This window comes from Mustelus asterias, chromosome 2 (assembly GCF_964213995.1).
Source record: "Mustelus asterias chromosome 2, sMusAst1.hap1.1, whole genome shotgun sequence".
Lineage (NCBI taxonomy): Eukaryota > Metazoa > Chordata > Chondrichthyes > Carcharhiniformes > Triakidae > Mustelus > Mustelus asterias.
The window spans coordinates 115528468-115600556 of record NC_135802.1 but is presented as its reverse complement, the minus strand read 5'-3'; positions in this window follow the sequence as shown (position 1 = coordinate 115600556).

Genomic DNA, 72089 nt, shown 5'->3' with positions numbered 1-72089 from the left:
GGAACACAAAGTGACGACAGATTAAACAGTGGGAACATCGAGCGACAACAGTTTAAAGAGTGCGAACACAGAGCGACGTCAGTTTAAAGAGAGGGAAAACAGAGCGAGGACAGTTTAAAGAGTGGCAACACAGAGCATTCACAGATTAAAGAGTGGGAACACAGAGTGACGACAGTTTAAAGAGTGGGAACACAGAGTGATGGCAGAGTAAAGAGTGGGAACAAACAGCGGAGACAGTTTAAACAGCATGAAACAGTGTGGCAACAGATTAAAGACTGGGAACACAGAACAACGACAGTTTAAAGAGAGGGAACACAAAGCGAGGAGAGTTTGAAGTGTGTGAACACAGAGCGACGACAGACTAAAGAGCGGGAACACAGAACGGCGACAGATTAAAGAGCGGAATCACAGAGGTACGACAGATTAAAGAGTGGGAACACAGAGCGGTGACAGTTTAAAGAGAGGGAACACAGAGCGGCGACAGTTTAAAGAGCGGGAACACAGAGCGAGAACAGTTTGAAGAGTGTAAACACAGAGTGACGACAGATTAAAGAGCGGGAACACAGAGCAAGGACAGTTTAAAGAGTGGGAACACAGAGTGGTGACAGATTAAGAGTGGGAACACACAGCGGTGACAGTTTAATGAGCATGACACAGAGTGACGACAGATTAAAGAACGGGAACACAAAGCGGCGGCAGTTTAAAGAGCAGGAACACAAAGCGGTGACAGATTAAAGAGCGGGAACGCAGAGCGGCGCCAGATTAAAGAAGAAGAACAGAGAGAAGCAACAGATTAAAGAGTGGGAATCAAAGAGCGGCGACGGTTTAAGAGAGGGAACACAGAGCGGCGACACCTTAAAGAGTGGGAACACAGAGCGAGGACAGTTCAAAGAGTGTGAACACGGAACGAGGAAAGTTTAAATTGTGGGAACACAGAGTGGCAACAGATTACACAGTGGGAACACAGAGCGACGACAGTTTAAAGAGTGGGAACACAGAGGGACACAGTTCAAAGAGTGTGAACACAGAGCAAGGACAGTTTAAAGAGCGGAAATACAGAGTGGCAACAGATTAAACTGTGGGAACACTGAGCGACGACAGTTTAAAGAGTGGGAACACAGAGTGAGGACAGTTCAAAGAGTGTGAACACAGAGCAAGGACAGTTTAAAGAGCGGAAATACAGAGTGGCAATTGATTAAACAGTGTGAACACAGAGCGACGACAGTTTAAAGAGTGGGAACACAGAGCGGCGACAGATTAAAGAGCGGGAACACAGAGCAGTGACAGATTAAAGAGTGGGAACACAGAGCAGGGACATGTTAAAGAACAGGAACATAGAGAAGCAACAGATTAAAGAGTGGGAACACAGAGTGACAACAGTTTAAAGAGTGGGAACACAGAGTGATGACAAATTAAAGACTGGGAACACAGAATGACGACAGTTTAAAGACAGGGAACACAAAGCGAGGACAGTTTGAAGAGTGTGAACACAGAGCGACGACAGATTAAAGGGCGGGAACACAGAACGTCGACAGATTAAAGAGCGGAATCACAGAGGTACGACAGATTAAAGAGTGGGAACACAGAGTGACAACAGTTTAAAGAGTGGGAACACAGAGTGCTGACAGATTAAAGAATGGGAACACAGAGTGACGACAGTTTAAAGAGTGGGAATACAGAGCGAGGACAGTTTAAAGAGCGGGAACACAGAGTGGCAACAGATTAAAGAGCGGGAAAACACAGCAGTGACAGATTAAAGAGCTGGAACACAGAGCGAGGGCAGTTTTAACAGTGGGAACACAGAGTGGCAACAGATAATAGAGTGGGAACACAGAGCAACGACCGATTAAAGAGTGGGAACACAGACTGGCAACAGATTAAAGAATGGGAACACAGATCTGCAACAGATTAAAGAGCAGGAACACAGAGCAGTGACAGTTTAAGGAGCGGGAACACAGTGTGGCCAAAGATTAAAGAGCGGGAAAACAGTGTGGCGACAGATTAAAGAGTGGGAACACAGAGCAGTGACAGTTTAAAGAGCGGCAACACAGACCGGCGACAGTTTAAAAAAGGTAACACAAAGTGACAACAGATTAAACAGTGGGAACATCTTGCGACAACAGTTTAAAGATTGCGAACACAGAGCGACGACATTTAAAGAGCGGGAACACAGAGCGAGGACAGTTTAAAGACTGTGAACACAGAGCGAGGACAGTTTAAAGTGCGGGAACACAGAGCGAGGACAGTTTAAAGAGCAGGAACACAGAGTGGCAACAGATTAAAGAGCAGGAAAACAGAGTGGTGACAGTTTAAAGAGAGGGAAAACAGAGCGAGGACAGTTTAAAGAGTGGCAACACAGAGCGTTGACAGAGTAAAGAGTGGGAACAAACAGAGGTGACAGTTTAAACAGCACGAAACAGTGTGGCAACAGATTAAAGGGCGGGAACACAGAGGGACGACAGATTAAAGAGTGGGAACACAGAGCGGCAACAGTTTAAAGAGAGGGAACACAGAGCGGCGACATCTTAAAGAGTGGGAACACAGAGTGATGACAAATTAAAGACTGGGAACACAGAACAACGACAGTTTAAAGAGCGGGAACACAAAGCGAGGACAGTTTGAAGAGTGTGAACACAGAGCGACGACAGATTAAAGAGCGGGAACACAGAACGGCGACAGATTAAAGAGCGGAATCACAGAGGTACGACAGATTAAAGAGTGGGAACACAGAGCGGTGACAGTTTAAAGAGAGGGAACACAGCGCGGCGACATCTTAAAGAGTGGGAACTCAGAGTGATGACAGATTAAAGAATGGGAACACAGAGCGACGACAGTTTAAAGAGCGGGAACACAGAGCGAGAACAGTTTGAAGAGTGGAAACACAGAGTGACGACAGATTAAAGAGCGGGAACACAAAGCAAGGACAGTTTAAAGAGTGGGAACACAGAGTGGTGACAGATTAAGAGTGGGAACACACAGCGGTGACAGTTTAAAGAGCATGACACAGAGTGACGACAGATTAAAGAACGGGAACACAGAGCGGCAACAGTTTAAAGAGAGGGAACACAGAGCGGCGACATCTTAAAGAGTGGGAACACAGAGTGATGACAAATTAAAGACTGGGAACACAGAACAACGACAGTTTAAAGAGCGGGAACACAAAGCGAGGACAGTTTGAAGAGTGTGAACACAGAGCGACGACAGATTAAAGAGCGGGAACACAGAACGGCGACAGATTAAAGAGCGGAATCACAGAGGTACGACAGATTAAAGAGTGGGAACACAGAGCGGTGACAGTTTAAAGAGAGGGAACACAGCGCGGCGACATCTTAAAGAGTGGGAACTCAGAGTGATGACAGATTAAAGAATGGGAACACAGAGCGACGACAGTTTAAAGAGCGGGAACACAGAGCGAGAACAGTTTGAAGAGTGTAAACACAGAGTGACGACAGATTAAAGAGCGGGAACACAAAGCAAGGACAGTTCAAAGAGTGGGAACACAGAGTGGTGACAGATTAAAGAGAGGGAACACAGCGCGGCGACATCTTAAAGAGCGGGAACACAGAGCGAGAACAGTTTGAAGAGTGGAAACACAGAGTGACGACAGATTAAAGAGTGGGAACACAGAGCGGTGACAGTTTAAAGAGAGGGAACACAGCGCGGCGACATCTTAAAGAGCGGGAACACAGAGCGAGAACAGTTTGAAGAGTGGAAACACAGAGTGACGACAGATTAAAGAGCGGGAACACAAAGCAAGGACAGTTTAAAGAGTGGGAACACAGAGTGGTGACAGATTAAGAGTGGGAACACACAGCGGTGACAGTTTAAAGAGCATGACACAGAGTGACGACAGATTAAAGAACGGGAACACAGAGCGGCAACAGTTTAAAGAGAGGGAACACAGAGCGGCGACATCTTAAAGAGTGGGAACACAGAGTGATGACAAATTAAAGACTGGGAACACAGAACAACGACAGTTTAAAGAGCGGGAACACAAAGCGAGGACAGTTTGAAGAGTGTGAACACAGAGCGACGACAGATTAAAGAGCGGGAACACAGAACGGCGACAGATTAAAGAGCGGAATCACAGAGGTACGACAGATTAAAGAGTGGGAACACAGAGCGGTGACAGTTTAAAGAGAGGGAACACAGCGCGGCGACATCTTAAAGAGTGGGAACTCAGAGTGATGACAGATTAAAGAATGGGAACACAGAGCGACGACAGTTTAAAGAGCGGGAACACAGAGCGAGAACAGTTTGAAGAGTGTAAACACAGAGTGACGACAGATTAAAGAGCGGGAACACAAAGCAAGGACAGTTCAAAGAGTGGGAACACAGAGTGGTGACAGATTAAGAGTGGGAACACACAGCGGTGACAGTTTAAAGAGCATGACACAGAGTGATGACAGATTAAAGAACGGGAACACAGAGCGGCGGCAGTTTAAAGAACAGGAACATCGAGAAGCAACAGATTAAAGAGCGGAATCACAGAGGTATGACAGATTAAAGAGTGGGAACACAGAGCGGCGACATGTTAAAGAGTGGGAAAACAGAGTGATGACAGATTAAAGAATGGGAACACAGAGCGATGACAGTTTAAAAACGGGAACACAGAGCTGGAACAGTTTGAAGAGTGTGAACACAGAGCGACGACAGTTTAACGAGAGGGAACACAGAGCGGCGACATCTTAAAGAGTGGGAACACAGTGTGATGACAAATTAAAGAGTGGGAACACAAAGTGACCACATCTTAAAGAGCGGGAACACAGAACGGCGACAGATTAAGGAGCGGAATCACAGAGGTGCGACAGATTAAAGAGCGGGAACACAGAGGGAGGACAGTTCAAAGAGTGTGAACACAGAGCAAGGACAGTTTAAAGAGCGGGAACACAGAGCGAGAACAGTTTGAAGAGTGTGAACACAGAGCGACGACAGATTAAACAATGGAAACACAGAGCGACCACAGTTTAAAGAGTGGGAACACAGAGTGACGACAGATTAAGAGTGGGAAGACACAGCGGTGACAGTTTAAACAGCATGAAACAGAGTGGCAACAGATTAAAGATAGGGAACTCAGAGTGACGACAGATTAAAGAGTGGGAACACAAAGTGACCACAGTTTAAAGAGCGAGAACACAGAACGGCGACAGATTAAAGAGCGGAATCACAGAGGTCTAACAGATTAAAGAGTGGGAACGCAGAGCGGCGACATTTTAAAGAGTGGTAACACAGAGTGATGACAGATTAAAGAATGGGAACACAGAGCGATTACAGTTTAAAGAGTGGGAAGACAGAGTGACGACCGATTAAGAGTGGGAACACACAGCGGTGACAGATTAAAGAGTGGGAACACAGAGTGAGGACAGTTCAAAGAGTGGGAACACAGAGTGACGACAGATTAAAGAGTGGGAACACACAGCGGTGACAGTTTAAAGAGCATGACACAGAGTGACCACAGATTAAAGAACGGGAACACAGAGCGGCGACAGTTTAAAGAATGGGAACACAAAGTGACGACAGATTAAACAGTGGGAACATCGAGCGACGACAGTTTAAAGATTGCGAACACAGAGCGACGACATTTAAAGAGCGGGAACACAGAGCGAGGACAGTTTAAAGACTGTGAACACAGAGCGAGGACAGTTTAAAGTGCGGGAACACAGAGCGAGGACAGTTTAAAGAGCAGGAACACAGAGTGGCAACAGATTAAAGAGCAGGAAAACAGAGTGGTGACAGTTTAAAGAGAGGGAAAACAGAGCGAGGACAGTTTAAAGAGTGGCAACACAGAGCGTTGACAGAGTAAAGAGTGGGAACAAACAGAGGTGACAGTTTAAACAGCATGAAACAGTGTGGTAACAGATTAAAGAGCGGGAACACAGAGGGACGACAGATTAAAGAGTGGGAACACAGAGCGGCAACAGTTTAAAGAGAGGGAAAACAGAGCGGCGACATCTTAAAGAGTGGGAACGCAGAGTGATGACAAATTAAAGACTGGGAACACAGAACAACGACAGTTTAAAGAGCGGGAACACAAAGCGAGGACAGTTTGAAGAGTGTGAACACAGAGCGACGACAGATTAAAGAGCGGGAACACAGAACGGCGACAGATTAAAGAGCGGAATCACAGAGGTACGACAGATTAAAGAGTGGGAACACAGAGCGGTGACAGTTTAAAGAGAGGGAACACAGCGCGGCGACATCTTAAAGAGTGGGAACTCAGAGTGATGACAGATTAAAGAATGGGAACACAGAGCGACGACAGTTTAAAGAGCGGGAACACAGAGCGAGAACAGTTTGAAGAGTGTAAACACAGAGTGACGACAGATTAAAGAGCGGGAACACAAAGCAAGGACAGTTTAAAGAGTGGGAACACAGAGTGGTGACAGATTAAGAGTGGGAACACACAGCGGTGACAGTTTAATGAGCATGACACAGAGTGACGACAGATTAAAGAACGGGAACACAAAGCGGCGGCAGTTTAAAGAGCAGGAACACAAAGCGGTGACAGATTAAAGAGCGGGAACGCAGAGCGGCGCCAGATTAAAGAAAAAGAACATAGAGAAGCAACAGATTAAAGAGTGGGAACCAAAGAGCGGCGACAGCTTAAAGAGTGGGAACACAGAGCGGCGACAGCTTAAAGAGTGGGAACAGAGAGCGAGGACAGTTCAAAGAGTGTGAACACGGAACGAGGACAGTTTAAATTGCGGGAAGACAGAGTGGCAACAGATTACACAGTGGGAACACAGAGTGGCAACAGATTACACAGTGGGAACACAGAGTGACGACAGTTTAAAGAGTGGGAACACAGAGTGAGGACAGTTCAAAGAGTGTGAACACAGAGCAAGGACAGTTTAAAGAGCGGGAACATAGAGTGGCAATTGATTAAACAGTGGGAACACAGAGCGACGACAGTTTAAAGAGTGGGAACACAGAGCGACGACAGATTAAAGAGCGGGAACACAGAGCGGTGACAGATTAAAGAGTGGGAACACAGAGCAGGGACATGTTAAAGAACAGGAACATAGAGAGGCAACAGTTTAAAGAGTGGAAACACAGAGCGGCGACAGATTAAAGAGCGGGAACACAGAGCGGTGACAGATTAAAGAGTGGGAACACAGAGCAGGGACATGTTAAAGAACAGGAACATAGAGAGGCAACAGATTAAAGAGTGGGAACACAGAGTGACGACAGTTTAAAGAGTGGGAACACAGAGTGATGACAAAATAAAGACTGGGAACACAGAACGACGACAGTTTAAAGACCGGGAACACAAAGCGAGGACAGTTTGAAGAGTGTGAACACAGAGCGACGACAGATTAAAGAGCGGGAACACAGAACGTCGACAGATTAAAGAGCAGAATCACAGAGGTACGACAGATTAAAGAGTGGGAACACAGAGCGGCGACAGTTTAAAGAGCGGGAACACAGAGCAAGGACAGTTTAAAGAGTGGGAACACAGAGTGGTGACAGATTAAGAGTGGGAACACACAGCGGTGACAGTTTAAAGAGCATGACACAGAGTGACGACAGATTAAAGAACGGGAACACAGAGCGGCGGCAGTTTAAAGAACAGGAACATAGAGAAGCAACAGATTAAAGAGCAGAATCACAGAGGTATGACAGATTAAAGAGTGGGAACGCAGAGCGGCGACATGTTAAAGAGTGGGAAAACAGAGTGATGACAGATTAAAGAATGGAAACACAGAGCGATGACAGTTTAAAAAGCGGGAACACAGAGCGAGAACAGTTTGAAGAGTGTGAACACAGAGCGACGCCAGATTAAAGAATGGAAACACAGAGCGACCACAGTTTAAAGAGTGGGAACACAGAGTGACGACAGATTAAGAGTGGGAAGACACAGCGGTGACAGTTTAAACAGCATGAAACAGAGTGGCAATAGAGTAAAGAGCGGGAACACAGAGTGACGACAGATTCAAGAGTGGGAACACAGAGGGAGGACAGTTCAAAGAGTGTGAACACAGAGCAAGGACAGTTTAAAGAGCGGGAACACAGAGTGGCAAAAGATTAAACAGTGGGAACATAGAGCGACGACAATTTAACGAGTGGGAACACACAGCAGCGAAACATTAAAGAGCGGGAACACAGAGCGGCGACAGATTAAAGAGTGGGAACACAAAGCGGTGACAGATTAAAGAGTGGGAACACAGAGCGATGACAGCTTAAAGAGTGGGAACAGAGAGCGAGGACAGTTCAAAGAGTGTGAACACGGAACGAGGACAGTTTAAATTGCGGGAACACAGAGTGGCAACAGATTACACAGTGGGAACACAGAGTGACGACAGTTTAAAGAGTGGGAACACAAAGTGGCAATTGATTAAACAGTGGGAACACAGAGCGATGACAGTTTAAAGAGTGGGAACACAGAGCTGGGACATGTCAAAGAACAGGAACATAGAGAGGCAACAGATTAAAGAGTGGGAACACAGAGCGGCGACAGTTTAAGCAAGGGAACACAGAGCGGCGACAGTTTAAGAGTGGGAACACAGAACGATGACAGATTAAAGAGTGGGAACACAGAGCGACGTCAGTTTAAAGAGCAGGAACACAGCGCGAAGATAGTTCAAAAACTGTGAGACAGAATGAGGACAGTTTAAAGTGCGGGAACACAGAGTGGCAACAGATTACACAGGGGGAACACAAAGGGATGACAGATGAAAGAGTGGGAACACAGAGCAAGGACAGTTCAAAGAGTGTGAACACAAAGCAAGGACAGTTTAAAGACCGGGGACACAGAGTGGCAACAGATTACACGGTGGGAACACAGAGCGACGACAGATAAAGAGTGGGAACACAGAGCAGTGAAACATTAAAGAGTGGGAACACAGAGCGGCGACAGATTAAAGAGTGGGAACACAAAGCGGTGACAGAGTAAAGAGTGGGGACACAAAGCAGGGACAGTTTTAACAGCATGAAACAGAGTGGCAAAATATTAAAGAGCGGGAACACAGAGTGACGAAAGATTAAAGAGTGGGAACACAGAGGGAGGACAGTTCAAAGAGTGTGAACACAGAGCAAGGACAGTTTAAAGAGCGAGAACACAGAGTGGCAACAGATTAAACAGTGGGAACACAGAGTGACGACAGTTTAATGAGTGGGAACACAGAGCAGCGAAAGATTAAAGAGTGGGAACACAAAGCGGGGACATGTTAAAGAACAGGAACACAGAGACGCGACAGATTAAAGAATGGGAACACAGAGTGGCGACAGTTCAAAGAGAGGAAAACAGAGCGGTGACATCTTAAAGAGTGGGAACACAGTGTGATGACAAATTAAATAGTGGGAACAAAGAGTGACCACAGTTTAAAGAGCGGGAACACAGAGCAAGGACAGTTTGAAGAGTGTGAACACAGAGCGACGACAGATTAAAGAGCGGAATCTCAGAGGTATGACATTAAAGAGTGGGAACGCAGAGCGGTGACATCTTAAAGAGTGGGAACACAGAGTGATGACAGATTAAAGAATGGGAACACAGAGCGATGACTGTTTAAAGAGCGGGAACACAGAGCGAGAACAGTTTGAAGAGTGTGAACACAGAGCGACGACAGATTAAAGAATAGAAACACAGAGCGACCACAGTTTAAAGAGTGGAAGACAGAGTGACGACAGATTAAGAGTGGGAACACACAGCGGTGACAGTTTAAACAGCATGAAACAGAGTGGCAACATATTAAAGAGCAGGAACACAGAGTGACGAGAGATTAAAGAGCGGGAACACAGAACGGCGACAGATTAAAGAGCGGAATCACAGAGGTACGACAGATTAAAGAATGGGAACACAGTGCGGCGACAGTTTAAAGAGAGGGAACACAGAGCGGTGACATCTTAAAGAGTGGGAACACAGTGTGATGACAAATTAAAGAGTGGGAACATAGAGTGACCACAGTTTAAAGAGCGGGAACACAAAGCGAGGACAGTTTGAAGAGTGTGAACACAGAGCGACGACAGATTAAAGAGCGATAACACAGGACGGCGACAGATTAAAGAGCGGAATCACAGAGGTATGACAGATTAAAGAGTGTGAACACAGAGCGGTGACAGTTTAAAGAGTGGGAATACAGAGCGAGGACAGTTTAAAGAGTGGGAACACAGAGTGGCAACAGATTAAAGAGCGGGAAAACACAGCAGTGACAGATTAAAGAGCGGGAACACAGAGCGAGGGCAGTTTAAACAGTGGGATCACAGAGCGTTGACAGATAATAGAGTGGGAACACAGAGCAACGACCGATTAAAGAATGGGAACACAGAGCGGTGACAGTTTAAAGTGCGGGAACACAGAGCGGTGAGAGATTGAAGAGACACAAAGTGGCGACAGATTAAAGAGTGGGAACACAGAGCGGCAACAGATAAAAGAGCGGGAACACAGAGCGGTGACAGTTGAAAGTGCAGGAACACAGCGCGGCGACACATTAAAGAATGTGAACACAGATCGGCAACAGATTAAAGAGCAGGAACACAGAGCAGTGACAGTTTAAGGAGCGGGAACACAGTGCGGTAAAACAGTGTGGCGACAGATTAAAGAGTGGGAACACAGAGCGGCAACAGATTAAAGAGTGGGAACACAGAGCAGTGACAGTTTAAAGAGCGGCAACACAGACCGGCGACAGTTTAAAAAAGGGAACACAAAGTGATGACAGATTAAACAGTGGGAACATCGAGCGACAACAGTTTAAAGAGTGCGAACACAGAGCGACGTCAGTTTAAAGAGAGGGAAAACAGAGCGAGGACAGTTTAAAGAGTGGCAACACAGAGCATTCACAGATTAAAGAGTGGGAACACAGAGTGACGACAGTTTAAAGAGTGGGAACACAGAGTGATGGCAGAGTAAAGAGTGGCAACAAACAGCGGAGACAGTTTAAACAGCATGAAACAGTGTGGCAACAGATTAAAGACTGGGAACACAGAACAACGACAGTTTAAAGAGAGGGAACACAAAGCGAGGACAGTTTGAAGTGTGTGAACACAGAGCGACGACAGATTAAAGAGCGGGAACACAGAACGGCGACAGATTAAAGAGCGGAATCACAGAGGTACGACAGATTAAAGAGTGGGAACACAGAGCGGTGACAGTTTAAAGAGAGGGAACACAGTGCGGCGACATCTTAAAGAGTGGGAACACAGAGTGATGACAGATTAAAGAATGGGAACACAGAGCGACGACAGTTTAAAGAGCGGGAACACAGAGCGAGAACAGTTTGAAGAGTGTAAACACAGAGTGACGACAGATTAAAGAGCGGGAACACAGAGCAAGGACAGGTTAAAGAGTGGGAACACAGAGTGGTGACAGATTAAGAGTGGGAACACACAGCGGTGACAGTTTAATGAGCATGACACAGAGTGACGACAGATTAAAGAACGGGAACACAAAGCGGCGGCAGTTTAAAGAGCAGGAACACAAAGCGGTGACAGATTAAAGAGCGGGAACGCAGAGCGGCGCCAGATTAAAGAAGAAGAACATAGAGAAGCAACAGATTAAAGAGTGGGAATCAAAGAGCGGCGACGGTTTAAGAGAGGGAACACAGAGCGGCGACACCTTAAAGAGTGGGAACACAGAGCGAGGACAGTTCAAAGAGTGTGAACACGGAACGAGGAAAGTTTAAATTGCGGGAACATAGAGTGGCAACAGATTACACAGTGGGAACACAGAGCGACGACAGTTTAAAGAGTGGGAACACAGAGGGACACAGTTCAAAGAGTGTGAACACAGAGCAAGGACAGTTTAAAGAGCGGAAATACAGAGTGGCAACAGATTAAACAGTGGGAACACTGAGCGACGACAGTTTAAAGAGTGGGAACACAGAGTGAGGACAGTTCAAAGAGTGTGAACACAGAGCAAGGACAGTTTAAAGAGCGGAAATACAGAGTGGCAATTGATTAAACAGTGTGAACACAGAGCGACGACAGTTTAAAGAGTGGGAAAACAGAGCGGCGACAGATTAAAGAGCGGGAACACAGAGCAGTGACAGATTAAAGAGTGGGAACACAGAGCAGGGACATGTTAAAGAACAGGAACATAGAGAGGCAACAGATTAAAGAGTGGGAACACAGAGTGACGACAGTTTAAAGAGTGGGAACACAGAGTGATGACAAATTAAAGACTGGGAACACAGAATGACGACAGTTTAAAGACAGGGAACACAAAGCGAGGACAGTTTGAAGAGTGTGAACACAGAGCGACGACAGATTAAAGAGCGGGAATACAGAACGTCGACAGATTAAAGAGCGGAATCAAAGAGGTACGACAGATTAAAGAGTGGGAACACAGAGTGACGACAGTTTAAAGATTGGGAACACAGAGTGCTGACAGATTAAAGAATGGGAACACAGAGTGACGACAGTTTAAAGAGTGGGAATACAGAGCGAGGACAGTTTAAAGAGCGGGAACACAGAGTGGCAACAGATTAAAGAGCGGGAAAACACAGCAGTGACAGATTAAAGAGCGGGAACACAGAGCGAGGGCAGTTTAAACAGTGGGAACACAGAGTGGCAACAGATAATAGAGTGGGAACACAGAGCAACGACCGATTAAAGAATGCAACACAGAGCGGTGACAGTTTAAAGTGCGGGAACACAGAGCGGTGAGAGATTGAAGAGACACAAAGTGGTGACGGATTAAAGAGTGGGAACACAGACTGGCAACAGATTAAAGAGTGGGAACACAGAGCGGCAACAGATAAAAGAGCGGGAACACAGAGCGGTGACAGTTTAAAGTGCAGGAACACAGCGCGGCGACAGATTAAAGAATGGGAACACAGATCTGCAACAGATTAAAGAGCAGGAACACAGAGCAGTGACAGTTTAAGGAGCGGGAACACAGTGTGGCCAACGAATAAAGAGCGGGAAAACAGTGTGGCGACAGATTAAAGAGTGGGAACACAGAGCAGTGACAGTTTAAAGAGCGGCAACACAGACCGGCGGCAGTTTAAAAAAGGTAACACAAAGTGACAACAGATTAAACAGTGGGAACATCTTACGACAACAGTTTAAAGATTGCGATCACAGAGCGACGACATTTAAAGAGCGGGAACACAGAGCGAGGACAGTTTAAAGACTGTGAACACAGAGCGAGGACAGTTTAAAGTGCGGGAACACAGAGCGAGGACAGTTTAAAGAGCAGGAACACAGAGTGGCAACAGATTAAAGAGCAGGAAAACAGAGTGGTGACAGTTTAAAGAGAGGGAAAACAGAGCGAGGACAGTTTAAAGATTGGCAACACAGAGCGTTGACAGAGTAAAGAGTGGGAACAAACAGAGGTGACAGTTTAAACAGCATGAAACAGTGTGGCAACAGATTAAAGAGCGGGAACACAGAGGGACGACAGATTAAAGAGTGGGAACACAGAGCGGCAACAGTTTAAAGAGAGGGAACACAGAGCGGCGACATCTTAAAGAGTGGGAACATAGAGTGATGACAAATTAAAGACTGGGAACACAGAACAACGACAGTTTAAAGAGCGGGAACACAGCGAGGACAGTTTGAAGAGTGTGAACACAGAGCGACGACAGATTAAAGAGCGGGAACACAGAACGGCGACAGATTAAAGAGCGGAATCACAGAGGTACGACAGATTAAAGAGTGGGAACACAGAGCGGTGACAGTTTACAGAGAGGGAACACAGCGCGGCGACATCTTAAAGAGTGGGAACTCAGAGTGATGACAGATTAAAGAATGGGAACACAGAGCGACGACAGTTTAAAGTGCGGGAACACAGAGCGAGGACAGTTTAAAGAGCAGGAACACAGAGTGGCAACAGATTAAAGAGCAGGAAAACAGAGTGGTGACAGTTTAAAGAGAGGGAAAACAGAGCGAGGACAGTTTAAAGAGTGGCAACACAGAGCGTTGACAGAGTAACGAGTAGGAACAAACAGAGGTGACAGTTTAAACAGCATGAAACAGTGTGGCAACAGATTAAAGAGCGGGAACACAGAGGGACGACAGATTAAAGATTGGGAACACAGAGCGGCAACAGTTTAAAGAGAGGGAACACAGAGCGGCGACATCTTAAAGAGTGGGAACACAAAGTGATGACAAATTAAAGACTGGGAACACAGAACAACGACAGTTTAAAGAGCGGGAACACAAAGCGAGGACAGTTTGAAGAGTGTGAACACAGAGCGACGACAGATTAAAGAGCGGGAACACAGAACGGCGACAGATTAAAGAGCGGAATCACAGAGGTACGACAGATTAAAGAGTGGAAACACAGAGCGGTGACAGTTTAAAGAGAGGGAACACAGCGCGGCGACATCTTAAAGAGTGGGAACTCAGAGTGATGACAGATTAAAGAATGGGAACACAGAGCGACGACAGTTTAAAGAGCGGGGACACAGAGCGAGAACAGTTCGAAGAGTGTAAACACAGAGTGACGACAGATTAAAGAGCGGGAACACAAAGCGGCGGCAGTTTAAAGAGCAGGAACACAAAGCGGTGACAGATTATAGAGCGGGAACGCAGAGCGGCGCCAGATTAAAGAAGAAGAACATAGAGAAGCAACAGATTAAAGAGTGGGAATCAAAGAGCGGCGACGGTTTAAGAGAGGGAACACAGAGCGGCGACACCTTAAAGAGTGGGAACACAGAGCGAGGACAGTTCAAAGAGTGTGAACACGGAACGAGGAAAGTTTAAATTGCGGGAACATAGAGTGGCAACAGATTACACAGTGGGAACACAGAGCGACGACAGTTTAAAGAGTGGGAACACAGAGGGACACAGTTCAAAGAGTGTGAACACAGAGCAAGGACAGTTTAAAGAGCGGAAATACAGAGTGGCAACAGATTAAACAGTGGGAACACTGAGCGACGACAGTTTAAAGAGTGGGAACACAGAGTGAGGACAGTTCAAAGAGTGTGAACACAGAGCAAGGACAGTTTAAAGAGCGGAAATACAGAGTGGCAATTGATTAAACAGTGTGAACACAGAGCGACGACAGTTTAAAGAGTGGGAAAACAGAGCGGCGACAGATTAAAGAGCGGGAACACAGAGCAGTGACAGATTAAAGAGTGGGAACACAGAGCAGGGACATGTTAAAGAACAGGAACATAGAGAGGCAACAGATTAAAGAGTGGGAACACAGAGTGACGACAGTTTAAAGAGTGGGAACACAGAGTGATGACAAATTAAAGACTGGGAACACAGAATGACGACAGTTTAAAGACAGGGAACACAAAGCGAGGACAGTTTGAAGAGTGTGAACACAGAGCGACGACAGATTAAAGAGCGGGAATACAGAACGTCGACAGATTAAAGAGCGGAATCAAAGAGGTACGACAGATTAAAGAGTGGGAACACAGAGTGACGACAGTTTAAAGATTGGGAACACAGAGTGCTGACAGATTAAAGAATGGGAACACAGAGTGACGACAGTTTAAAGAGTGGGAATACAGAGCGAGGACAGTTTAAAGAGCGGGAACACAGAGTGGCAACAGATTAAAGAGCGGGAAAACACAGCAGTGACAGATTAAAGAGCGGGAACACAGAGCGAGGGCAGTTTAAACAGTGGGAACACAGAGTGGCAACAGATAATAGAGTGGGAACACAGAGCAACGACCGATTAAAGAATGCAACACAGAGCGGTGACAGTTTAAAGTGCGGGAACACAGAGCGGTGAGAGATTGAAGAGACACAAAGTGGTGACGGATTAAAGAGTGGGAACACAGACTGGCAACAGATTAAAGAGTGGGAACACAGAGCGGCAACAGATAAAAGAGCGGGAACACAGAGCGGTGACAGTTTAAAGTGCAGGAACACAGCGCGGCGACAGATTAAAGAATGGGAACACAGATCTGCAACAGATTAAAGAGCAGGAACACAGAGCAGTGACAGTTTAAGGAGCGGGAACACAGTGTGGCCAACGAATAAAGAGCGGGAAAACAGTGTGGCGACAGATTAAAGAGTGGGAACACAGAGCAGTGACAGTTTAAAGAGCGGCAACACAGACCGGCGACAGTTTAAAAAAGGTAACACAAAGTGACAACAGATTAAACAGTGGGAACATCTTACGACAACAGTTTAAAGATTGCGATCACAGAGCGACGACATTTAAAGAGCGGGAACACAGAGCGAGGACAGTTTAAAGACTGTGAACACAGAGCGAGGACAGTTTAAAGTGCGGGAACACAGAGCGAGGACAGTTTAAAGAGCAGGAACACAGAGTGGCAACAGATTAAAGAGCAGGAAAACAGAGTGGTGACAGTTTAAAGAGAGGGAAAACAGAGCGAGGACAGTTTAAAGATTGGCAACACAGAGCGTTGACAGAGTAAAGAGTGGGAACAAACAGAGGTGACAGTTTAAACAGCATGAAACAGTGTGGCAACAGATTAAAGAGCGGGAACACAGAGGGACGACAGATTAAAGAGTGGGAACACAGAGCGGCAACAGTTTAAAGAGAGGGAACACAGAGCGGCGACATCTTAAAGAGTGGGAACATAGAGTGATGACAAATTAAAGACTGGGAACACAGAACAACGACAGTTTAAAGAGCGGGAACACAGCGAGGACAGTTTGAAGAGTGTGAACACAGAGCGACGACAGATTAAAGAGCGGGAACACAGAACGGCGACAGATTAAAGAGCGGAATCACAGAGGTACGACAGACTAAAGAGTGGGAACACAGAGCGGTGACAGTTTAAAGAGAGGGAACACAGCGCGGCGACATCTTAAAGAGTGGGAACTCAGAGTGATGACAGATTAAAGAATGGGAACACAGAGCGACGACAGTTTAAAGTGCGGGAACACAGAGCGAGGACAGTTTAAAGAGCAGGAACACAGAGTGGCAACAGATTAAAGAGCAGGAAAACAGAGTGGTGACAGTTTAAAGAGAGGGAAAACAGAGCGAGGACAGTTTAAAGAGTGGCAACACAGAGCGTTGACAGAGTAACGAGTAGGAACAAACAGAGGTGACAGTTTAAACAGCATGAAACAGTGTGGCAACAGATTAAAGAGCGGGAACACAGAGGGACGACAGATTAAAGATTGGGAACACAGAGCGGCAACAGTTTAAAGAGAGGGAACACAGAGCGGCGACATCTTAAAGAGTGGGAACACAGAGTGATGACAAATTAAAGACTGGGAACACAGAACAACGACAGTTTAAAGAGCGGGAACACAAAGCGAGGACAGTTTGAAGAGTGTGAACACAGAGCGACGACAGATTAAAGAGCGGGAACACAGAACGGCGACAGATTAAAGAGCGGAATCACAGAGGTACGACAGATTAAAGAGTGGGAACACAGAGCGGTGACAGTTTAAAGAGAGGGAACACAGCGCGGCGACATCTTAAAGAGTGGGAACTCAGAGTGATGACAGATTAAAGAATGGGAACACAGAGCGACGACAGTTTAAAGAGCGGGGACACAGAGCGAGAACAGTTCGAAGAGTGTAAACACAGAGTGACGACAGATTAAAGAGCGGGAACACAAAGCAAGGACAGTTTAAAGAGTGGGAACACAGAGTGGTGACAGATTAAGAGTGGGAACACACAGCGGTGACAGTTTAAAGAGCATGACACAGAGTGACGACAGATTAAAGAACGGGAACACAGAGCGGCGGCAGTTTAAAGAACAGGAACATAGAGAAGCAACAGATTAAAGAGCGGAATCACAGAGGTATGACAGATTAAAGAGTGGGAACACAGAGCGGCGACATGTTAAAGAGTGGGAAAACAGAGTGATGACAGATTAAAGAATGGGAACACAGAGCGATGACAGTTTAAAAAGCGGGAACACAGAGCTGGAACAGTTTGAAGAGTGTGAACACAGAGCGACGACAGTTTAACGAGAGGGAACACAGAGCGGCGACATCTTAAAGAGTGGGAACACAATGTGATGACAAATTAAAGAGTGGGAACACAAAGTGACCACATCTTAAAGAGCGGGAACACAGAACGGCGACAGATTAAGGAGCGGAATCACAGAGGTGCGACAGATTAAAGAGTGGGAACGCAGAGCGGCGACATCTTAATGAGTGGGAACACAGAGTGATGACAGATTAAAGAATGGGAACACAGAGCGATGACAGTTTAAAGAGCGGGAACACAGAGCGAGAACAGTTTGAAGAGTGTGAACACAGAGCGACGACAGATTAAAGAATGCAAACACAGAGCGACCACAGTTTAAAGAGTGGGAACACAGAGTGACGACAGATTAAGAGTGGGAACACACAGCGGTGACAGTTTAAACAGCATGAAATAGAGTGGCAATAGATTAAAGAGCGGGAACACAGTGTGACGACAGATTAAAGAGTGGGAACACAGAGGGAGGACAGTTCAAAGAGTGTGAACACAGAGCAAGGACAGTTTAAAGAGCGGGAACACAGAGCGAGAACAGTTTGAAGAGTGTGAACACAGAGCGACGACAGATTAAAGAATGGAAACACAGAGCGACCACAGTTTAAAGAGTGGGAACACAGAGTGACGACAGATTAAGAGTGGGAAGACACAGCGGTGACAGTTTAAACAGCATGAAACAGAGTGGCAACAGATTAAAGATAGGGAACTCAGAGTGACGACAGATTAAAGAGTGGGAACACAAAGTGACCACAGTTTAAAGAGCGAGAACACAGAACGGCGACAGATTAAAGAGCGGAATCACAGAGGTCTAACAGATTAAAGAGTGGGAACGCAGAGCGGCGACATTTTAAAGAGTGATAACACAGAGTGATGACAGATTAAAGAATGGGAACACAGAGCGATTACAGTTTAAAGAGTGGGAAGACAGAGTGATGACAGATTAAGAGTGGGAACACACAGCGGTGACAGATTAAAGAGTGGGAACACAGAGTGAGGACAGTTCAAAGAGTGGGAACACAGAGTGACGACAGATTAAAGAGTGGGAACACACAGCGGTGACAGTTTAAAGAGCATGACACAGAGTGACCACAGATTAAAGAACGGGAACACAGAGCGGCGACAGTTTAAAGAATGGGAACACAAAGTGACGACAGATTAAACAGTGGGAACATCGAGCGACAACAGTTTAAAGAGTGCGAAAACAGAGCGACGTCAGTTTAAATAGCGGGAACACAGAGCGAGGACAGTTTAAAGACTGTGAACACAGAGCGAGGACAGTTTAAAGTGCGGGAACACAGAGCGAGGACAGTTTAAAGAGTAGGAACACAGAGTGGCAACAGATTAAAGAGCAGGAAAACAGAGTGGTGACAGTTTAAAGAGAGGGAAAACAGAGCGAGGACAGTTTAAAGAGTGGCAACACAGAGCGTTGACAGATTAAAGAGTGGGAACACAGAGTGACGACAGTTTAAAGAGTGGGAACACAAAGTGACCACAGTTTAAAGAGCGGGGACACAGAACGGCGACAGATTAAAGAGTGGGAATACAAAGCGGGGACATGTTAACGAACAGGAGCATAGAGACGCGACAGATTAAAGAATGGGAACCCAGAGCGGCGACAGTTTAACAAGAGGGAACACAGAGCGGCGACATCTTAAAGAGTGGGAACACAGTGTGATGACAAATTAAAGAGTGGGAACACAAAGTGACCACATCTTAAAGTGCGGGAACACAGAACGGCGACAGATTAAAGAGCGGAATCACAGAGGTGTGACAGATTAACGAGTGGGAACGCAGAGCGGTGACATCTTAATGAGTGGGAACACAGAGTGATGACAGATTAAAGAATGGGAACACAGAGCGATGACAGTTTAAAGAGCGGGAACACAGAGCGAGAACAGTTTGAAGAGTGTGAACACAGAGCGACGACAGATTAAAGAATGGAAACACAGAGCGACCACAGTTGAAAGAGTGGGAACACAGAGTGATGACAGATTAAGAGTGGGAACACACAGCGGTGACAGTTTAAACAGCATGAAATGGAGTGGCTAAAGATTAAAGAGCGGGAACACAGAGTGACGACAGATGAAAGAGTGGGAACACAGAGGGAGGACAGTTTAAAGAGTGGGAAAACAGAGTGGCAACAGATTAAACAGTGGGAACACAGACCGACGACAGTTTAAAGAGTGGGAACACAGAGCAGCGAAACATTAAAGAGCGGGAACACAGAGCGGCGACAGATTAAAGATTGGGAACACAAAGCGGTGACAGATTAAAGAGTGGGAACACAAAGCGGGGACATGTTAAAGAACAGGAACATAGAGACGCGACAGATTAAAGAATGGGAACACAGACCGGCGACAGTTTAAAAAAGGGAAGACAGAGCGGTGACAGATTAAAGAGTGGGAACACAGAGTTGCGACAGTTTAATGAGTGGGAACACAGAGCGGTGACAGTTTAAAGAGTGGGAATACAGAGCGAGGACAGTTTAAAGAGCGGGAACACAGAGTGGCAACAGATTAAAGAGCGGGAAAACACAGCAGTGACAGATTAAAGAGTGGGAACACAGAGTTGCGACAGTTTAATGAGTGGGAACACAGAGCGGTGACAGTTTAAAGAGTGGGAATACAGAGCGAGGACAGTTTAAAGAGCGGGAACACAGAGTGGCAACAGATTAAAGAGCGGGAAAACACAGCAGTGACAGATTAAAGAGCGGGAACACAGAGCGAGGGCAGTTTAAACAGTGGGAACACAGAGCGTTGACAGATAATAGAGTGGGAACACAGAGCAACGACCGATTAAAGAATGGGAACACAGAGCGGTGACAGTTTAAAGTGCGGGAACACAGAGCGGTGAGACATTGAAGAGACACAAAGTGGTGACAGATTAAAGAGTGGGAACACAGAGTGGCGACAGATTAAAGAGTGGAAACACAGAGCGGCAACAGATAAAAGAGCGTGAACACAGAGCAGTGACAGTTTAAGGAGCGGGAACACAGTGTGGCCAAAGATTAAAGAGCGGGAAAACAGTGTGGCGACAGATTAAAGAGTGGGAACACAGAGCAGTGACAGTTTAAAGAGCGGCAACACAGACCGGCGACAGTTTAAAAAAGGTAACACAAAGTGACAACAGATTAAACAGTGGGAACATCTTGCGACAACAGTTTAAAGATTGCGAACACAGAGCGACGACATTTAAAGAGCGGGAACACAGAGCGAGGACAGTTTAAAGACTGTGAACACAGAGCGAGGACAGTTTAAAGTGCGGGAACACAGAGCGAGGACAGTTTAAAGAGCAGGAACACAGAGTGGCAACAGATTAAAGAGCAGGAAAACAGAGTGGTGACAGTTTGAAGAGAGGGAAAACAGAGCGAGGACAGTTTAAAGAGTGGCAACACAGAGCGTTGACAGAGTAAAGAGTGGGAACAAACAGAGGTGACAGTTTAAACAGCATGAAACAGTGTGGTAACAGATTAAAGAGCGGGAACACAGAGGGACGACAGATTAAAGAGTGGGAACACAGAGCGGCAACAGTTTAAAGAGAGGGAAAACAGAGCGGCGACATCTTAAAGAGTGGGAACGCAGAGTGATGACAAATTAAAGACTGGGAACACAGAACAACGACAGTTTAAAGAGCGGGAACACAAAGCGAGGACAGTTTGAAGAGTGTGAACACAGAGCGACGACAGATTAAAGAGCGGGAACACAGAACGGCGACAGATTAAAGAGCGGAATCACAGAGGTACGACAGATTAAAGAGTGGGAACACAGAGCGGTGACAGTTTAAAGAGAGGGAACACAGCGCGGCGACATCTTAAAGAGTGGGAACTCAGAGTGATGACAGATTAAAGAATGGGAACACAGAGCGACGACAGTTTAAAGAGCGGGAACACAGAGCGAGAACAGTTCGAAGAGTGTAAACACAGAGTGATGACAGATTACAGAGCGGGAACACAAAGCAAGGACAGTTTAAAGAGTGGGAACACAGAGTGGTGACAGATTAAGAGTGGGAACACACAGCGGTGACAGTTTAAAGAGCATGACACAGAGTGACGACAGATTAAAGAACGGGAACACAGAGCGGCAGCAGTTTAAAGAACAGGAACATAGAGAAGCAACAGATTAAAGAGCGGAATCACAGAGGTATGACAAATTAAAGAGTGGGAACACAGAGCAGCGACATGTTAAAGAGTGGGAAAACAGAGTGATGACAGATTAAAGAATGGGAACACAGCGCGATGACAGTTTAAAAAGCGGGAACACAGAGCGGGAACAGTTTGAAGAGTGTGAACACAGAGCGACGACAGTTTAACGAGAGGGAACACAGAGCGGCGACATCTTAAAGAGTGGGAACACAGTGTGATGACAAATTAAAAAGTGGGAACACAAAGTGACCACATCTTAAAGAGCGGGAACACAGAACGGCGACAGATTAAGGAGCGGAATCACAGAGGTGCGACAGATTAAAGAGTGGGAACGCAGAGCGGCGACATCTTAATGAGTGGGAACACAGAGTGATGACAGTTTAAAAATGGGAACACAGAGCGATGACAGTTTAAAGAGCGGGAACACAGAGCGAGAACAGTTTGGAGAGTGTGAACACAGAGCGACGACAGATTAAAGAATGGAAACACAGAGCGACCACAGTTTAAAGAGTGGGAACACAGAGTGACGACAGATTAAGAGTGGGAACACACAGCGGTGACAGTTTAAACAGCATGAAATAGAGTGGCAACAGATTAAAGAGCGGGAACACAGAGTGACGACAGATGAAAGAGTGGGAACACAGAGGGAGGACAGTTTAAAGAGTGGGAAAACAGAGTGGCAACAGATTAAACAGTGGGAACACAGACCGACGACAGTTTAAAGAGTGGGAACACAGAGCAGCGAAACATTAAAGAGCGGGAACACAGAGCGGCAACAGATTACAGAGTGGGAACACAAAGCGGTGACAGATTAAAGAGTGGGAACACAAAGCGGGAAATGTTAAAGAACAGGAACATAGAGACGCGACAGATTAAAGAATGGGAACACAGACCGGCGACAGTTTAAAAAAGGGAAGACAGAGCGGTGATAGATTAAAGAGTGGGAACACAGAGTTGCGACAGTTTAATGAGTGGGAACACAGAGCGGACACAGTTTAAAGAGTGGGAATACAGAGCGAGGACTGTTTAAAGAGCGGGAACACAGAGTGGCAACAGATTAAAGAGCGGGAAAACACAGCAGTGACAGATTAAAGAGCGGGAACACAGAGCGAGGGCAGTTTAAACAGTGGGAACACAGAGCGTTGACAGATAATAGAGTGGGAACACAGAGCAACGACCGATTAAAGAATGGTAACACAGAGCGGTGACAGTTTAAAGTGCGGGAACACAGAGCGGTGAGAGATTGAAGAGACACAAAGTGGTGACAGATTAAAGAGTGGGAACACAGAGTGGCGACAGATTAAAGAGTCGGAACACAGAGCGGCAACAGATAAAAGAGCGGGAACACAGAGCAGTGACAGTTTAAGGAGCGGGAACACAGTGTGGCCAAAGATTAAAGATCGGGAAAACAGTGTGGCGACAGATTAAAGAGTGGGAACACAGAGCAGTGACAGTTTAAAGAGCGGGAACACAGACCGGCGACAGTTTAAAAAAGGTAACACAAAGTGACAACAGATTAAACAGTGGGAACATCTTGCGACAACAGTTTAAAGATTGCGAACACAGAGCGACGACATTTAAAGAGCGGGAACACAGAGCGAGGACAGTTTAAAGACTGTGAACACAGAGCGAGGACAGTTTAAAGTGCGGGAACACAGAGCGAGGACAGTTTAAAGAGCAGGAACACAGAGTGGCAACAGATTAAAGAGCAGGAAAACAGAGTGGTGACAGTTTAAAGAGAGGGAAAACAGAGCGAGGACAGTTTAAAGAGTGGCAACACAGAGCGTTGACAGAGTAAAGAGTGGGAACAAACAGAGGTGACAGTTTAAACAGCATGAAACAGTGTGGCAACAGATTAAAGGGCGGGAACACAGAGGGACGACAGATTAAAGAGTGGGAACACAGAGCGGCAACAGTTTAAAGAGAGGGAACACAGAGCGGCGACATCTTAAAGACTGGGAACACAGAGTGATGACAAATTAAAGACTGGGAACACAGAACAACGACAGTTTAAAGAGCGGGAACACAAAGCGAGGACAGTTTGAAGATTGTGAACACAGAGCGACGACAGATTAAAGAGCGGGAACACAGAACGGCGACAGATTAAAGAGCGGAATCACAGAGGTACGACAGATTAAAGAGTGGGAACACAGAGCGGTGACAGTTTAAAGAGAGGGAACACAGCGCGGCGACATCTTAAAGAGTGGGAACTCAGAGTGATGACAGATTAAAGAATGGGAACACAGAGCGACGACAGTTTAAAGAGCGGGAACACAGAGCGAGAACAGTTCGAAGAGTGTAAACACAGAGTGACGACAGATTAAAGAGCGGGAACACAAAGCAAGGACAGTTTAAAGAGTGGGAACACAGAGTGGTGACAGATTAACAGTGGGAACACACAGCGGTGACAGTTTAATGAGCATGACACAGAGTGACGACAGATTAAAGAACGGGAACACAAAGCGGCGGCAGTTTAAAGAGCAGGAACACAAAGAGGTATGACAGATTAAAGAGCGGGAACGCAGAGCGGCGCCAGATTATAGAACAAGAACATAGAGAAGCAACAGATTAAAGAGTGGGAACCAAAGAGCGGCGACAGCTTAAAGAGTGGGAACACAGAGCGGCGACAGCTTAAAGAGTGGGAACAGAGAGCGAGGACAGTTCAAAGAGTGTGAACACGGAACGAGGACAGTTTAAATTGCGGGAACACAGAGTGGCAACAGATTACACAGTGGGAACACAGAGTGACGACAGTTTAAAGAGTGGGAACACAGAGTGAGGACAGTTCAAAGAGTGTGAACACAGAGCAAGGACAGTTTAAAGAGCGGGAACATAAGTGGCAATTGATTAAACAGTGGGAACACAGAGCGACGACAGTTTAAAGAGTGGGAACACAGAGCGACGACAGATTAAAGAGCGGGAACACAGAGCGGTGACAGATTAAAGAGTGGGAACACAGAGCAGGGACATGTTAAAGAACAGGAACATAGAGAGGCAACAGTTTAAAGAGTGGAAACACAGAGCGGGGACAGATTAAAGAGTGGGAACACAGAGCGGTGACAGATTAAAGAGTGGGAACACAGAGCAGGGACATGTTAAAGAACAGGAACATAGAGAGGCAACAGATTAAAGAGTGGGAACACAGAGTGACGACAGTTTAAAGAGTGGGAACACAGAGTGATGACAAATTAAAGACTGGGAACACAGAACGACGACAGTTTAAAGACCGGGAACACAAAGCGAGGACAGTTTGAAGAGTGTGAACACAGAGCGACGACAGATTAAAGAGCGGGAACACAGAACGTCGACAGATTAAAGAGCCGAATCACAGAGGTACGACAGATTAAAGAGTGGGAACACAGAGCGGCGACAGTTTAAAGAGCGGAAACACAGAGCAAGGACAGTTCAAAGAGTGGGAACACAGAGTGGTGACAGATTAAGAGTGGGAACACACAGCGGTGACAGTTTAAAGAGCATGACACAGAGTGACGACAGATTAAAGAACGGGAACACAGAGCGGCGGCAATTTAAAGAACAGGAAAATAGAGAAGCAACAGATTAAAGAGCAGAATCACAGAGGTATGACAGATTAAAGAGTGGGAACGCAGAGCGGCGACATGTTAAAGAGTGGGAAAACAGAGTGATGACAGATTAAAGAATGGGAACACAGAGCGATGACTGTTTAAAGAGCGGGAACACAGAGCGAGAACAGTTTGAAGAGTGTGAACACAGAGCGACGCCAGATTAAAGAATGGAAACACAGAGCGACCACAGTTTAAAGAGTGGAAGACAGAGTGACGACAGATTAAGAGTGGGAACACACAGCGGTGACAGTTTAAACAGCATGAAACAGAGTGGCAACATATTAAAGAGCAGGAACACAGAGTGACGAGAGATTAAAGAGCGGGAACACAGAACGGCGACAGATTAAAGAGCGGAATCACAGAGGTACGACAGATTAAAGAATGGGAACACAGTGCGGCGACAGTTTAAAGAGAGGGAACACAGAGCGGTGACATCTTAAAGAGTGGGAACACAGTGTGATGACAAATTAAAGAGTGGGAACATAGAGTGACCACAGTTTAAAGAGCGGGAACACAAAGCGAGGACAGTTTGAAGAGTGTGAACACAGAGCGACGACAGATTAAAGAGCGATAACACAGTACGGCGACAGATTAAAGAGCGGAATCACAGAGGTATGACAGATTAAAGAGTGGGAACACAGAGCGGCGACAGTTTAAAGAGAGGGAACACAGAGCGGCAACAGTTGAAAGAGAGGGAACACAGAGCGGCGACATCTTAAACAGTGGGAACACAGAGTGATGACAAATTAAAGACTGGGAACACAGAACGATGACAGTTTAAAGAGCGGGAACACAAAGCGAGACAATTTGAAGAGTGTGAACACAGAGCGACGACAGATTAAAGAGCGGGAACACAGAACGGCGACAGTTGAAAGAGAAGGAACACAGAGCGGCGACATCTTAAAGAGTGGGAACACAGTGTGATGACAAATTAAAGAGTGGGAACACAGAGTGACCACAGTATAAAGAGCGGGAACACAGAGCGAGGACAGTTTGAAGAGTGTGAACACAGAGCGACGACAGATTAAAGAGCGGAAACACAGAACGGCAACAGATTCAAGAGCGGAATCTCAGAGGTATGACAGATTAAAGAGTCGGAACGCACAGCGGCGACATCTTAAAGAGTGGGAACACAGAGTGATGACAGATTAAAGAATGGGAACACAGCGCGATGACAGTTTGAAGAGCGGGAACACAGAGCGAGAACAGTTTGAAGAGTGTGAACACAGAGCGACGGCAGTTAAAAAAGTGGGAACACAGAACGGCGACAGATTAAAGAGTGGGAACACAGAGCAGGGACAGTTTAAAGAGCAGGACACAAAGCGGTGACAAATTAAAGAGCGGGAACCCAGAGCGGCGCCAGTTTAAAGAACAAGAACATAGAGAAGCAACAAATTAAAGAGTGGGAACACAGAGCGGTGACAGTTTAAGAGAGGGAACACAGAGCGGCGACAGCTTAAAGAGTGGGAACACAGAGCGATGACAGATGAAAGAGTGGGAACACAGAGCGACAACATTTTAAAGAGTGGGAACACAGAGCGAGGACAGTTCAAAGAGTGTGAACACAGACCGAGGACAGTTTAAAGTGCGGGAACACAGAGTGGCAACAGACTACACAGTGGGAACACAGAGTGACGACAGTTTAAAGAGTGGGAACACAGAGTGAGGACAGTTCAAAGAGTGGGAACACAGAGCAAGGACAGTTTAAAGAGCGGGAACACAGAGTGGCAATTGATTAAACAGTGGGAACACAGAGCGACGACAGTTTAAAGAGTGGGAACACAGAGCAGCGAAACATTAAAGAGTGGGAACACAGAGCGGCGACAGATTAAAGAGCGGGAACACAAAGCGGTGACAGATTAAAGAGTGGGAAAACAGAGCAGGGACATGTTAAAGAACAGGAACATAGAGAGGCGACAGATTAAAGAGTGGGAACACAGAACGACGACAGTTTAAAGAGCGGGAAGAGAGAGTAACGACAGATTAAAGAATGGGAACGCAGAGCGGTGACAGTCTAAAGAACGGGAACACAGAGCGGCGACAGTTTAAAGAGCGGGAACACAGACCGGTGACATGTTAAAAAGTGGGAACACAGAGTAGCAACAGTTTAATGAGCGGGAACACAGAGCAGCGAAACTTTAAAGAGTGGGAACACAGAGCAGCGACAGATTAAAGAGCGGGAACACAAAGCAGTGACAGAATAAAGAGCGGGAACACAGAGCGGGGACAGTTTAAAGAACAGAAACATAGAGAGGCGACAGATTAAAGAGTGCGAAGACAGAGCGACAACAGTTTAAAGAGTGGGAACACAGAGTGGCAACAGATTAAAGAATGGGAACACAGAGCGACGACAGTTTAAAGAGCGGGAGCAGAGAGTAACGACAGATTAAAGAGCGGGAACACAATGCGGTGAAAGATTAAACAGCAGGAACACAGAGCGGCGACAGTTTAAAGAACAGGAACATAGAGAGGTGACAGATTAAAGAGTGGGAATACAGAGCGGCGACAGTTTAAAGAGACGGAACACAGAGCGGCGACATCTTAAAGAGTGGGAACACAGAGTGATGACAGATTGAAGAGCAGGAACACACAGCCAGGACAGTTTAAAGAGCGGGAACACAGAGTGGCAACAGATTAAAGAGCGGGAAAACAGAGTGATGACAGATTAAAGAGTGGGAACACGGAGCGATGACAGTTTAAAGAGTGGGAACACAGAGTGACGACAGATTAAGAGTGGGAACACACAGCGGTGACAGTTAAAAAGAGCATGACACAGAGTGACGACAAAATAAACAATGGGAACATAGAGCGGCGACAGATTCAAGAGCAGGTACACAAAGCAGTGACAGATTAAAGAGTGGGAAAACAGAGTGATGACAGATTAAAGAGCGGAAACACAGAGCGCCGACAGATTAAAGAGTAGGAAAACAGAGCGACCACAGATTAAAGAGCGGCAACACAGAGCGGCGACAGTTTAAAGAGCGGGAAGTGAGAGCAGCAACGCATTAAAGAGCGGGAACACACAGCAGTTACACTTTAAAAAGTAGGAACACAGAGCAGTGACAGTTTAATGAGCGGGAACACAGATTGGTGACAATTTAAAGAATGGGAACAAAGAGCAGTGAAACATTAAAGAGTGAGAACACAGAGCGGGGACAGTTTAAAGAACAGGAACATAGAGAGGCGACAGATTAAATAGTGGGAACACAGAGCGGCGACAGTTTAAAGAGAGGGAACACAGAGCGGTGACATCTTAAAGAGTGGGAAAACAGAGCGGCGACAGATTAAAGAGTGGGAACACAGAGCGGCAACAGATTAAAGAGTGGGAACACAGAGCGGCAATAGATTAAACAGCGGGTATACGGTGCAGCAACAGACTAAAGAGTGGGAACACAGAGAGATGACAGATTAAAGAGCGGGAACACAAACCCGCGACAGCTTAAAAAAGGGAACACAAAGTGACGACAGATTAAACAGTGGGGACACCGAGCGACGACAGTTTAAGGAGCGGGAACACAGAGTGAGGACAGAATAAAGAGCGGGAACACAGAGCGACGATAGTTTAAAGGGGGAACACAGAGTGACGACAGATTAAAGAGTGGGAACACAGAGCGGCGACAGTTTAAAGAGCAGGAAGACAGAGCGGCGACACTTTAAAAAGTGGGAACACAGAGTAGCGACAGTTTAATGAGTGGGAACACAGAGCGGTGACAGTTTAAAGAATGGGAACACAGAACAGTGACAGTTTAAAGTGTGGGAACACAGAGCAGTGACAGATTGAAGAGACACAGAGTGGTGAGAGATTAAAGAGTGGGAGCACAGAGCGGCGACAGATTAAAGAGTGGGAACACAGAGCGCCAATGCATTACAGAGCGGGAACACAGAGCAGTGACAGATTGAAGAGACACAAAGTGGTGACAGATTAAAGAGTGGGAACACAGAGCAGCGACAGATTAAAGAGTGGGAACACAGAGCGGCAACAGATTAAAGAGCGGGAACAGAGAGCAGTGACAGATAAAAGAGTGGGAACAAACAGCGGTGACAGTTTAAACAGCATGACACAGAGTGACGACAGATTAAAGAGTGGGAACACAGAGCGCCAATACATTAAAGAGCGGGAACACAGAGCAGTGACAGATTGAAGAGACACAAAGTGGTGACAGATTAAAGAGTGGGAACACAGAGCGGCGACAGATTAAAGAGTGGGAACACAGAGCGGCAACAGATTAAAGAGCGGGAACAGAGAGCAGTGACAGATAAAAGAGTGGGAACAAACAGCGGTGACAGTTTAAACAGCATGACATAGAGTGACGACAGATTAAAGAATGGGAACACAGAGTGGTGACAGCTTAAAGAGCGGGAACACAGAGCAGCGACAGATTAAAGAGTGGGAAAACAGTGAGGCGACAGATTAAAGAGCGGTAACACAGAGCAGTGACAGTTTAAAGAGTGGGAACACAGAGCGACAACCGATTAAAGAATGGAAACACAGAGCAGTGACAGTTTAAAGTGTGGGAACACAGAGCAGTGACAGATTGAAGAGACACAGAGTGGTGAGAGATTAAAGAGTGGGAACACAGAGCGGCAACAGATTCAAGAGCGGGAACACAGAGCGGCAGTACATTAAAGAGCGGGAACACAGAGCGGTGACAGTTTAAAGTACGGGAACACAGAGAGGTGACAGATTGAAGAGATACAAAGTGGTGACACATTAAAGAGTGGGAACACAGAGCGGCGACAGATTAAGGTGTGGGAACACAGAGCGGCAATAAATTAAAGAGCGGGAACACAGAGCGGTGACAGTTTAAAGTGCGGGAACACAGTGCGGCGAACGATTAAAGAGCTGGCAAACAGTGTGGAGACAGATTAAAGTGTCGGACCACAGAGCGGTGACAGTTTAAAGAGCAAGAACACAGACTAGTGACAGATTAAAGAGCGGGAACACAGAGTGTCGACAGCTTAGATTGGGAACACAGAGTGGCCTCTATTTGAAGAGTGGGAACACAGAGCATTGACAGTTTAAAGTGCGGGAACACAGATAGGTGACAGATTAAAGAGTGAGAACACAGAACAGTGACAGATTGAAGAATGGGAACACAGAGCGGCGACAAATTAAAGAGAGACAAGACAGAGCGGCGACAATTTAAAGAACGGGAAAACAGAGCGGTGACAGTTTAAAGAGTGGGAACACAGAGTGGTGACAGCTTAAAGAGCGGGAACACAGAGCAGCGACAGATTAAAGAGTGGGAAAACAGTGAGGCGACAGATTAAAGAGTAGTAACACAGAGCAGTGACAGTTTAAAGAGTGGGAACACAGAGCGACAACCGATTAAAGAATGGAAACACAGAGCAGTGACAGTTTAAAGTGTGGGAACACAGAGCAGTGACAGATTGAAGAGACACAGAGTGGTGAGAGATTAAAGAGTGAGAACACAGAGCGGCAACAGATTAAAGAGCGGGAACACAGAGCGGTGACAGTTTAAAGTACGGGAACACAGAGAGGTGACAGATTGAAGAGACACAAAGTGGTGACAGATTAAAGAGTGGGAACACAGAGCGGCGACAGAATAAGGGGTGGGAACACAGAGCGGCAATAAATTAAAGAGCGGGAACACAGAGCGGTGACAGTTTAAAGTGCGGGAACACAGTGCGGCGAACGATTAAAGAGCTGGCAAACAGTGTGGAGACAGATTAAAGTGTCGGACCACAGAGCGGTGACAGTTTAAAGAGCAAGAACACAGACTAGTGACAGATTAAAGAGCGGGAAAACAGAACGGTGACAGATTAAACAGCGGGAACACAGAGCGGTGACAGATTAAAGATTGGGAACACGAAGCGGGGAAGTTTAAAGAGCGAGAACACAGAGCGGTGACAGATTAAAGAGCGGGAACACAGAGTGTCGACAGCTTAGATTGGGAACACAGAGTGGCCTCTATTTGAAGAGTGGGAACACAGAGCGTTGACAGTTTAAAGTGCGGGAACACAGATAGGTGACAGATTAAAGAGTGAGAACACAGAGCAGTGACAGATTGAAGAATGGGAACACAGAGCGGCGACAAATTAAAGAGAGACAAGACAGAGCGGCGACAATTTAAAGAACGGGAAAACAGAGCGGTGACAGTTTAAAGAGTGGGAACACAGAGTGGTGACAGTTTAAAGTGTGGGAACACAGAGCGGCGACAGATTAAAGACTGGAAACACAGAGTGGTGACAGTTTAAAGAACAGGAAAACAGAGCGGTGACAGTTTAAAGAGTGGCAACACAGAGCATTGGCAGTTTAAAGTGTGGGAACACAGATCGGTGACAGATTAAAGAGTGGGAACACAGAGCAGCGACAGATTATAGAGCAGGAACACAGAGCGGCAATAAATTAAAGCGCAGGAACATAGAGCGGTGACAGATTAAAGAGCAGAAACACAGAGCGCGGACAGTTTAAAGAAAGGGAAGACAGAGCTGTGACAGTTTAAAGAGCAGGAACCCAGAGCGGTGACATTTTAAAGAGTGGGAACACAGAGCAGTGACATTTTAAAGAAAGAGAACACAGAGCAGTGACAGCTTCAAGAGTGGCAACACAGAACGGCGACAGATTAAAGAGTGGGAACACAGAGCGGTGACAGTTTAAAGAGCGGGAATGCAGAGCGAGGACAGTTTAAAGAGTGGGAACACAGAGCGCTGACAGTTTAAAGAGCGGGAACACAGAGTGGTGACAGATTAAAGAGCGTGAACACAGAGCGAGGGCATTTTAAAGCGCGGAAACATAGAGTGGCAAGAGATTAAAGAGTGGGACACGGAGCGGAAGTTTAAATAGCGAGAACACAGAACGGTGACAGTTTGAAGAGTGGCAACACAGAGTGGCAACAGATTAAAGAGCAGGAACACAGAGCAGCGGCAGTTTAAAGAAAGGGAACACAGAGCGGTTACGGTTTGAAGAGCGGGAACACAGAGCAGTGACAGTTTAAAGAGCAGGAACACAGAGCGGTGACAGATTTAAGAGTGGGAACACAGAGCGGTGACAGACTAAAGAGCGGGAACACAGAGAGGTGACAGATTAAAGAGCGGGAACACAGAGCGGTGACAGATTAAAGAGCGGGAACACAAAGCAGCGACAGTTTAAAGAGTGGGAACACAGAGTGGTGACAGTTTAAAGTGTGCGAACACAGAGCGGTGACAGATTAAAGACTGGCAACACAGAGTGGCAACAGTCTAAAGAGTGGGAACACAGAGCAGTGATAGATTAAAGAGTGGGAACACGGAGCGAGGACAGATTAAAGAGTGGGAACACTGAGCGGCGATGGTTTAAAGAACGGGAACATAGAGCAGTGACAGATTAAAGAGCGGGAACACAGAACGGTGACAGGCTAAAGAGTGGGAACACAGAGCAATGACAGTTTGAAGAGCGGGAACACAAAGCGGTAACAGATTAAAGTGTGGGTACGCAGAGCGGCAACAGATTAAAGATCGGGAGCACAGAGTGGCCGCAGTTTAAAGAGCATGAACACAGAATGGTGACAGTTTAAACAGCGGGAACGCACAGTGATGCCAGTTCTATCAGTTGTAACACTGCGGCCGTAACTTGACGACACTCCCGCCTTGATTCCGGGGGCGGGCCAGGCTCGGAGAATGGCTTTCTCCATTGGCCTCAGGTGGGAACGTACGAACCTCAGGCGGACGTGCCGGTCAATTTCAACCCTGAGATCCCACAGTTTAATGAGTGGGAACACAGAGCGGAGACAGTTTGAAGAGCGGGAGCACAGAGCGATGTCAGATTAAAGAACGGGAACACAGAGCGGTGACAGATTGAAGAGACACAAAGTGGTGACAGATTAAAGAGTGGGTACACAGAGCGGCAACAGAATAAAGAGTGGGAACACAAACCGACGACAGTTTAAAAAAGGGAACACAAAGTGACGACAGTTTAAACAGTGGGAACAGCGAGCGAAAACAGTTTAAAGAGTGCGAACATAGAGCGACGACCGTTAAAGGAGCGGGAACACAGAGCGAGGACAGTTTAAAGTGCGGGAACACAGAGTGGCAACAGATTAAAGAGCGGGAAAACAGAGTGGTGACAGATTAAAGAGTGGGAACACAGAGCGACGACAGTTTAAAGAGTGGGAACACAGAGTGATGACAGATTAAAGAGTGGGAACAAACAGCGGTGACAGTTTAAACAGCATGACATAGAGGGACGACAGATTAAAGAACGGGAACACAGAGTGGTGACAGATTAAAGAGCGGGAACATAGAGCGGTGACAGATTAAAGAGCGGGAACACAGAGCGAGGACAGTTTAAACAGTGGGATCACAGAGCATTGATAGGTAAAAGAGTGGGGACGCAGATTGACGACAGTTTACAGAGTGGGAACACACAGCGGTGACAGTTCAAAGAGTGGTAACACAGAGCGATAACAGATTGAAGAAACACAGTGGGAATACAGAGCGGCCACTGATTAAAGAGTGGGAACACAGAGTGGCAACAGATTAAAGAGCAGGAACACAGAGCAGCGGCAGTTTAAAGAAAGGGAACACAGAGCGGTTACGGTTTGAAGAGCGGGAACACAGAGCAGTGACAGTTTAAAGAGCAGGAACACAGAGCGGTGACAGATTTAAGAGTGGGAACACAGAGCGGTGACAGACTAAAGAGCGGGAACACAGAGAGGTGACAGATTAAAGAGCGGGAACACAGAGCGGTGACAGATTAAAGAGCGGGAACACAAAGCAGCGACAGTTTAAAGAGTGGGAACACAGAGTGGTGACAGTTTAAAGTGTGCGAACACAGAGCGGTGACAGATTAAAGACTGGCAACACAGAGTGGCAACAGTCTAAAGAGTGGGAACACAGAGCAGTGATAGATTAAAGAGTGGGAACACGGAGCGAGGACAGATTAAAGAGTGGGAACACTGAGCGGCGATGGTTTAAAGAACGGGAACATAGAGCAGTGACAGATTAAAGAGCGGGAACACAGAACGGTGACAGGCTAAAGAGTGGGAACACAGAGCAATGACAGTTTGAAGAGCGGGAACACAAAGCGGTAACAGATTAAAGTGTGGGTACGCAGAGCGGCAACAGATTAAAGATCGGGAGCACAGAGTGGCCGCAGTTTAAAGAGCATGAACACAGAATGGTGACAGTTTAAACAGCGGGAACGCACAGTGATGCCAGTTCTATCAGTTGTAACACTGCGGCCGTAACTTGACGACACTCCCGCCTTGATTCCGGGGGCGGGCCAGGCTCAGAGAATGGCTTTCTCCATTGGCCTCAGGTGGGAACGTACGAACCTCAGGCGGACGTGCCGGTCAATTTCAACCCTGAGATCCCACAGTTTAATGAGTGGGAACACAGAGCGGAGACAGTTTGAAGAGCGGGAGCACAGAGCGATGTCAGATTAAAGAACGGGAACACAGAGCGGTGACAGATTGAAGAGACACAAAGTGGTGACAGATTAAAGAGTGGGTACACAGAGCGGCAACAGAATAAAGAGTGGGAACACAAACCGACGACAGTTTAAAAAAGGGAACACAAAGTGACGACAGTTTAAACAGTGGGAACAGCGAGCGAAAACAGTTTAAAGAGTGCGAACATAGAGCGACGACCGTTAAAGGAGCGGGAACACAGAGCGAGGACAGTTTAAAGTGCGGGAACACAGAGTGGCAACAGATTAAAGAGCGGGAAAACAGAGTGGTGACAGATTAAAGAGTGGGAACACAGAGCGACGACAGTTTAAAGAGTGGGAACACAGAGTGATGACAGATTAAAGAGTGGGAACAAACAGCGGTGACAGTTTAAACAGCATGACATAGAGGGACGACAGATTAAAGAACGGGAACACAGAGTGGTGACAGATTAAAGAGCGGGAACATAGAGCGGTGACAGATTAAAGAGCGGGAACACAGAGCGAGGACAGTTTAAACAGTGGGATCACAGAGCATTGATAGGTAAAAGAGTGGGGACGCAGATTGACGACAGTTTACAGAGTGGGAACACACAGCGGTGACAGTTCAAAGAGTGGTAACACAGAGCGATAACAGATTGAAGAAACACAGTGGGAATACAGAGCGGCCACTGATTAAAGAGTGGGAACACAGAGCGGCAACAGATTAAAGAGCGGGAACAGAGAGCGGTGACAGTTCAAAGTGCGGGAACACAGTGCGGCGACAGATTAAAGTGTGAGAACACAGAGCGGCGACAGATTAAAGAGTGGGAACACAGAGCGGCGACAGATTAAAGTGTGAGAACACAGAGGGGCGACAGATTAAAGAGTGGGAACACAGAGCGGCAATACATTAAAGTGCGGGAACACAGACCGGTGACAGATTGAAGAGACACAAAGTGGTGACAGATTAAAGAGTGGGAACACAGAGCGGCGACAGATTAAAGAGTGGGAACACAGAGCGGCAACAGATTAAAGAGCGGGAACAGAGAGCAGTGACAGATAAAAGAGTGGGAACAAACAGCGGTGACAGTTTAAACAGCATGACACAGAGTGACGACAGATTAAAGAATGGGAACACAGAGTGGTGACAGTTTAAAGAGCGGGAACACAGAGCGGTGACAGATTAAAGAGTGGGAACACAGAGCGAAGACAGATAAAAGAGTGGGAACATAGAGTGACGACAGTTCAAAGAGTGGGAACACAGAGCGACGACAGATTAAAGAACAGGAACACAGAGCGGTGACAGATTGAAGAGACACAAAGAGGTGACAGGTTAAAGAGTGGGAACACAGAGCGGCGACAGATTAAAGAGTGGGACACAGAGCGGCAATAGATTAAAGAGCGGGAACACAGAGCGGTGACAGTTTAAAGTGCGGGAACACAGTGCGGCGACAGATTAAAGAATGAGAACACAAAGCGGCAACAGATTAAAGAGCACGAACACAGAGCGGTGACAGTTTAAAGAGCGGGAATTATAGTGCGACGACAGATTAAAGAGCGGGAACACAGAGCGGCGACAGATTAAAGAGCGGGAAAACAGTGTGGCGACAGATTAAAGAGTGGGAACACAGAGCGGAAACAGATTAAAGAGCGGTAACACAGAGCGGTGACAGTTTAAAGAGTGGGAACACAGAGCGATGACCGATTAAAGAATGGGAACACAGAGTGGTGACAGTTTAAAGTGCGGGAACACAGAGCGGTGACAGATTGACGAGACACAAAGTGGTGACAGATTAAAGATTGGGAACACAGAGCGGCGACAGATTAATGAGTGGGAAGACAGAGCGGCAGTACATTAAAGAGCGGGAACACAGAGCGGTGACAGTTTAATGTGCGGAAACGCAGAGCGGTGACAGATTGAAGAGACACAAAGTGGTGACAGATTAAAGAGTGGGAAAACAGAGCGGCGACAGATTACAGAGTAGGAACACAGAGCGGCAATAGTTTAAAGAGCGGGAACACACAGCAGTGACAGTTTAAAGAGCGGAAAAGCAGTGTGGCGACAGATTAAAGAGTGGGAACACAGAGCGGCAACAGATTAAAGAGCGGGAAAACAGAGCGGTGACAGATTTAAGAGCGGGAACACAGAGCGGTGACAGATTAAAGAGCGTGAACACAGAGTGACGACAGTTTAAAGAGTGGGAACACACAGCGGTGACAGTTCAAAGAGTGGTAACACAGAGCGATGACAGATTAAAGAACAGGAACACAGAGCGGTGACAGATTGAAGAGACACAAAGAGGTGACAGATTAAAGAGTGGGAAGACAGAGCGGCGACAGATTAAATAGTGAGAACACAGAGCGGCAACAGATTAAAGAGCGGGAACACAGTGCTGTGACAGATTAAAGTGCGAGAACACAGAGCGGCGACAGATTAAAGAGCGGGAAGACAGAGCGGCGACAGATTAAAGAGTGGGAAAACAGTGTGGCGACAGATTAAAGAGCGGTAACACAGAGCGGTGACAGTTTAAAGAGTGGGAACACAGAGCGACGACCGATTAAAGAATGGGAACACAGAGCAATGACAGTTTAAAGTGTGGGAACACAGAGCAGTGACAGATTGAAGAGACACAGAGTGGTGAGAGATTAAAGAGTGGGAGCACAGAGCGGCGACAGATTAAAGAGTGGGAACACAGAGCGCCAATACATTAAAGAGCGGGAACACAGAGCGGTGACAGTTTAAAGTGCGGGAACACAGAGCAGTGACAGATTGAAGAGACACAAAGTGGTGACAGATTAAAGAGTGGGAGCACAGAGCGGTGACAGATTAAAGAGTGGGAACACAGAGTGGCAACAGATTAAAGAGCGGGAACAGAGAGCAGTGACAGATAAAAGAGTGGGAACAAACAGCGGTGACAGTTTAAACAGCATGACACAGAGTGACGACAGATTAAAGAATGGGAACACAGAGTGGTGACAGCTTAAAGAGCGGGAACACAGAGCAGCGACAGATTAAAGAGTGGGAAAACAGTGAGGCGACAGATTAAAGAGCGGTAACACAGAGCAGTGACAGTTTAAAGAGTGGGAACACAGAGCGACAACCGATTAAAGAATGGAAACACAGAGCAGTGACAGTTTAAAGTGTGGGAACACAGAGCAGTGACAGATTGAAGAGACACAGAGTGGTGAGAGATTAAAGAGTGGGAACACAGAGCGGCAACAGATTCAAGAGCGGGAACACAGAGCGGCAGTACATTAAAGAGCGGGAACACAGAGCGGTGACAGTTTAAAGTACGGGAACACAGAGAGGTGACAGATTGAAGAGATACAAAGTGGTGACACATTAAAGAGTGGGAACACAGAGCGGCGACAGATTAAGGTGTGGGAACACAGAGCGGCAATAAATTAAAGAGCGGGAACACAGAGCGGTGACAGTTTAAAGTGCGGGAACACAGTGCGGCGAACGATTAAAGAGCTGGCAAACAGTGTGGAGACAGATTAAAGTGTCGGACCACAGAGCGGTGACAGTTTAAAGAGCAAGAACACAGACTAGTGACAGATTAAAGAGCGGGAACACAGAGTGTCGACAGCTTAGATTGGGAACACAGAGTGGCCTCTATTTGAAGAGTGGGAACACAGAGCATTGACAGTTTAAAGTGCGGGAACACAGATAGGTGACAGATTAAAGAGTGAGAACACAGAGCAGTGACAGATTGAAGAATGGGAACACAGAGCGGCGACAAATTAAAGAGAGACAAGACAGAGCGGCGACAATTTAAAGAACGGGAAAACAGAGCGGTGACAGTTTAAAGAGTGGGAACACAGAGTGGTGACAGTTTAAAGTGTGGGAACACAGAGCGGCGACAGATTAAAGACTGGAAACACAGAGTGGTGACAGTTTAAAGAACAGGAAAACAGAGCGGTGACAGTTTAAAGAGTGGCAACACAGAGCATTGGCAGTTTAAAGTGTGGGAACACAGATCGGTGACAGATTAAAGAGTGGGAACACAGAGCAGCGACAGATTATAGAGCAGGAACACAGAGCGGCAATAAATTAAAGCGCAGGAACATAGAGCGGTGACAGATTAAAGAGCAGAAACACAGAGCGCGGACAGTTTAAAGAAAGGGAAGACAGAGCTGTGACAGTTTAAAGAGCAGGAACCCAGAGCGGTGACATTTTAAAGAGTGGGAACACAGAGCAGTGACATTTTAAAGAAAGAGAACACAGAGCAGCGACAGCTTCAAGAGTGGGAACACAGAACGGCGACAGATTAAAGAGTGGGAACACAGAGCGGTGACAGTTTAAAGAGCGGGAATGCAGAGCGAGGACAGTTTAAAGAGTGGGAACACAGAGCGCTGACAGTTTAAAGAGCGGGAACACAGAGTGGTGACAGATTAAAGAGCGTGAACACAGAGCGAGGGCATTTTAAAGCGCGGAAACATAGAGTGGCAAGAGATTAAAGAGTGGGACACGGAGCGGAAGTTTAAATAGCGAGAACACAGAACGGTGACAGTTTGAAGAGTGGCAACACAGAGTGGCAACAGATTAAAGAGCAGGAACACAGAGCAGCGGCAGTTTAAAGAAAGGGAACACAGAGCGGTTACGGTTTGAAGAGCGGGAACACAGAGCAGTGACAGTTTAAAGAGCAGGAACACAGAGCGGTGACAGATTTAAGAGTGGGAACACAGAGCGGTGACAGACTAAAGAGCGGGAACACAGAGAGGTGACAGATTAAAGAGCGGGAACACAGAGCGGTGACAGATTAAAGAGTGGGAACACAAAGCAGCGACAGTTTAAAGAGTGGGAACACAGAGTGGTGACAGTTTAAAGTGTGCGAACACAGAGCGGTGACAGATTAAAGACTGGCAACACAGAGTGGCAACAGTCTAAAGAGTGGGAACACAGAGCAGTGATAGATTAAAGAGTGGGAACACGGAGCGAGGACAGATTAAAGAGTGGGAACACTGAGCGGCGATGGTTTAAAGAACGGGAACATAGAGCAGTGACAGATTAAAGAGCGGGAACACAGAACGGTGACAGGCTAAAGAGTGGGAACACAGAGCAATGACAGTTTGAAGAGCGGGAACACAAAGCGGTAACAGATTAAAGTGTGGGTACGCAGAGCGGCAACAGATTAAAGATCGGGAGCACAGAGTGGCCGCAGTTTAAAGAGCATGAACACAGAATGGTGACAGTTTAAACAGCGGGAACGCACAGTGATGCCAGTTCTATCAGTTGTAACACTGCGGCCGTAACTTGACGACACTCCCGCCTTGATTCCGGGGGCGGGCCAGGCTCGGAGAATGGCTTTCTCCATTGGCCTCAGGTGGGAACGTACGAACCTCAGGTGGACGTGCCAGTCAATTTCAACCCTGAGATCCCACAGTTTAATGAGTGGGAACACAGAGCGGAGACAGTTTGAAGAGCGGGAGCACAGAGTGTGGGCAGTTTAAAGAGTGGGTACACAGAGCAGCTGCAGAGAGCAATGTGTCAATCAGAACATTTGTAGTGTTCCAGATTTCTGTGCAGATTTATTTCAGACTAAGGACGGGGCCATTGGATGTGAACACAGAGGGTGCAATGTATGATCATTGTGAGGTACGGCATGTTCAGTTTTAATTGGCCCTTCCACATCATACTAATTACAAATGATACGTATGAAGACTTGTTGCTGATCTTCAGGCAGTGCTTAATTGCATGGACATTGGGGGGAATTTTACCATTTTGAGTCTAAGTGCCGGATCTGGGTGTCAAATAGATCCGCGCCTGGAATCCTCTTTGCAGCGTGCACATACGCGTTTTGCTGGCTCCGGTCCGATCCGCGCTGTGTGCGGGGCTTAGCGCTGGTGGACCGATTGGAGCTCTGAACTGCGCATGCGCAATTCGAAAGAAATCTGACAGCGTGCCCGGGCGCGATAAAACAGCAGAAAGCGGAGAGCGCGGCACTCTAACGATCATCCTCTGGTCGGGGGTGGGGCGGGGGAGGGGGCGGCGGGTGATGGGGGGGTGACGTCTCATCCTTTGGTCAGGGGGGTTCCGCTGCCTGTCTGCGGCCGATCCCTCCTGGCACCATCACTTTAAACACCATCACTACCAGCCACAGACATCTCTCCCACTCTCTCGCACCTGCAGGGAAGAGTTATCTGTGGCTGGTAGTGTACCAGTGATGGTGCCAGGAGGGATCGGCCGCAGACAGGCAGCGGAAACCCCCCGACCAGAGGATGATACGTCACACCCCCTCTCCTCCCCACCCCCATGGGATGATCGGTCACACCCCCTCTCCTCCCCCCCCCGAAGGGATGATACGTCACACACCCTCCCCACCCCCCCCCCCCCCCCCCCAGGGATGAGACGTCACACCCCCTTCCCTCCCACCCCCTCCAGAGGATGAGACGACACACCCCCTCCCCTCCCCCCAGGGGATGAGAAGTCACACCCCCTCTCCTCCCCCCCCCCCCCCCCAGAGGATGAGACATCACACCCCCTGTCATCCTGATACACACCCCCCTCCCGCCCCGACCAGAGGATGAGCTGTGTCAGGGAGCCGTTGCAGTCTCTGACCCCATTCTTCGGAGGCTGCAGCAAAGACTTCAGACTTTTATTTTGCAGGTCGGTAACAGCGCAGACGCGGATCGGACCCGAAGACGGTAAAGTGGGATTTGGCGCGCGGTTCATTCGGTCAATTTAAATGCATGCAAATGCATTTAAGTCGTCGGGCCGCCTGATTCGGGCGCGGGCCAGACACGCGCCTGAATCGGGTGTCGATAAAGCCACAATCTGCTCGGAATCGGGTGCAGATCGCGGTATAGGCCCAACGCTTAACTTTACCGCAATTTCATGCCCGTTTACAGGCGCGGAGTTTTGGTAAAATCAGGTCCATTGAATTAAATGTTTTCAAGATCGTTGAAATGATTATTCATTGAGGAAAATTTTAATTTGAGCCATTAGAATAGAACAATTGTTCACTTATACAGTGCATAGGGTAGGTCAAAATCCTTAAGTTTTTGCAAAGCTGTTCTAACCTATGAATATTTTTATATACAGATTTCTGTCAATTAAATCGTAATCTGTAACAAAATCAGGTTTTCCACACAGCTGACGATCGATTAGGTTTTACTTTATATCCTGTGCCCTACATTCATTTTCATACTTTACCTTTGGTCTTGTTAAGAGTCCTATTCTGGATTTCAGAAAGTCTTTGTGGATTCAATCGCTATATTATAAATTGTCACACTCGATGGGCCTAATTTGACCAAAACTTTGCACCCGTTTTCGGGGGCGAAATTGCGATACATTTGGGCGTCGCACCCGAATCCACGCAGATCACGCCTCTACCGACACCCAATTCGGGCGCAGGTCCGGCCCGCGCCCGAATCGGGCGGCGCGACGATGTAAATGCATTAGCATGCATTTAAATCAACTGAATGAACCGCGCGCCCAACTCTACCGCCAAATCCCACTTTACCGTCTTCTGGCCCGATCCGCATCCGCGCTGTTCCCGACCTGCAAAATAAAAGTCTGAAGTCGCCGCTGCAGCCTCCAAAGAGCAGGGTCAGAGACTGCAACGGCTCTCTGACCCAGGTCATCCTCTGGTCGGGGCATCCCCTGGGCGAAGGGAGGGGGGGGGGGGAGGGAGGGGTAGGGTGTGACCGATCATCCCCTGGGGGGGGGAGGAGTGGGGGTGTGATGTATCATCCCCTGAGGGGGAGGAGAGAGGGTGTGACGTCTCATCCCCTGGGGGGGGGGGGGGAGGAGACGGGGTGTGACATATCATCCCCTTGGGGGGGAAGAGAGGTGGCGTGACGTATCATTCCCTGGGGAGGGGGGGGGGGGGGCGGGGGGGGGAGGAGGGGGGTGTGACGTATCATCCCCTGGGGGGGAAGGAGGGGGGGTGTGACGTCTCATCCCCTGGGGGGTGGGAGGAGAGGGGGTGTGGCATATCATCCTCTTGGGGGGGAGGAGAGGTGGCGTGACGTATCAACCCCTGGGGAGGGGGGGAGAGGGGGTGTGACGTATCATCCCCTGGGGGGGAAGGAGGGGGGGTGTGACGTCTCATCCCCTGGGGGGTGGAAGGAGAGGGGGTGTGACGTATCATCCTCTGGCCAGGGGGGCTCCGCTGCCTGTCTGTGGCCGATCCCTCCTGGCACCATCACTGGTACACTACCAACCACAGACATCTCTCCCGCTCTCTCGCACCTGCAGGGAAAAGTAATCTGTGTAAACTGCAAAACAGTAAACTGCGCTCCGATCGGTCCGCCAGCGCTAAGCCCTGCACACAGCGCGGATTGGACCGGAGCTGGCAAAATGCGTATGGGCGCGCAGGAAAGAGGATTTCAGGCGTGGATCTATTTGACGCCCGGATCCGGCACTTAGACTCAAAATGGTAAAATTCCCCCCGATGTCTCCACAGCATAACTGTCGGTTAAACCTTCCTGCCACAAATTTTTTTAAAACGCCCCATTGCAGTAATTATCACTGATTCGACAATTGTGCCTTTCTGTATCTTCTTTGAGCAATTCTCCACAAATATTCCATGCTAAAGAGATGCAATAATTAACTTCTCAATATTTAGCTTGTTTAAATGGCTCATTAGCTCCCCAAGAAGCATTAAACGATCACAAGTGGCTGCAAGATTGTTCCTGTTAACAAAATTGTTTTCTTAAAAACTGTATGTTCCAAAACTGGAATCACACATCACCAGTGGATATTAAATACCCATGATTAATGGGCATTTCATGCTTTTTTGAAAAAAAGAAAAGAAGCTCATATTTATTAGTGTGTTGTTCTCTGTTGACACTGTTTAGTGTTCTAATGGAAGAATAAGGTTATTAACTTCCTCTGACAAACATATATCTCAGAGGCACATGTGAAATACATTTAATATTTTTCCGATCAAGGATTTACATTAATATAGTTTAATATATAAATCAAAACTCAAATATGACTTTTTGTCATAGGAGTACATTTTCATTACGGTTCCAATTTCTACACCATAACAAATGTTCAGTTCATAACCAGGACTCAGGAACATGATGGGGGTCGGAGTGGGAAGTTGGGGTGGTGGAGTGGGGTGGGCAAGGTGGTGGCGGGGGGCAGGGGGGGGCGGCGGAGGTGGTAATACTCCCATTTACTAATGAGACAGTAAACCAAGGGATAGATTTCCTAACCAGTACAGAATTTATGCATCTCTTCAGTGAAAATTCCTACAGCAGACATACGTTCAGCTTGATCTATATACTGCCCAAACAGTGAAAAATGATATCTGAGATTTTAAGCAATGAATTTCACGAATAAAATACGAAAATATGAATTAGGTATCGGTCATTCAACCCATTGAGACTTCTCTGCCATTTAATAAGATTATGGTTAAGCTACTCTCTATTTTCCTATCTGTCTATACCCTTTGACTTCCTTTTCAGGTAAGAATCTATCCAACTCCTTCGTTGCTCTCGAGGGAAGAGAATTCCACAATGACCCTCCGAGAGAAAACGTACAGGATTTTCCCCCCATTGAACTAAGGGAGGAGTGGCCTTGACAAGTAACGGCTGCACTGGTATGTTTTCATCATATTACCCACTCCCCGTTGCATTAATTACACACGCGAGGGAACCACGCTGGATCGCTGGTAGACAGCCTCTGATTTGCCTGCCCCGCTGTCAGTTCACTTCTTCCTCACTCCAGGTGCCGCCATGGTTAAATAGTGCCCCTGCGCAGCTTTGTTAATGTTTGCAGCACAGGTCCGTCCCACAGAAGACATAGCTCCCACAGGGAAAAAGCATGCTGCTCTGAATTGCTTCACAGGGGCCTATGTTGGATGCAGTCGAGGCATGCTGCGATGTCCTCTACCACAGGAGGTCCAGCAATCTCACCAATCTGGCCTGGGAGGTGGTGGCAGTGGTAGTCAGTCCCAACAGGGTCCAGAAGACGTCAAGTACCCAGTGCAGGAAGAGGATGGAAGAGGATAAGTTCATCCTTCATCAGATACAGGAGCATAATTAGGCCATTCGGCCAATCGCATCCACTCCGCCATTCAATCATGGCTGATATGCTCCTCATCCCCATTTTCCTGCCTTTTCCCTATAACCTTTTAACCCTACACCAATTAAAAATCTGTCTAACTCCTCCTTAAATTTACTCACTGTCCCAGCACTCTGGGGTAGCGAATTCCACAGATTTGCACCCTTTGAGAGAAGTAGTTTCTCCTCAACTCTGTTTTAAATTTGCTACTCCTTATTCTAAGACTATGACCTCTCGTCCTAGAATGCCCCACCAGCAGAAGCATCTGCTCCATGTCTACTTTATCCATACCTTTTATTATCGTGTATACCTCAATTTGATCTCCCCTCATTCTTCTAAATTCCAGAGAGTATAGGCCTAAACTATTCAATCTTTCTTCATACGACAAACCCCTCATCGCTGGAATCAATCTAGTGAACGTCCTCTGAACTGCCTCCAATGCCACTACATCTTTGCTCAAATAAGCGGACCAAAACTGTGCACAATACTCCAGATGCGGCCTCACCAATGTCTTGTATAGTTGCAACAATACTTAGAACATAGAATATAGAAAAAATACAGCACAAACAGGCCCTTCGGCCCACAAGTTGCGCCGGTCATGTCCCTACCTACCTAGGCTTATATATAGGCTTACCTATAACCCTCAATCCTATTAAGTCCCATGTACTCATCCAGAAGTCTCTTAAAATACCCTATCGAGTTTGCCTCCACCACCACTGACGGCAGCCGATTCCACTCACCCACCACCCTCTGAGTGAAAAACTTACCCCTGACATCTCCTCTGTGCCTACTCCCCAGCACTTAAACCTGTGTCCTCTCGTAGCAGCCATTTCAGCCCTGGGAAAAAGCCTCTGAGAATCCACCCGATCTATACCTCTCAACATCTTGTACACCTCTATCAGGTCACCTCTCATCCTTCGTCTCTCCAAGGAGAAAAGACCGAGCTCCCTCAGCCTATCTTCATAAGGCATGCCAACCAATCCAGGCAACATCCTTGTAAATCTTCTCTGCACCCTTTCAATCATTTCAATCCCTCCTGTAATGAGGCGACCAGAACTGAGCACAGTATTCCAAGTGGGGTCTGATGAGGGTCTTATAAAATGGCATCATTATCTCCTGACTCCTAAACTCAATCCCTCGATTGATGAAGGCCAGCACACCATACGCCTTCTTGACCACCTCCTCTACCTGCAAGGCCAATTTAAGAGTCCTATGGACCCAGACCCCAAGGTCCTTCTGATCCTCCACACTGCTAAGAGTCTTACCCTTGATATTATACTCCTTCATCCCATTTGACCTGCCAAAATGGACCACTACACAGTTATCCGGGTTGAAGTCCATCTGCCACTTCTCCGCCCAGTCTTGCATCTTATCTATGTCACGCTGCAATTTCTGACATCCCTCCAACCTATCCACAACACCACCAACCTTCGTGTCGTCGGCAAACGTACCAACCCATCCCTCCACTTCCTCATCCAGGTCATTTATGAAAATGACAAACAGCAAGGGTCCCAGAACAGATCCCTGGGGCACTCCACTGGTGACCGACCTCCATTCAGAAAAAGACCCATCTACAACCACTCTCTGCCTTCTGCAGGCAAGCTAGTTCTGGAGCCACAAGGCAACAGCCCCTTGGATCCCATGCCCTCTCACTTTCCCGTGAAGTCTTGCATGGGGGACCTTATCGAACGCCTTGCTGAAGTCCATGTAAACCACATTTACCACTTTTCCTTCGTCAATGTGTGAGTCACATTTTCAAAGAACTCCACCAGGCTCGTAAGGCACAATTTGCCTTTGACAAAGCCGTGCTGACTACTTTTGAGCATACGAAACTTCTCCAAATGTTCAGAAATCCTGTCCCTTAGGATCTTCTCCATCAACTTACCAACCACTGAGGTTAGACTCACCGGTCGGTAATTTCCTGGGCTATCCCTATTCCCTTTCTTGAATATAGGAACCACATCCGCAATCCTCCAATCCTCCAGAACCTCTCCCGTCTCCATCGACGACACAAAGATCATCGCCAGAGGCTCTGCAATCTCTTCCCTCGCCTTCCACAGTAACCTGGGGTACAGCCCATCCAGTCCCGGCGACTTATCTATCTTGATGCTATTCAAAATTTCCAACACATCCTCTTTCTTAATGTCCACATACTCAATTCTGTAGTACAACCACCCAGGTCTTTTTCCACCATGAATACCGAGGTAAAATATTCATTAAGCACCTCTGCTATTTCTTCCGGTTCTGTACAGACTTTCTCACCTTCACATTTTATAGGTCCTATTCCTTCACATCTCATCCTTTTCCTCTTCACATATTTATACCTTAATCTTACCTGCCAAGGCCTTCTCATGACCCCTTCTGGCTCTCCTAATTTCTTTCTTAAGTCCCTTCCTACAAGCCATATACTCATCTAGATCCCTATCATCGCCTAGCTCTCTGAACCTTTTGTACGCTTTCCTTTTCTTTTTGACTAGGTTCAGCGCAGCTTTCATGCACCACGGTTCCCGTAACCTACCAAAACCTCCCTGTCTCATCGGAACGTTGTCATGCAGAACTCCAGACAAACATTCCTTGAAAATCTGCCACCTTACTTCGGTACTTTTCCTCGAGAATGCCTCCTTCCAATTACGCCTCTAATCTCCTGCCTGATGGCTTCATATTTCCCCTTACTCCAGATAAACACTTTCCTAGCTTGCCTGATCCTATCTCTTTCCAATGCTAGCGTAAAGGAGATAGAGTAATGATCACTATCCCCAAGATGCTCCCCCACTGAGAGATCTGACATCTGTCCAGGCTCATTAGCCAGTACCAGATCGAGTACAGCCTCTCCTCTTGTAGGCTTATCCACATGCTGTATCAGGAAACCCTCCTGAGCACACCTAACAAACTCTTCCCCATCCAAACCCCTTACCCTAGGGATATTCCAATCGATGTTTGGGAAATTAAAGTCTCCCATCACGACAACCCTGTTATTACTACGTCTCTCCAGGATCTGTTTCCCTATCTGCTCCTCAACATCCCTGTTACTATTGGGCGGCCTGTAGAAAACACCCAGCAAAGTTATCAACCCCTTCCCGCTCCGAACTTCCACCCACAGAGACTCCGTAGACAATTCCTCCACGGCTTCCACCTTCTCTACAGCTGTGACACTATCCCTGATCAGCAGTGCCACTCCCCCCCGCCGCCCCCCCACTCTTTTGCCTCCCTCTCTGTCCTTTCTGAAACATCTGAAACCCAGCACCTGAAGTATCCAGTCCTGTCCCTGTCCCCAAGTCTTCGTAATGGCCACCACATCACACTTCCAAGCATCGATCCACACTCTAAGGTCATCCACTTTATTCACTACACTCCTGGCGTTAAAATAGACACATCTCAAACATTTGTTCTGAGCTCTCCCCTTCTCCATCACCCGTCTATTCTCCCTCTTACACTGTCTACAATCTTTCTCTATTTGCAGGCTAACCTCCTCGCTCTCAGTCACCTCATCACGATTCCCTCCCCCCAACCTTTCTAGTTTAAAGTCTCCCCAGTAGCCTTAGCCAACCTTCCTGCCAGGATATTGGTCCCCCTGGGATTCAAGTGCCACCCGTCTTTTTTGTACAGATCACACCTGCCCCTAAAGAGGTCCCAATGATCCAGTAACCTGAATCCCTGCCCCCTGCTCCAGTCCCTCAGCCACGCATTCAACCTCCACCTCACTCCATTCCTGCTCTCACTTTCCCGTGGCACAGGCAGCAATCCTGAGATTACTACCTTTGCGTTCCTCCTTCCCAACTGTCTACCTAACTCCCTATATTCTCTTTTCATGACCCCTTCCCTCATCCTACCTATGTCAGCGGTACCAATATGTACCACGACCTCTGGCTCCTCTCCCTCCCACCTCAGGACATCTGGGACATGATCAGCGACATCCTGGATCCCGGCACCAGAGAGGCAGACCACCATCCCAGACTCCCATCTGCCTCCGCAAAAACGCCTGTCCGACCCCCTTACTGTTGAGTCCCCGATTAATACTGCCTTCCTCCTCCTTTCCTTAGCCCTCGGAGTTACAGGGCCGGACTCTGCTCCAGAGACACGGCCACTGCTGCTTTCCCCAGGTGAGCTGCCCCAGCAGTACTCAGACAGGAGTACTTATTGTGAAGGGGCACATCCACCGGGGTGCCCTCTATCACCCGAGCTTTCCCCTTCCTGGACGTTACCCACTTGTCTGCCTCCCATGGTCCTGGTGTGACCACTTGCTGATAGCTCCTTTCTATCACCTCCTCATTTTCCCTAACCAGACGAAGATCCTCGAGCTGCAGTTCCAGTTCTCTAACATGGTCACTTAGGAACCGCAGCTCGACACACCCATCACAGATATGGACGTCCAGGAGGCCAGGAGCCTCCAGGACCTCCCACATCCTACATTGGGACATTGGGAACAACAGACTGGCCTCACACTCATAATTTCCCTTCTTATTTCAAGGAACACAGAGAAACGTACTTAAGAATTAAACTTACCCCGCCTAAGCCCTTAGAGCCAAAGCCCTTCAGCTCTCACTCTGCTCCCTTCTCACTCCACTGCCCGCTCTCAAAGTTGCCCGCTGGATACTGCGGCCTGCTTTTTAAACCTTCATTTTCTGCTGTACCTGTATTCTAGTTTTCCGTGACTCATGAACAAGGACACCCTTTCATAATAAGTCGCTTTCCCATTTTTCTGACCAAAATGCATGACCTCACACTTATCCATGTTAAACTCCGTCTGCCACATTTTGGCCCACTCTCCTGACCTATCTATATCGATTTGTAAGGTTCTTATTTCCTCATTGCAACTTACTGTCTCGCCTATTTTTGTGTCATCTGCAAATTTGGCTATAGAGCCTCCTATCCCTGTATCCAAGTTATTAATATAGATTGTAAATAGTTGAGGCCCAAGGACCGAACCCTGTGACACCGCACTAGTTGCTTCTTGCCATCCAGAAAACAAACATTCACCCCGATTCTCTGTCCATCAACCAGTCATCTATCCAAGCTCATAAATTACCCTTAATCCCATGTGATCTAACCTTGTGAATTAACCTTTTGTGCGGTACATTATCAAACGCCTTCCGGAAGTCCAGATATACGACACCTACAGGATCCGCATTATCCACTTTGCTCGTTACATTCTTGAAGAATGATGAATGATCTGATCCATTTCACCAGGCTAACTCAACCTTCTCATCACTCTCAACTCACACTCACAAGCCCATCACACACCCAGTGGCATCTCGCTCACTGCCAGTTCAAGGGACATCACCACTCACTCTCACACACACCCTCACATGTCTATCTGGCCTCACATACTCTGAAGCTTGCATCCTCATCCTGCCCGTGGCTCCCCTCACCACCCACACACACCAGGCATTCTTATCATCTGCCCTGGCATGTATCTTGCTCACACTCTCTCCATCTGTCTTCATGAAGGGTAAGTGGGAGTTCCCATACCCACTAATGGATGGAGTGTTCATTCCTCACAGAATTTGAAACCCTAGCATACAGCCTTAAGCCACGGTCGACATCGACAGTGACTGCGCTGACAGTGAGGTGGGCAGTGCACATACAAATGAGGATCCTGAACCAGCTCATCTATCGGACAATCATATTGTTATTGCTTTGTTTTATTTTAGAGTCACCTGTCAAGCACTAATAAGCTCTCTTTTCTTTCATAGCTACCTGTGGAAAGCTCCTAAGCGCACCCACAACCCAGGCTGTGCTCCAGCTCCAATGACACATTGGATGAGGAACCAGAGGACACCACGGCAGAAGACCAATCACAGCGCCCACCCACATCCTCCACCATTGCAGAGACACATGCCTCGGTGGGACCTAGTCACAGAGAAGTCTGGGGGTCATGGTCTGCTGAGCGCAACATAATCTTCTCCACAGCAGGCAGAGACAGGGACATCACATGGTGCCAGTAGTCGTAGGACTGTGGAGGGCCATGATTCTGTTGAGTCCAAGTCAGGCTGGCAGCCAACATAAAGGGGAATCCCAAAATCTACCATAGGCTCATAAATAGTAAAAGGGTGATAAAAGGAGGAGTAGGGTTAGTGACCTAAAAGGGGATTCAATACAGAGGCTGGGGACATGGCTGATAGATTAAATGAATACTTTGCATCCGTCTTCACGAAGGAGGCAGCTGCTACCCAGGACATGAAGACAGTCGAGGTAATTCTGTCTTTAGAAGGGTTCAAAATTGATAAGGAGGAAGTGTTGAATAGACTGTCTGTAATTAAAGTTGACAAGGCACCGGGACCTGATCAAGGACATTGAAGGAAGTGAGAGTGGAAATTGCACTGGCACTGGCACTCCTCAACTCTGTTCTAAATTGACTCCCCCGTATTTTGAGGCTATGCCCCCTAGTTCTTGTTTCCATTGTAAATGGAAATAACCTCACTGCTTCTACCCTGTCTAGCCCCTTCATTATCTTATATGTCTCTATAAGATCTCCCCTCAACCTTCCACAGTACTCTAGGTGCGGCCTCACCAGTACCCTGTACAGTTGCAGCATGACCTCCCTGCTTTTATACTCCATCCGTCTCGCGATAAAAGCAATATTCCATTTGCCTTCTTGATCACCTGCTGCACCTGCAAACTGAGTTTTTGTGATTCATTCACAAGAACCCCCAGGTCCCTCTGCACAGTAGCATGTTGTAATTTTTCACCGTTTAAATAATAATCCATTTTACTATTATTCCTTCCAAAGTGGATAACCTCACACTTACCAACGTTATACTCCATCTGCCAGATCCTTGCCCGCTCACTTAGCCTATCCAAATCTCTCTGCAGACTCTCTGTGTCCTCCACGCAATTTGCTTTCCCACTCATCTTTGTGTCATCCGCAAACTTTGTTACCCTACACTCGGTCCCCTCCTCCAGATCGTCCTAGACTCAGGAGAGGACTGGGGAATTGTTAACATTACACTCTTGTTCAAAGCCCTGCAATTAACATCAGTGGTGGGCAAGCATCTAGGAACAATTATTCAGGATAGAATTAGTGGTCACATGGAAAAATATCAGTTGACTAGGAGAAGCCAGCATGGATTTCTAAAGGGGAAATCATGTTTAACTAACTTGTTGGGGTTTTTTGAGGAGGTAACAGAAATGGTCAATGAGGGTAATAAGAACATAAGAAATAGGAGCAGGAGCAGGCCATCTAGCCCCTCAAGCCTGCTCCGCCATTCAATAAGATCATGGCTGATCTGATAGTGGGTTCAGTTCCACTTACCCACCCGTTCCCCATAACCCTTAATTCCCTTAATGGTTAAAAATCTACCTATCTGTGACTTAAACACATTTAACGAGGTAGCCTCTACTGCTTCAATGGGCAGAGAATTCTAAAGATTCACTACCCTCTGGGAGAAGTTCCTCCTCAACTCTGTTCTAAATTGACTCCCCCGTATTTTGAGGCTATGCCCCCTAGTTCTTGTTTCCATTGTAAATGGAAATAACCTCACTGCTTCTACCCTGTCTAGCCCCTTCATTATCTTATATGTCTCTATAAGATCTCCCCTCAAACTTCCAAACTCCAATGAGTACAGGCCCAGTCTACTCAATCTCTCCTCATAAGCTAACCCCCTCATCTCCGGAATCAACCTGGTGAACCTTCTCGGTACCCCCTCCAAAGCCAATATGTCCTTTCTTAAATAAGGGGACCAAAATTGTACACAGTACTCTAGGTGCGGCCTCACCAGTACCCTGTACAGTTGCAGCATGACCTCCCTGCTTTTATGCTGCATCCCTCTCGCGATAAAAGCAACATCCCATTTGCCTTCTTGATCACCTGCTGCACCTGCAAACTGAGTTTTTGTGATTCATGCACAAGAACCCCCAGGTCCCTCTGCACAGTAGCATGTTGTAATTTTTCACCGTTTAAATAATAATCCATTTTACTATTATTCCTTCCAAAGTGGATAACCTCACACTTACCAACGTTATACTCCATCTGCCAGATCCTTGCCCGCTCACTTAGCCTATCCAAATCTCTCTGCAGACTCTCTGTGTCCTCCACGCAATTTGCTTTCCCACTCATCTTTGTGTCATCCGCAAACTTTGTTACCCTACACTCGGTCCCCTCCTCCAGATCGTCTGTGTATATGGTAAATAGTTGAGGCCCCAGCACTGATCCCTGCGGCACGCCACTAGTCACTGATTGCCAACCGGAAAAGCACCCATTTATTCTGACTCTCTGCTTTCTGTTAGATAGCCAATCCTCAATCCACGCTAACACTTTACCCCCAACTCCGCGTACCTTTATCTTATGCAGCAACCTTTTGTCAGGCACCTTATCGAATGCCTTCTGGAAATCTAAATACACCTATCTAAATATCTAAATCTAAATACATCTAAATAAATCTAAATCTAAATAAATCTAAATGCTGTTAATGTGGTGTAATTGGACAGAAAATATTCGATGCAGTGCCACACAGCAGGCTTATGAGAAAAATTATGTCACGTGGAATAAAAGGGACAGTAGCAATATGGATACAATAGAAAGCAGAGAGTAACAGTCAATGGATATTTTCAGACTGGGGGAAGGTTTGTAGTGGTGTTTCCCAGGGGTCAGTTTTGGGTTTCCTTGCTTTTCCCAATATATATTAATGATTTTGATCTTGGAGTGCTGGACAGAATGAAAGTTTGCAGATGATACAAAACGTAAAGGTGTTGTAAATGGTGGGGAGACAGTATGGAACTTCAAAAGGACATGGACAAGTTGGTGGAGGGGGCAGATAGATGGCAGATGTTCAATGTTTAATGTGGAAAACTGTGAGATGATACATTTTGGTAGAAAGAACTTGGAGAGACAATATAAAATAAGGGGTACAATTTCTAAGGGGGTGCAGGGTCAGAGGAACCTGGGTGTGTATGCATAGATCATAGAAGGCAGGACAGGTGGAGGGACTGTTTATAAAGCATAGAGCATTCTGAGCTTTATTAATGGTAGAGTACAAGAGCAAGGAGATTATGCTAAACGTATACAAGACACGAGTTAGACCTCAGCTGGAGTTCTGGGTACAAGAATGAGATGGATTGGACAGCATGCAGAAGAGGTTTACAAGAATGGTACCAAGGATGAGAAACTTCAATTATGAGGATAGATTGGAGAGGTTGGGACTATTCTTGCAGAGAAGAAGGCTAAAAGGAGATTTGATAGAGATGTTGAAAATCATGAGGGGGTTGGACAGAGTAGATAGGGATTTTGATTTGATTTGATTTATTATTGTCACTGTGTTGTACACAGTGAAAAGTATTGTTTTTTTGTGCGTTATACAGACAAAGCATACCGTACATAAGAAGGAAAGGAGAGGGTGCAGAATGTAGTGTTACAATCATAGCTAGGGTGTAGAGAAAGATCAACTTAATATAAGGTAGGTCCATTCAAAAATCTGATGGTAGCAGGGAAGAAGCTGTTCTTCAGTCGTTGGTGCGTGACCTTAGACTTTTGTATCTTTTTCCTGACCAAAAGAAAATGGAAGAGAGTATGTCCAGGATGGGTGGGGTCCTTGATTATGCTGGCTGATTTTCCGAGGTAGCAGGAAGTGTAGACAGGGTCAATACGTGATGGACTGGGTACGTTCACAACTCTTTGTAGTTTCTTGCGATCTTGGTCAGAGCAGAAGCCATACCAAACTATGATACATCCGGAAAGGTTGCTTTCTATGGTGCCACTGTAAAAGTTGGTGAGTCACAGTGGATATGTCAAATTTCCTTAGCCTCCTGAGAAAGTAGAGGCGTTGGTGGGCTTTCTTAACTATAGCATTGGTATGGAGGGACCAGGACAGGTTGTTGGTGATCTGGACATCTAGGAACTTGAAGGTTTCGACCAATTCCATTCCATCCCCATTGATGTAGACATGGGCATATCCTCCACTACGCTTCCTGAAGTCAATTGCTATCTCCTTCATGTTACTGACATTGAGGGAGAGATTATTGTAACTCTTCCCTCTCATAAAAGAATCGAGAATGAGAGGGCATAGATTTAAGGTGTTTTGCAAAATAAATAAATAGGATTTGAGAAAATATTTTCCACATGACTGGTTTGGTCTGGAATGCACTATCAGAAACTGTGGCGGAGGCAGGTTTAATCAAAGCATTCAAGAGGACATTAGGTGATGTTACGAAGTGGAGGTTGATTCCCCCCTCTGAGAACTAACACCTCACCCCTCGAAGAGGAGTACCTTACTTCATAATCTGTTAAAATGAGTGTGAAGTGGTAATATCTGCGCTTCAGCAACTTTTAGTGCTTAAATCAAAATAACTCCCTGAGTCTCTCTCTTTAAAATCAACAAGTAACAATTTATTTATCTAACTAACAGTGAACAACTAGTAACAAACTGAATAAAACATAAATCTAATGGATGCTGTTTAGATAAATATAATTCCCACTTATTAACAAAAAGTAAATAGAATTTTAATCACTCTCTAAATTAGGTTTGTCATCTTCCAGGAATATTCTGGGCTTTCTCTGCTGATTCTTCTGTCTGGAACTTCTGTCTTCTTTGGTACCTTCACTATCGAGATGGTGCTTTAAGCTGAGAGCTTTGAGCTGGGCAGATGGCGTGTGCTTTCCCTGCTTATTGTCCCACTGCTTGTTTTTTTATACTCGTGATAGCATATCCACATTCCGCACAGTAGGATTGGTTCACAGGTTTCCAAAAAAATCAAATTCAAATCTAATAGGTTGCTGGTATCCAAGTGCCTAATTTAAACTGATAGGCTGAATTCAAGAACATTCAAATGCCTGAAGCCTGTTGCCAAGGCAACCATGCTGCTTGGCCCTTTGATACAATCTTTCAGTCTGAGTTCTCTATATGCACCTGCATTTTTTAACTTTCTAAGCACAGAAAAAACATCACCTTTTAAAGAGATCATACAGTACTTAGCATTTTACAATTTAATTTATAATTTTACAAACACCCAATTCTAACATTCTACTCAACTTTGCAGTAGTGATAACTTGAATGGAAACAATATGCAGGGACATGGGGAAAAGGCAGTGGGATGGCACTAAGTCGTAATCCTCATTTGTCTGCATCTGTTCTCCAAAGTTGTAATCCTTGTTTGGAGAGCAGATGCAGACAAATGGCCTCCTTTTACACCACAACAATTCTGTGATTCTGAGATGAGGAGCTCCCGGGCTTAGTCCTAAATCAATAGCTGGGCCTACAATGACAACCATGGAATCATCAGGAAAGGATGTCCGCTGCATTCAGATTGGAATGGATGATGGAGGAGTCCATCCACCTTCAGTCTGAGGTGACACCCCTGGCATGCCAATGTATCAAGGTCAATACTGGTGGCTGCCATGGAGACCTTGGCCCAGGACATTTTTATTGTGAGCATCACTGGCTGGGCAGCATTTAGTTCCTATCCTTAATTGCCTGCGAACTGAATGGCTTGCTAGATCATTTAAGAACCAACCGCATTGATATGGATTGTGAGCCACATGTAGACCAGACCATGTAAGGATGGCAGATTTATTTTCCTAAAGGGCTTTAGTGAACCAGATAGGTTTTTCAACAATTGGCAATCATTTCATGGTCATCCTTAGACTTTTAATTCCAGATTTTTGCTGGACTCAAATTTCACCATCTGCCATTGTGGGATTCAAACCCGGGTCCCCAGATAATTATCCTGAGTTTCTGAACAGTGACAATACCATCTCACCACCACCTCCCCTAAGGGAGGTCCTGCACTGCTGCAAGGGCTGTACCCCATTGTTGTAGCCTTTGTTCGCATCCATCAGTGGCTCACAAGTTGGGAACAATGCACCTAGATCTCGCTCCAGCTGTCTCCTCTCCTCAAGGAGTCAACTGGGGGTCCTCAGGCACCCATAGTGAGGAAGGCCAGCAGATGGACACCTTGGGACATCCAGCTGGGTGACGCCAGGACTCTCCGGCCAATCCAAATCCGGTCTTCCTGTGACCCATGACCTCCAGCTCCACAGGTCGAGGAGGGTGTACAGTGGGGCATCCAAAGCAGATCGAGGTCCTCAAAGTCTTGGCCCTTCAAAGGATGCCCACCAAGATCATCACAGACAACAGGATGTAGTAGGCAGGAGGCTACCTCTATCTCTGCTGTGGATGTCGGACAAGCACTGAGACGCAGTGAGAGGATTATGAGAGTTAAAAAGAATTAGGAGCACTGTAGTGGCATGTATGTTTACACCATATATATAATGTTCATAAATATAAATAGAATCATGGCCATTTCATATTTCCTCTTGTGTATTCCTCCTGTTTATGATGAGCTGTGTTACGGTGAATCACATGTGATACCTTGATCCCTCCCCTCTTATCACAGTCACTACCATCTGCCTCTTGTGTGTAGTATCCTTCCACATCACCACAGTGTGTGTGGCCCATTTCCAGATCATTCTCGAAATCAGTGATGCCTCCACATTAATGTTTAGTGTGTTTGTGGAATGAACCTTGTTCACATGCTTTGCAGGGTCATGTCATTCTTGGCTGTGTAAGATTGAATGGGACCCTGTGCGAGAACCTCTCCGGCTACGTCGATGGCATCCTGAAACACATTGTACAAAGAACCCCCAGCTTTTGTCGCGACACTACGGACTTCCTACAGAAACTCAGCACACATGGAGCAGTTGAACCAGGAGCACTCCTTGTCACAATGGATGTCTCGGCACTCTACACCAGCATCCCCCACGACGATGGCATTGCTGCAACTGCCTCAGTACTCAAAGCCGACAACTGCCAAACTCCAGATGCAATTTTACAACTCATCTGCTTCATCCTGGACCACAAAGTCTTCACCTTCAACAACCTGTTCTTCATCCAGACACACGGAACAGCCATAGGGACCAAATTCACATCTCAATATGCCAACGTCTTCATGCACAGGTTTGAACAAGACGTTTTCACTGCGCGGGACCTTCAATCGATGCTATACACTAGATACATCTATGACATTTTCTTCCTTTGGACTCATGGTGAACAATCACTGAAACAACTATATGATGACATCAACAAGTTCCATCCCACCTACTCTCCAGAATCGGTTGCATTCTTGGATACACGCATCTCCATCAAGGACAGTCACCTCAGCACCTCACTGTACCGCAAGCCCACGGATAATCTCATGATGCTCCACTTCTCCCAGCTTCCACCCTAAACACATTAAAGAAGCCATCCCCTACGGACAAGCCCTCCGTATACACAGGATCTGCTCAGCTGAGGAGGATCGCAACAGACATCTCCAGACGCTGAAAGATGCCCTCATAACAACAGGATATGGCGCTCGACTCATCGATCAACAGTTCCGACGTGCCACAGTGAAAAACCGCACCGACCTCCTCCGAAGACAAACTCGGGATACAGCGGACAGAGTACCCTTCATCGTCCAGTACTTCCCCGGTGCGGAGAAGCTATGACAACTTCTTCAGAGTCATTGATGAAGACGAACATCTCACCAAGGCCATCCCCACACCCCCACTTCTTGCCTTCAAACAACCGCACAACCACAAACAGACCATTGTCCACAGCAAACTACCCAGCTTTCAGGAAAATAGTGACCACGAGACCACACAACTCTGCCACAGCAACCTCTGCAAGACGTGCCAGATCATCGACACAGATGCCATCATCTCACGTGAGAACACCATCCACCAGGTACATGGTACATACTCTTGCAATTCGGCCAATATTGTCGACCTGATACGCTGCAGGAAAGGGTGTCCCGAGGCATGGTACATTGGGAAGACCATGCAGATGCTACGACAACGGACAAATGAACACCGCTCAACAATCACCAGGCAAGAGTGTTCTCCTCCTGTTGGGGAACAAAGAACAAACAAAGAACAATACAATACAGGAACAGGCCCTTCGGCCCTCCAAGCCTGCGCTGCTCATGTGCCCAACTAGACATTTCAGCAGTCATGGGCATTCAACCTCTGGTCTTCGGGTAAGTGTTCTCTAAGGCGGCCTTCACGACACACGACAACGCAGAATCGCTGAGCAGCAACTGATAGCCAAGTTCCGCACACATGAGGACGGCCTCAACCGGGATCCTGGGTTCATGTCACACTCTCTGTAACCCCCACGACTTGCCTGGGCTTGCAAAATCTCACGAACTGTCCTGGCTGGAGACAATACACATCTCTTTAACCTGTGCTTAACCCTCTCTCCACTCACATTGTCTGTACCTTTAAGTCTTGATTACCTGTAAAGACTCGCATTCCAACCATTATCTTGTAAATTGAGTTTGTGCCTATATGCCCTGTTTGTGAACACAACTCCCACTCACCTGATGAAAGGGCAGTGCTGCGAAAGCTTGTGGCTTGTGCTACCAAATAAACCTGTTGGACTTTAACCTGGTGTTGTGAGACTTCTTACTTTGTAAGATTGAGACAGAGGTGTTCTCAGTAGCGGATTTACAGTGAACCAAACCAGGTGGTGGCATGGGGCCCCAAAATCAGGACAAATCTGACAAATGAATTGCAGCCTGCCAATGAAAAAGCAAAAGCACCTTAGTTTCCTGCATAATGTGTGTGCAAGGAGTGAAAGTCTAAATGAAGATGATATTTACTGGTTTTCTTTGCAAAGATAGTCAGTAGAATGTGAGTTATGCATGGTCTAAGTTTACTGCTTTTTGTATTGCAAAATGTTTATATATGTGTGTTTGTGCACACACGGGTCAGATCCTGGTGGGTACAGCATGTGGTCTGAGGTTGGGGTAGTTGGAGCAAGGTCGTGGGGTAAGAACGGGCACGAGTGCCACAGACATTGGGCATTCACTGAGCATGAGCGGAAGATGCTTGTCATCCACTCCTCTCAGCTTCACAACAACACTTTGCCACACACTCACTCCTCTTTTCCCCCAAGGACCTGGGACCCCATTCCCTCTCCCACTGCTCCAAGATCCCACTTCCTCTTCCTGCCCATAATGCCCTGGGACTTCCCTCCTCTCCCTCTAAGGATCCAGGACCCACCTTCCTCTCCTACACCTCCTCCCCGAAAGCCACAGGACTCCCCCTTACCATTCTGTTAAGGCCCCAGCATCCCCCTTCAGGTCTCTGGGGCCCCCTTCACTGCCCAGACCCCCCTCAGGTCTCTGGAGCCCCCTCCTCACTGACAAGATGGGCCAAACTCCAAAACTCCCAACACACTGAGCAGCCACTCAACTGAAGTAGAAAGTGAGGCAAGTGCTTCTTGAGGGTTAGTTAGTATTGGTGGTAACCTTGACCTTGTTATAATAGAAAGACTAATGAGGTTATCCCTTATCAGACAGGTTCATTCCCCTGGGAGGATGGAGGCTTGCAGATGCGAGTTGACTGCCAATCACCTGCATGACCCTTGGAGACAACCTCTTCCCTCCCTCCCTCCTTTCTTCCCTGACTGACTGGGTCCAATGGCCAATGGCTCAGAGTAAATGGCAGCTCTATACCTTGCTGACATCTCATTGTAATGACAACCTCCTGGTCTAGACCCACAACTGTAAGACTTTCACCACACAGTGAAGATTTGCAAAGCACAAAGCTCTCATACAGTCTCCATTTGATTATTATGGTTTCCCTTTAGTTGTCCACTTATGCTGACTTTCAGCTCCATGCACCCAAGAAGACTTTCTTCACCCCACCTCAATGTTTAGCAGTTAGATATCAAGCGCTTTGCCTTGCTGGTGGTCTGCCTGTGTCTCAGGATAGTGCATGTAATGTGTGAGACCACTTCCATAATTTTTACCCTCTTCCTGTCTCTCATTAACTTACTGCTATCACCATCGACCCTCCCAATGTCACCTTCACTCTTCCCTCAGCAACCTTTGAATATCCCCTCCACGCCGCCCCCCCCCCCCCAATCAACTTGCATCCTATTACTGTCAATATGGACATGGCTCCCCACTCTACTGAACCCACACCAGCCACTATGCACACACACCTTGATCCTGCCCACTTTTATAATCCATGCCACCATCGTTGTCCCTCACAATGACCCTCTGGATGAAAACTATACCCACCTTACCCAAACTCTTACCCTAACTCGAAAGGTGTGCAGGTTAGGTTGATTGGCCATGCTAAATTGCCCCTTAGAGTTAGGGGGACTAGCAAGGTAAATGCATGTAGTTAAGGGGATAGGGCCTGGGTGGGACTGTGGTCAGTGCAGACATGAGGGGCCAAATGGCCTCCTTCTGCACTGTAAGGATTCTATGATTCTATGAGCCTGATTTTGCCATTAAGTTGCGCCCGTTTTCAGGTGCAAAAATTTGGTAAAATTGGCATGAGGCAAGTAGTGCAATCCGTGCCTGCCTCTGTGCCGGTTCCCCTTTACCAAGGCCCGAAAATGGCTGCGATCGGGACTGTGCCCGAAACGGGCGTGACAGTCACTTAAATGCATTTGCATGCAATTAAATTGACTAATGGGCTGCATGCCCAGCCTTATTGGCACTTCCCTCTTTTCCACCACCTTCACCCATCCAGAATCGGCGCAAAACAGACATGCTCTACAAAAGTCCGATTCAGACGCTCAAGTTAGTGGTGAGGTAAGTGCCGAGCATCCGACGGCTCTCTGCTTGAGATTGGTGAGGGGGAAGGGGAAGTCCACTGCCACTCTGCCTGTGATCAGTGAGGGGGAAAGGGGGGGGGGGTCCGCTGCCACTCTGCCTGAGATCGGTGGGAAGGGGAGGGGTCTGCAATTGGCCTGGGTGGCAGGAGGGGGTGGGGTGATAAGGGGGTCAGTAATGGCATGGAGATGGGGCAATGTCTGTGGGGACCGGGGGAGAGACTATCCAACCCGGGAGCCATGTGGCAGGGAAGCCGCATTCTATCTTTCTTTTTCTGCGCATGCGCAGTTGGAGGTGTCGATCGGAGCTGCAGATTATCAGTGCGCTAAGCCCTGCCCCAGGCTTCTGCCGAATGATTCACAATTGCTGATTTTTTTTCAGACAGGGTGCATGTTGGGGCGCCTGAGAACGGGTCTAAAAGTCGGATCTGAAACACTCCCAGTTTAAAATCCGCCCAGCACTTAGAATCAAAATGGTAAAATAGAGCCCTACGATTTGATACCATGTTACCGCATTCCCCCTCTCACTGTTACTTACTCTTCCTATTGTCAACATCTTCAATATTGACTCAACTGACCCTTCTGTCTGAAACATTCTGGGTGGGATTTTCCAGCTGCACTCGCCCCAAAATCGGAAAATCCCACCCGAGGTCAATGGAACTTTGCATGGTCCCCCGTCCACTACGTTCCTGTGGCAGGCGGAATGGGAAAAATCCCCCTTCTGCCTTCACGCAACACCCACCCCTCGCAATCATTCCCCACGTTACCCTTCATTCCTTCCTCCCTCCCTCTTTCCTTTCAAGCTTTCCTCCCATCCCTAGCCCCATCATGTGTTCCTTCCCCCTCACTCCACCCACCCCCACTTCATCTCTTCCACTCTGCCTCCCTTGCTTTCATCTCCTCCAGACCACCCAACATTTTTCAACCATACCTGCAGTCAGTGATATAGGCAGCATCGACTGTAAGCTCCGTGCTCTAAAATTCTCCCTTGCAGGACGCACGCCACAAATCGGGTAACTGAACAGTGTAAATTTCTGCTGGTGCGGTGGAAGATTTGATGGGAGCACGCAATTCCAGTCTGTTGAGATTTTTGTTTAGCATGCATGGGATGCAAAATGGGTTCCCATAAAGCTTCTGAAGGAAAGTCAATTAACTATCAAGCCACCCATGAAAGTCAGGAAAGATTTGATTTGCTTTCATTTAAGTTGATTTAATATTGTCACATGTATTAGTATACCATGAAAATTATTGTTTCTTGCGTGCTATACAGACAAAGCATACCGTTCATAGAGAAGGAAAGGAGAGAGTGCCGGATGTAGTGTTACAGTCATAGCTAGGATGTAAAGAAAGATCAACTTAGTGCGAAGTAGGTCCATTCACATGTCTGATGGCAGCAAGGAAGAAGCTGTTCATGAGTCAGTTGGTACATGACCTGACTTTTGTTTGTTTTTCCCGACAGAAGTAGCTGAAATGGAGTATGTCCGGGGTGCGTGGGGTCCTTAATTATGTAGGCTGCTTTTCCGAGGCAGGGGAAGTGTAGACGGAGTCAGTGATGGGAGGCTGGTTTACATGATGCATCTGTAAAAGTTGGTGAGAGTTGTAGCCGACATGCCAAATTTCCTGAGTCTTCTGAGAAAGTAGAGGCGTTGGTGGGCTTTTTTAACGATAATGTCGCATGGAGGGACCAGGACAGGTTGTTGGTGATCTGGACACCTAAAAACGCGAAGCTCTCAATCCTTTCTGCTTCATCCCCATTGATGTAGACAGGGGCATGTCCCCCACTAGGCTTCCTAAATTCAATGACGATCTCCTTCGTTTTGTTGACATTGAGGGAGAGATTTTTGTTGTCGCACCAGTTCACCGGATTCTCTCTCATTCCTTTACTCTGTCTCGTCATTGTTTGAGATCGACCCACTACGATGGTGTCATCAGCAAACTTAAAAATCGAGTTGGAGGAGAATTTAGCCACACAGTCACAGGTGTATAAGGAGTATAGTAAGGAGTTGAGAACACAGCCTTGTGGGGCATCAGTGTTGAGGATGATCGTGGAGGAGGTGTTGTTGCCTATCCATATTGATTGTGGTCTGTGGGTTAGGAAGTTCAGGGTCTAGTCGCAGAGGGAGGAGCTGAGGCCCAGGCCACAGAGTTTGGAGAGGAAGATCATTTTCTGATATCAGAAAGTAAGAACGGAGTTTTTCTAAAATTTGGCTATGAGTCACTCTCAGCACGAAAACCAGTGCAAATCCCACCTGCCCAGCGGCGTTATTGGACTGCAATTTTTAGGCATTTTGAAAAAAAAATCCCCACATAAAAAAGGCCAAGCCTGTGGCATGAACCTTCTGATTTGCCCATCCCAGGGGTCATCTGAGCACTTCAGTCAAGGGGGTGCTGCATTTAAATGGCTCCACTGCACTTGGTCATAGACAAGCCAGGAGGATGTCAATGAAGAAACCAGCTCCATGATTCATGGGGGGACCCTCTCAAGATTGTTGGCTACCTTGGAGGAGAGAAGGTTGACTATCTACCCTCAGGCTGGCAGGAGATTCTCCAGCAAGGTCACAAACCCCGCTTGGGAGACCATGGCTGCACTGCTGATTGCCAGCACCGTCCACGAGCGGACAAGGATGCAATGCCTCCAATAAATGAATAACCTACTCGTTCTGTCAGGGTGAATTCTTCTTGTCTCCTCTCACCACTTTCCCTTTCAGTCAACCTCCCCATGCCACGTGGACCCAACATGCTGCCACCAGCAGGGCCCCACCACCTGACCTCCCACAAACTTCTTCATGTCTCCTGAGAGCTCCCATCCTCATAATCTATCCCTGCTCAAATGCAGTGCCCACACGTTCCAGGTATCATCGCCATCTCACCCGGCAGGCGACCTGTCAACATTGTCCCCATTTGTCTCCCTGCAGGATAAGTTTGCTCACAACCACCGCGAGCGAAGATGGGCAGTGGAATAGCAGAGCTGAGGATCCTGACTCCATTTGAGGAGCAAGCCATGGAGCTCACAGGTGAGGAGCAGGAGGGGGCCTGTGATGAGAGCAAGGTGGACCTGCAAAAGAAAAGTGAGGAGCCTCTGTGCTTTCTTCCAGCTGCTCAAGCTGAAGTGAGTTCTGTGTATCCCAAACCTTTGCCCTAGCCAGGCAATAATACCACGTCCCTTCCCTTGATGGAACATCATCCGAGGAATCTGGCCCGACCACCAGCAAGGATCCATTGCCAACCATCGATACGAGCTCTGAGGCTATGTTAGAGGAAGACCCTGGTGAAGTGTTGCACCTATCACCCGCATCCTCCACCAATGCAGAGATACACACTTTGGTGGGCGATTGTAGCAGGCAGGCTTCTGCCTCACTCTCTGGTGAGCACCACATTGCCTCTGATGCATATTAGGCGTTGGCAGGAACATCCCAGAATTCAGGCAGTTGGAGGTCTGGTAGAGGACAGACAGTTGGAGGATTCAGCTGTGCCTCAGTCAGGTGCCGTGCCTCTGGGCACGTTCATCCCTCAGCTGCTTCAGATCCAAAGGCACAGCTGGAAATAGTAGGAGAGGGTGTCAGCGGCACTCCTGTGACTACAAGGTCGAATGGAGGAGTTGCACAGCCTTCAGTCACAGGAGAATATGCCAGAAATGTAAGGTACCCAGGCCAACACTGCAAGGGTATTGGCTGCAGTGGATAGTCTGGGGTTAGAAGTCAGATCCGTGGCTAGAAATGTCCGAAGCTTTGCACCCTGCGCACGATGGCTGAGGGCTTCAACTGCATGATGCAGACACTGCTGGGCTTTTACGAGTGGCAATGCCAGAGGATGGTGGGGCTTCTGGATCTCACTACAGCTCCATCCCATGGGGTGACCAGGGCCTACAAGCACCTCAAGTGAGGAGGATCCACTGGTGCACGGCCTGGGGCCTTCCACCCAGGAGACTAATTAATTCTCCAGATTCACTCTCTAGAAGTCCAATGTTTACTTTAGTTACTCTTTTTCCTTTTTAAATACCTGCAGTAAACTCTTAGTGATATTTAAGGAAAAGAGTAACTGAACTTACTGAAAACTGGAAAATGACCATTTAAATTTCCATCAATTCAACTATATAAGTGGAAACAATCTTCCTATGAAATCCCTGCTCTCCTAGCATTGCTATTTTTAAGATTGTGTATCTCTGAAATCTGGGATTTTTGGCTCCTCAGTTGAGACCAGTTGCACCGCCCTCCTCTGCACAGGAATAGTGTTCTCCAGAGAAATGGAGGCCAATCCACAACATCTGTTTTATGGCTAGGAGTCATTTAAGAATGGACCCCAGGGGTTCTATTTGAGATACTAATTAAATTGTGCCTGGTCAAAGCATTAATATGACTTTGAAAATTAGACAAGATTTGAGCACCTGCTCATTAGCATTCTGTGTTAATAATTTACAATATTGTGCTTCAATTTAGGATATTTGCAGGTCTGAATTCAGAGTATTTTGGACTGACTAAATATTAGGGAATCCTCCAGAGGTTTTAATTCTGGCAGCAAATCCAAACTCCATGGATTGAATGAAGGCTTACATCATCCACGCGTAACCACATCATGAGACACACCTGACTGCTCCACCCAAAGTCTTGTTACAATCAGACTACATATAGATCCTTCCTCTCAGTATGTGAATATGTGCAGCAAATCTTTTTTTATGATAAGAGAAATCTCCTGACATGTAATCTGGCTCTATGCTTACATAACTTATATTAATGATCTTGCATGCCTGATGGCAGCCTGGGAATCACAATGTCACATTCATGCCAATGGCTAGCCTCTGTTTCTGTCCGGTTTGGGCAGGAGTTTGATGGGCTTGTGCAGATGAGACCTGGAGTTAAAACCTTCCAGTCAACCTATTTAGGAGATCCAAGTGATTTATTTTGCACCTTGGTCTCAGACAAGCTAGGGGATTTTCACAGTAACTTCATTGCAGTGTTAATGTAAGCCTACTTGAATTCTAACAAATAAACTTTAATCTTTAGCTAGCACAACTCTTACAGCTGTTAGAAAGGGTCGATGAATCTTCAGTTGCAGTTTCAGTTGGCTACGATATTAAAACTTTGTTTTTTTTGGTTGAAACTAAAAATTGTTTGATCCCCATTTTTGTGGATCCAAGCAACTTAGTGGACACGGCTAATAATGTTGTCTGTGGTTCCTGGATTACCAATGCAAGGTACAAACACCTTTGATGATGCAAATCCTTGTGAGGCAGTGGGGAAGAAATTTGGCCGGAATCGCATTTGGTTTCGCAACTTTTATTTACATAAAATACTCAATTATACATTTCTGCCTCCTTTTTATTTGAAGTTCATAGATCCCTTGCTCCATTTTCTATTCTTCCTGTGTACCCCCACATGATATGGGAATCAAACACCTTCTGTTTTTCTTCATCTTTTTCATCTTTACAAAATATTAACATTTTTCTTGTGATAATATTATGTAGAACACTCATATAGTCTCATCACCCTCATTATATTCATTATCCTGCTATGTCTGCAGGTGCCTTACTGGAGTAAAAAGTGATGATAAGGATTAGTCCTTCTTAATCAATCAGCCACTCTGACGCTTGATTCCGAATCACCAAGACTGATATGATGGTCTCCCATCTACACATCTCCCAGTCGGGATAAAATGATTGGCATCATATTCTAGGCAAACAAAGATCAAATGAAAGACTTTCTTGTTCCTGAAGTTGATGGGATTGCCATATGGTACTTTCATGGCCACCCGTGTTTCCCTCAGTTCTTTCAAATACCTGTGGACATCCTGCCATTCTGTAGCATCAGAATTTTCTCCAGCTCTGTTTTACAGGTTGCATGGAGAATGTAGTAAATTGTGAAGATTATCTTAATAGAATGTCAGTGATCTATTTTACATCTGACTTCATGGGCTGGATTTTTGCAGAGTCAGGAAGACTCTGAGGATCTTTAAAATTGGTGGACAGGGCCCAGATTCAGAAGTCCTACCGCATTTCTGACTGATCCCATTTTCACTGGTAGGGGAAATGAGATGGGATGTGAAGCGTCCAGGTCGGAATTACGCGTCAGTTGGGCCATTTAAATTTAGTGCACAGGACAAGAAAATCCAATTCTCATTCCAGGAATGGTCTCAGCCATCGATGTATTCACTTTTTGGCGGAGACATAAATGTTCATGAAGGGTGGCTAGGGTATGTAGAACTATCAAGTTGTCAAGTTATTTGAATACTCTGCCCTATACATTTTAAAACAAATCTCCTGCCTGTGCCCCTGAGAGTTAGAAAGAACTGTTCCAGCAGTTTCAATGGATATTTGTTGATGTAACCCTCAGCACTATCATAATAGCATAATTATTGCTTGAATGCTTCCACAATCTGTCATTATTATAATGGGGGGCTGCAAGTTTACAATTTGATTGACAACTCCCAGAGGTTGTTAAATGGTCAGTTGTCTTTGTTATGAGGCAAGGGATACAAATGTTTGTTTTTATTAAAGAATAAGTAATTGTGGGTCTTTAAATGTATTGAATGGCTTTCATCAATGAGTATGTTGTTTCATATAGTAAAGTCTGTAATATATGTTTAGAACTTTATTTTATTTCATCTCTGCATGGCTTCTTAGGTCTGCCCATGATGGATATTGGGTGAGTTGACATCAAGAGTGCAAAGGAAAGGAGTGGTGGGTGCGGTATCATGAGTTGGCATGAGTTGACATTAAATTGGCTTAGGGATTATAAGTGGCCATTGAGATGAGTGGAAGAGCAGACTTGGCCAAGAGGGTATGATGGATTACTGGGGGGTAGGTGGAGGACATGTGTCAGCATGAGTTGATATGGCTTGGACAATGAAAGTGGTACGGGTGTATATGAGGCATGGTGAGAGGTGAGGCCTGGAGGACCTAATATTTTTACAGCACAACTGTGATGAAGTCTCAGACAACTGAGGTGGGCCTTTTAATCAGCTGACCTGCGCATTCAGAATCCCCTGTGGCTACCTTTGATCTGCATTTGCGGGCAGCAGCCCCAACTCTATCCCACAGCTCCACCTCCTTCCGGAGAGAAAATCACTCAGTTCGGGCACCTTTTCTTGAGGCAGATGGGCCTAATGGAGAAATTTCCCAATCTCAGCTACATAGCCCCAGGATAAAAATCCAGCCCATTTACCTTTGTGTAATGTTCCCGATTAGTATTCTCTAAAATAGAGCAACTGCTTGTCCTTGTGATAGAGGAAAGATTGTGAATTTAGTACGCACAAGTTCACAACAGTGTATGATTTTCTGCATTAATTACTTTATATAACAGATATGTGTGAGGTGTTCATCAGTTGTTCTTCATTGATCCTTGGCATTCTAAAAAAAGCTATCTTCAAATCTAGTTTGTCGGCTTTACCATGTATAATAGTTGTGACTAAATCTGTTATGAATGCCAATTTTACGTGCTGAAAACTTAAACAGCTTATTGATGTACAATTCTTATTAAAATTCACTTACTGGGATGCACTGGCAAAGAAATACAACTCAAATGATCTGGGCTTTTCTCATATCTTTTTCTGATTAACGGTATATTCATTGTCTTGCATTGCAATGTGTTGGCATCATATTGAACTGGTTCCAGGTTTGAATATTTGATTAATTATTTCAATAATGGAATATTCCATTACAAAAATAATTGGTTGGAACAGTACTAATTAAAATACAAATTAAAGCTTCTGTACAGAGCAGTTAATGTGTTGCTATGGAGACAGCAAATTCCATTGTTTCATCTTTGAAGTCCTTTTGACTCATTTTTATCATATGTTGAATGGCTGAACGCTCATTTAAAGTCATTAGTCAAACTTAATGGCCCAGATTTTGCTGTCAGAACAATGGTGAGGCTAACAGTGCTCCCTGTTATTAAGACGTAAGCTGGACAGCAATTTCTGGTGTCTGCACATGTGCAGTTAAATGTGGAGTTAGGGAGTTGTTGTCCAAGTTGCATTGTTCTTCTACAAGCATTGTTCCAACAGTATCCCGGTGAATGACTCAGCATTCACATACATGCAATGAGATGATGTTGGGGTAATTGTCACAAGATGCCCATGTTATGATCCTTGACCAGACCCTTAATAGGTGGTGAGATCTGATTAGGGACAAACCACACTTTGTTTGAGATCCAAAACACTTATTAACTGATGTGAGACAGAAGAATCGTTGGGTTTTGAACAAAAATAAAGTTTACTATACAACTACGGGAAGATTAAACTACTTACAAATATCAATCTTATACTTTAATATTCAGGGTACCTTTAACAGATACCATGGATTTCTCAACAACATACCCAGATGTCAGTAAGAGAGTGGGCCAATCAATCCCACTGAAATTTTGTGCCCTATTTTACCATTTTGATTCTAAGTCCTGGGCAGACTTGAAACTGGGAGTGTTTCAGATATTGACTTTTAGACCCGTTCTCAGGCACCCCCAAATGCACTCTGCCTGAAAAAATATCAGCAATTTTGAATTGTGCTGCAGAGGTCTGTGGGCGGGGCTTAACGCGCACGGAGTCCTGCAGCTCCGATCGGCGCCTCCAACTGCGCACGTGCAGAAAAAAAATGATAGAATGTGGCTCCCCCGCCTCATCGCTCCTGGGCCAGATAATGCCTCCCCCTGGCCCCCACAGACATTGCCTTACCCCACAACATTACTGACCCCCTTATCCCCCCACCCCCTCCTCCCCTTCCACCTCACTGATCTCAGGCAGACTGGCAGCAGACCCCCCCTTCCACCTCACTGATCTCAGGCAGACTGGCAGTGGACCCCTCTTCCACCTCACTGATCTTAGGCAGAGTGGCAGCTGAACGCCCCCTTCCCCCTCACTGATCTCAGGCAGAGTGGCAGCTGAACCCCCTTCCCCTCACTGATCTCAGGCAGAATGACAGCGGACCCCCCCTTCCCCCTCACTGTTCTTAGGCAGAGTGGCAGTGGACCCCCCTTCCCCCTCACTGATCACAGGCAGAGTGGCAGCAGATGCTCCTTCCCCCCCACTGATCTCAGGTGGAGTGGCAGCAGAACCACCCCCACCGATCTCAATTAGAGAGCCGTCGGACCCATCTCCCCCCCTCCCACCGATCTCAAGCAAAGAGCCATTGGATGCTCAGCACTTACCTTCTCACTAACTGAAGCACCTGAATCGGACTTTTGTGGAGCATGCCTGTTTCCCGCTGATTCTGGATGAGCGAACGTGGTGGTAAAGGGGAAAGAGCCGGTAAGGTTGGGTGTGCAGCCCATTCAGTCAATTTAAATGCATAGAGGTGCATTTAAATGGTCGTCACGCCCACTTCGGGCACGGTCCTGACTGCGGCCATTTTCGGGCCTTGGTAAAGGGGGAACCGGCGCGGAGGTGGGCGCGATTGCGCTATTCGCCTACTTGCGCTATACACTCTGCATAGAACCAATGAACGCCTGAGTAACAATAGGAAGTATGAAAAATCTTTTTAAAGTTGTTCATTCATAACTTCCACATTCTTTTCAAAACTATTTTTACCATTGCCCTATAAAAGTGTCAATCATCTATACCCTTTGAAGTGTCAATAGCAGAAAGTGCAAGCACTTGACACCTCTTTCTCTTGTGTAACTAAACACTGTACAATTGACAGTACTTATCACAAAGCAAGAGCTGTCAATCAAGTACTATTTTCCCTGGGGTGCAGCTGTAATAGTTCCTGGGTTCTCAGCCTAGAATGCAGAAAGAGACTTAATGAGCACTGACTGCCAACTCCTGACCTCGAATAAGTTGCTATGGCTGAAACATCTGCCTTCCCCTGTGACAGGTTTAGTGGCGGGGGTCCATTTAATCAGGTGGGAAGGTGGCGGGTAGGGACCATGCCAATAGCCTGACACCGACCCTCATCAGATTCTGCCTTATGTGTGAAAAGGTTTCAATGTGAGTTGTTTTGTTTACAAGAGGAAATTTGTTATCAGGTGAAAAATGCAGGCCATGTTGCATTTTTCTTTCTAGTGACATGAAAGTCTGATAGTGCCCTTAGGATTCAATATTAAACATAAACTAATCAGAATAGTTCGCATGATCAATATTAGTGCTGTTTCACTCCATTCTTCACTCTGAAACTTTTGGAAGTCAAACTATAAATTGCAGTGCGCACTGTCGTGAAAGGAATTGATTAGACTGAATAGCTTCAGTGGATTTCCAAACTTCCCCAAAATCTTGTGGAGACCAGCAATGATGTCAAATGCTTCAGTGAAATCCATGAAAGTAAGATAAAGAGGCATATCCTGTTTCTTATTCTTCTCTTTAGTTGGCATATGGGCAAGATCATGTCCATTGTTGATATACCAGCGTGGAAAACCTCACTGTGCTTCTGGATAAATTAGGTCTGTAAGTAGATGGATTCCTTCAAGCATGACCCTAGCAAAGGCCTTCTTAGTGATGCAAAGGAGTAAGATGCCCCTATAGTTTTTGCAATCTCCTGTTACCTTTGTTCTTATATAATGTGATAATTTTTGTTGCGCACATGTCCTGTGGAATGGATCATACCTTCAACACAGAAGGAGGAGGTCAAGGGGGTGGCACAGTGGTTAGCACTGCTGCCTCACAGCGCCAGGTTCTCAGATTCAATTCTGGCTTTGGGTCACTGTCTATGTG